Source organism: Furipterus horrens, unplaced genomic scaffold (genome assembly GCF_987537825.1).
Source record: "Furipterus horrens unplaced genomic scaffold, mFurHor1.1.pri manual_scaffold_11, whole genome shotgun sequence".
In the NCBI taxonomy this organism is placed as follows: domain Eukaryota; kingdom Metazoa; phylum Chordata; class Mammalia; order Chiroptera; family Furipteridae; genus Furipterus; species Furipterus horrens.
This window is the reverse complement of record NW_028327181.1, coordinates 55,041,316-55,099,492: the sequence shown is the minus strand read 5'-3', so window position 1 is coordinate 55,099,492 and position 58,177 is coordinate 55,041,316. Positions and strand designations below refer to the sequence as shown.

Sequence of the window (58,177 nt, the reverse complement as noted above, 5' to 3'; positions counted from 1 at the left end):
CATGATGTGGCAAAGCATGTCTACCTACGCCTCCATCTTAACTGGAAGTAAAACCTTGTGATTTAATAGCTGGCTGTAAATTGCTCAAATTGTTTAGCCTTGTTTAATTATTCTGTCTCAGTTCCTCTTATTCTACTAACCAAGGAATTTCCCTAACTTATTATCCTGCCTCAAAGTCAAGTGGCCTGAACAGACTTATCCAGTTCTGGCTACTTGCCAAGTCCCTAACCCCTCTTGCAACCCTCAGGTTTTATATTTTCTATTTATGTATATTTATATAAACTATATATTAAGTACAAATATCTCCAATGACCAAACAGAAACTGGGGCCTTGAGCCCAGAGTACTTGTGCTGGGCAGGCTCTTCTAATAGCTGCTTTGCCACTCCTCACCAAATTTTAATTTTGAACCATAAAGGGTGCTGGGTCTGGGTGGAAGGAATTCTATTCTCTTAAGCACCCATAGGACAAAATCCTAAAATGCCAAATGCCTGGTTAGTAGCTTTGGAAAGGGGCCCTTATTGAGCATTTTAGAAGAGGTAGCTAGCTGGGTCTTCAGGAAGACCCTATTGTTCACAGGCTCCCTTACGTAACATTAGCTATCCTGAAATTGGTTCTGTTATTGTATCTTCCTACTGATCCCAAGTGACCCAAGAAACTCACACTGTCTGACCTCTGTTCCCCCTCTATCCCCATTCTGCAGGTGGAGATTAGTAGTATCCTTTTTAAGATACTATTTTCATTTTTTGTGTGAGAATATCTATAATAAAATAGTACGTTTTTATACCTCCCAAATCACAATATCACATATATCTATTAAAGAAATTGAATTTATAGTTAAAAGCCTTCTGTGGATGAAAGAGAAATTCTATGGAAAGTAATCCCACAGGGTGATCTGATCATAAATTCCTAACTGGAAAGGTAATGGTGGGTAGTCATACCCCAAGCATAAAAGCTCTTTACTAAAAGGCTTATCTTTGTCTTAAGGAAGCCCTCCATTGTTTCTGGGTGTGGACATTTCTTACATTGACACTTCCAACAATAAAAACTCCAGTCTCAGATGGTTTTGCTACCAAACATTTAGAAGAGAAATGACACCAGTTCTACACTATCTCTTTTGGAAAATAGGAGATTGTAATTCCTGATTTATTTTATGAGGCGAGCCTAGTAATCAAACCCAGGTCAAAACATTACAAGGAAGAAAAACTAAAAACCATGAACACAGAGGGAAAAATCTGTAACAAAATATTATCAAATAGAATTCAGCAGTACATAAAAAAGTAATAATCACATCCAAGTGGAGTTCATCTTAAGAATGTAAGGATGGTGCCTACAACCAAGACACTACTCTTCCCAGCAAGGCTCTCATTCAAAATGCAAGGTTAAATAAGGAGTTTCCCAGACAAAAGAAGGCTAAAAGAATACATCTCCACCAAACCAGCATTGCAAGAGATGCTAAAGGGTCTGCTTTAAGAAGATGAAGAAACAGAGAGAGAGAGAAACTCAAGTATAATACAAAGGGGGAAAATGACAAACAATAGGTACCTATCAATAATAACCTTAAATGTAAATGGATTAAGTGCACCAATCAAAAGACATAGGACAGCTGAGTGGATTAGAAAGCATGACCCGCATATATGCTGTCTACAAGAGACCCAGCTCAGAACAAAAGACCTACACAGACTGAAAGTGAAGGGATGGGAAAAAATATTTCAAGCAAATGGACATGAAAAAAAGCTGAGGTAGCAATACTTATATCAGAAAAACAGATTTCACAGCAAAGGGCATAAAAAGAGACAAAGAAGGACATTTCATAATACTTAAGGGAAAAATCCATCAAGATGATATAACCCTTGTAAACATGTATGCATCCAACATACGAGCACCCAAATATGTAAGGAAAATTTTGAAAGACTTCAGGAAGGGTATAGACAGCAACACATGCAAAATAGGGAACTTTAACACTCATTGTCAACAATGGACAGATCTTCAAAGCAAGGAAACAGCAAGGATATTGAGGCATTGAACAAACACTCTAGGTCAAATGGACTTAGTTGATATATATGGAACTTTTCACCTCAAAGAAGCAAAATATACACTCTTTTCCAGTGCACATGGAACATTCTCAAAGATAGACCACATGGTAGGACACAAAACAAGCCTCAACAAATTCAAGAAAATGGAAATTATATCAAGCATCTTCTCAGATTGCAATGCTTTGGAACTGGAAATCAACCTCAAGGAAAAAACTCAAAAACATTCAAACTCATGGAGAAGGAACAACATGCTATTAAATAATGAGTGGGTTAACAATGACATCAAGGAAGAAATCAAAAAGTTTCTGGACACAAATGATAATGAACACACAACAATCCAAAACCTATGGGATACAGTGAAAGCAGTCCTGAGAGGAAAGTTCATAGCAATACAGGCCTACCTAAAAGGAATAGAAGAATCTCAAATAAAAAATCTAGCCCTACAGCTACAAGAACTAGAGGAACAACAACAAACAAAGCCCAGAGCGAGTAGAAGGAAAGAAATAATCAAAATCAGAGCAGAACTAAATGACAGAGACAAAACAAACAATTCAAAAGAGCTATAAAACCAAGAGCTGGTTCTTTGAAAAGATAAACAAAATTGACAAGCCTTTTACCAGGTTCATCAAGAAAAAAAGAGAGGACCCAAATAAGTTAAATCAGAAATGAAAGAGGAAAAATCACAACCAACAACACAGAAATACAAAGGATTGTAAGAAATTTCTATGAACAACTGTATCACAAGAAATTTGACAACCTAGATGAAATGGACAAATTTCTGGAAACATATAATCTTCCAAAACTGGATCAAGAAGAGACAGAAAGCCTGAACAGACCAATAACAACTAGTGAAATTGAAGTAGTAATAAAAAAACTCCCAGCACACAAAAGCCCAGGACTGAATGGCTCCACAGGTGAATTTTACAAAACATTTAGGAAAGAACTAACTCCTATCTTTCACAAACTATTTCAAAAAATCCAGGAAGAGGGAAGACTCCCAAACTCTTTCTATGAAGCCAGTATTACTCTAATTCCATAACAAGGTCAAGACACAACAAAGAAAGAAAACTACAGGCCAATATCGCTGATGATGTAAAATCCTCAACAAAATATTGGCAAACCAGATCCAGCAACATATTAGAAACATCATACACCACAATCAAGTGGGATTCATCCCAGAGATGCAAGGATGGTTTAATATTCACAAGTCAATAAACGTAATACACCACATAAACAAAATGAAAGGCAAAAGCCACATGATCATATCAATAGATGCTGAAAAAGCATTTGATAAAGTACAATACCCATTTATGATGAAAACGCGCAGCAAAATGGGAATAGAGGGAGCATACCTCAACATAATAAAGGCCATATACGAGAAACCTGAAGCCAACATCATATTCAATGGGCAAAAACTGAAAGCAGGAACAAGACAAAGATGTCCACTCTCTCCACTCCTATTCAAAATAGTCTTGGAAGTTCTAGCCACAGCAATCATACAAGAAAGAAAAATAAAAGGCATCCAAATTGGAAAGGAGGAAGTAAAACTGTCATTATTTGCAGATGACATGATAGTGTACATAGAAAACCCTATAGATAGTGTACATAGAAAACCCTATAGACTCCATGAAAAAAACTACTCAACCTGATAAGTGAAACTGGCAAAATAGGAGGGCACAAAGTCAATATTCAGAAATTGAAGGCATTTCTGTACACCAACAATAAAATATCAGATATAGAAACTAGAAAAAAATCCCATTTACTATAGCAACAAGAAAAATAAAGTACCTAGGAATAAATTTAACCAAAGAGATCAAGACCTGTACTCAGAAAACTACATAACACTGAAGAAAGAAATTAAGGAAGATATAAATAAATGGAAGCATATACCAAGTTCATGGATGGGAAGAATCAACATCATTAAAATGTTCGTACTATCCAAAGCAATTTATAGATTCAATGCAATCCCTATTAAAATACCAACGACATATTTTACAGACTTAGAACAAATATTTCAAAAATTTATATGGAACAAAAAAAGACCCCAAATAGCCACAACAGTCTTGAGGAAGAACACAGTTGGAGGAATCACAATACCTGATACCAAAATATACTACAAGGCCTTGCTAATCAAAACAGTCTGGTGTTGGCATAAGAACAGACATATAGATCAATGTAACAGAATAGAGAACCCAGAAGTAAACTCAGGTCTATATGGTCAACTAATATTTGACAAAGAGGAAAGGAACATAAAATGGAGTGAATATAGCCTCTTTAACAATTGGTGTTGGGAGAACTGGACAGGGATATGCAAAAAAATGAAACTAGACCACCAACTTACACCACACACCAGAATAAACTCAAGATGGATCAAAGACTTAAATGTAAGCCATGACACCATAAAAGTCCCGGAGGGATACATAGGAAAATTTCAGATATCCCACGTAGCAATATTTTCACAGATATATCTCCTAAGGCAAGGGAAATAAAGAATAAACAAATGAATAGACTACATCAAACTAAAGGGTTTCTGCTCAGCAAATGAAAGCATCAAGAAGATGAAAAGAGAACCAACCATATGGGAAAATATATTTGCCAATAATACCTCAGACAAGGGATTGATCTCCAAAATATATAAAGTACTTATATGACTGAACACCAACAAGACAGACAACCCAATTAAAAAATGGGCAAAGGGAACTTCCGGCCAAGATGGAGGCGTAGACAGACACACTGCGTCTCCCTCCACAACTAAGAAGGAATACAACTACCTCAAAACTAGAAACAACCAGAAGTTCCAGAAAAATCAAACTGCATGGAAGTCCAACAAACAAAGATATAAAGAAGAAATACTCATCCAGGCAGGTAGGAAGGGCGGAGCCGGGGCGGAGAGGATGCAATGTGGTGGCAGCAGCAGCAACAGCAGCAGCGGGCCAGTGGAAAGTGCAGTCACACATTTTAAAAAGTCAAGAGGGACACCTGGGGAATGTTCCCAGCTCCTCACCGGACCTCACAGCTCACAGTCCCAGCACCAGGGAAAATCAAGCCTCATTGCTTCTGACTGTGCAAACCAGTGGGGGTTGGGGCGGAGGAAGAAACTGTTGGTCTCTCAGCAGAGTCCGCTTGTTTAAAGGGCCCTCATGGTCCTAGAACATATGCTGACCCACCCACTCTGGGAACGACAGCCATAGAAGCAGCTAGAGGGGCGCCAGTCCGGTGCAGATGTGGGAGAGGTGCCTAGAAAAGGGGAGAGTGCTGGGAAGGCGGCATTGTTCCCTCTTGGACCCGTTCCCCCACATACAGTGCCACAACTTGGTGATATAGGTCGCCCTGTACTGAAGAATCCCTAAGGCTCTGCCCCTTACAATGTAACAGGAGCAACAGCTCTACCTGAGACGGAGAGGTAAAGAAACACAGGAGCCTGTCAGAATGAGGAGGCAGAGAAGTATGGCCCAAAAGAGGGAACAGATCAAGGTTCCAGTGGGAGAACTAAGCGATGAGGAGATAGCCAACCTAACAAATGAGGAGATAGCCAACCTAACAGATGAAGCATTCAAAACACTGGTGATAAAGGTGCTCAGAGACTTGACAGATATGCTTGAGTACAGCAAATACAAAGAGAAGTGAAGGCTATGTTAAGTGAAACAAAGGAAAATCCACAGAAAACCAATGGTGAGGGGAAGAAAACCGGGGTTCAAATCAATGATTTGGAACATAAGGAAGAAAAAAACAGTCAACCAGTGCAGAATGAGGAAGCAAGAATTGAAAAAACTGAGGAAACTTCCCAAATTTTGCGAAGGAGATGGACAGTCAGGTCTGGGAAGCATGGAGGGTCCCGGGCAAACTAGACCCAGAGGGGATCACACCAGGACACATTATGATTGAGATGCCAAAGGTGAAAGATAAAAAGGGAGTCCTGGGGGCAGCAAGAGAGAGGCAGACAGTTGCCTATAGGGGGGTGCCTATAGGACTATCAGCTGATTTCTCAGAGGACATTTTGCAGGCAGGAAGGGACTGGCAAGCAGTATTCAATGTGATGAAAGGCAACCAGGATTACTCTTTACAGCAAGGCTATCATTTGAAATGGAAGGGCGGATGAAGTGATTCCTAGACAAGGTAAAGCCAAAGGAGTTCATCATCACCAATCCATTATTATATGAAACGTCAAAGGGATTTACTTAAGAAAAAGAAGATCAAAACTATGAACACTAAAATGACAACTAACTCACAACTATCAACAACTGGATCTAAAAAATAAAAACAAAACCCAACTAAGCAAACCAGAATAGAAACAGAATCAGAGGTATGGGGATCATCTGGAGGGTTGTCAGCTGGGAGGGGGGAGGGGGAGAAATCGGGATATGGTGCAGGGATTAAGAAGCATAATCGGTTGATACAGAATAGACAGGGGGAAGTTGAGAATAATACAGGAAAGGGTGGAGCCAAAGAGCTTGTATGCATGACCCATGGACATGAACTAAGGGGGGTGGGATTGCTGGAGGGAAGGGGGGTACTGGGTGGAAGGGAGCAAAGGGAAAAAGAAATGAAACTACTGTAACAACATAATCAATAAAATATACTTTTTAAAAAAACAGACCAAATGAATGGAGAGATATGCTTTGTTCATGGATTGAAAGACTTGATATTGTTGACCGTCAATTCTCCTCAATATAGCTATAAATTCAATGCAATACCAATTTAAAAACCAGCAGAAAAAATTTCAGTATTAATAACCTGATTCTAAAAGTTATAGCAAAAAGCAAAGGAAATAGAATAGTTAAAAGTGTTTTGGAAATGAAGGATAAAGTTTTAAGAATCATACTACCTGATCTCAAGACTTACCAGAAAGTTGCAATAATCAAGTCAGTATGGCAGAGGCTAAATGATAAACACATAGATCATGGAAAAAAATAGCTCAAAAATAGACACAAATATGGTAAGCTGATTTTTGGCAAAGATGCCAAGGCAATTCAATGAAGGAAAGATAGTGTTTTCAAGAAATGATGCTGGAACACATTTCCATATAAATATCCATATGCAAAAAAAAAAAAAATCAACTTTGACTCACAAAAACCAACTCAGAATGAATCACAGACCTAAATACAAAATGTGAAATAAAAACTTCTCTAAGAAAACATAGGTGAGAATCTTCTTTACTGTTAGGCATAAGCAAACACAATCCATAAAAGAGAAAAATATATAAAGTGTACTTAATCATAATTAAAAACTTCTGCTTTGCTAAAGACACTGTTAAGAGATGAAAAGACATCCTCACCTCATGAGACCTTGTTTCTTGGGAGAAAAATATTTGCAAATCCTATATCTTATAAATGACCTATCTGGAATATACAGAATGACTTTCAAAACTCAACAATGAGGAAACAACTCAATAAATAAACGGGCAAAAGTTTGAATGGATACTTTACTAAAAAAGACATACAAATGTCAAATAAAGACATGAAAACATGCCCAGTATAATTAGTCACTAGCAGAATGTAAATTAAAGCCACAATGACATACCACTATACATCTATTGGAATAGCACCCCCACCAAATCTCTCCTAAGCTGACAATACCAAGTATTGGTGAGGATGCACAGCAACTGGTATGCTCATACACTGCCAGTGAGAGGCAGAATCTACAAAAGGACAATGGTCAGAATCAGATAAAAATATAGAACTCTGACCTACAACTTCTGGTGCAAGCCGCCACGGAAGCCAAACCACACCTCTGTAGCAACAGTCCAGAAAGCCAAACCACAACCACGACTTCTGCAGCACTTGGCGCCCAATGATCAGCACTTGGTCAATAACTGCCAACTTCCTTAATTTTTGCCCCTGCTTCCAATTTAGGACCGACCAGAGAAGGCCAGAAGTGCTCTCCTAACCAAGCACATAGGATGCCCTGCTTCTGGTTAGCCTGCCTATAGCATTCCCAAGCTAATAGCTTCCAATCAGGAAATACCTAAAGCCCTCCCTTTTATCCTCCCGGAAAGCTTTCCTGCCTACCTCTGAGTCTCTGCCAAATGCAAGTGATGGTGGCTGACTCCCTTGCTATGTAGCAAACTCTTAATAAAATAGTCTCTGTTTGTTTTCATTTGGGTGATCTTTGTTTATTCCCACACTGGTGGGAATGTAAAATGGTACAACTGTTACCAGGGAGACCCAAGTGAGGGGGCTCCTCTTCCTCAGTTCTTGTCTCGATTGCAAGACATGAATTCAGGCGAGAGATAACATATACAGTGAAAGTAAGATAGCAAGTTTATTTATGAAATACACTTGAGCCTGAAGCTGCAAGTGGCACCCAGCTAGTCTGAATGCCCCGACTCTTGGCATTAATATATGGTTTCAAAGGCTTTCTTTCTCAGATAGTGGAAATGATACATATGAAATTCAAGGGCTCCCTTCCTGCACTATCATGGTTTTCCTTGTGATTTTCAGAACACCTGGCAATCTTATCTGACGAGGCTCAGGACTCTGAATTAATGAGTGAGACACGTCTCCCACCCCCTCTCTGCTTGGGTTTGCTATCTATCCTGCCTAACACAGCCACTGTGGAAAACTGTTGGCAGTTTCCTATAAAGTTAAACATATACTTTTCATGTGATCCACTAATCCTACTCCTAGGTATTTACCCAAGAGAAAGGAATACTTATGTTCATACAGCAACTTGTGTGCAAATATTTACAGTACCTTTATTTATAATCACGAAAAAAGGCCTTGGCCAGGCAGCTTAGTAAGTTAGAGCATTGTCCTGATACTCCAAATTTTTGGGTTCAATCCCTGGTCAGGGCGCATACAAGAAGCAACCAACAAATGCATAAATAAGTGGAACAACAAGTTGATGTTTCTTTTACTCTCTCTCTCTCCCTTCCTTTTTTTCTCTAAAAATCAATAAACATTTTAAAAAGGAAAAGAAAAGAAAAGTTTGGGAGTGTGATAGTTGGGGGAGATGCCATGGGCAACTTTAGTTAGGATGTTCAGGGAGGGCTTTCCTGAGGAAGTGATGTTTGAGTCCGACCTTTGCCTAGAGCCACCCTTGCTGTTTGTAGTGCCCTACAATCACAGGAATTCTGATGACCTTATGTGTCTCCTCCCACCCTTATTTCCCATCTCTATAATCATATACACTTATATAGACACTGTCTCTTTTTGACCAAACTTCTCAGGTTCCTCTGAGTTACTTTCCCAACTAAGTGCTGACTTTGGACTTCCATGTCTTTCTTGGCATTGTCCATTTTTTAGCATGAATCCTGCTAAGTCAGTTTCACCAGAATCCCCCACCCTTGTTATCTGATCATCCCTGATAGCTGAGCACATTTCTCATCATTGCCACCATCTACCAGGGAATATCTGATTACTCTGGCCTGCCTTCAGCAAAATTCCTGTTATTCAGTTTAGTAAATGTCAATGTAAGAAATGTTCAGCCCTGGCTGGTGTGGCTCAGTGGATTGAGCACTGGCCTGCAAACCAAAGGGTTGCTGGTTCGATTCCCAGTCAGGGGCATGCCTGGGTCGTGGGCCAGGTCCCAAGCTGGGGGCGCGCAAGAGGCAACCACACATTGATATTTCTCTCCCTCAGTTCCCCTCTCCCTAAAAATAAATTTTAAAACATCTTTAAAAAAAATGTTCAGCTTTCCTGTCGCCAGTTGCGCGGAGTTGGTTTGTGGGTCTCCGAGACCTGAAAGTTGAAAGCGTCTTCGCGTGCAAGGGACTGCACCAGGCCGCCTGGTGGCTGTAACCATGCCACAAAACGAGGATATTGAGTTACACCTAAGCGCTATGGATATTGTTCGGATTACCATGAGGAAAAGAGAAAGAAGGAAGGCTGAAAGGCTCATGAACATTCAAAGAAGGTAAAAAAGATGACTGGTCTGAAGGCTAAGCTCTACCATAAACAGCACCATGCTGTGAAAACGCCAATGAAAAAGACTATCAAGATGCATGAAAAGAGAAACGCCAACCAAAAGAATGATGAAAAGACCCCACAAGGAGCCGTACCTGCGTACCTACTGGACGGAGAGGGACAGTCCCGAGCTAAAGTACTTTCCAGTATGATAAAACAAAAACAAAAAGAGAAAGCGGGGAAATGGGAAGTCCCTCTGCCCAAAGTTCATGCCCAGAGAGAAACAGAGGTATTAAAAGTTATTCGAATTGGAAAGAGAAAGAAAAAAGTATGGAAGAGAATGGTTACTACAGTCTGCTTTCTTGGAGATGGCTTTACTCAAAAACCACCTAAATATGAGAGATTCATTAGGCCAATGGACTTATGTTTCAAGAAGGCCCACGTAACACATCCTGAACTGAAAGCCACCTTTTGCCTGCCAATACTTGGTGTAAAGAAGAATCCCTCATCCCCACTCTATACAACTTTGGGTGTCATTACCAAAGGTACTGTCATCGAGGTGAATATAAGCGAGTTGGGCCTTGTGACACAGGAGGCAAGGTTATTTGGGGAAAGTATGCCCAGGTTACCAATAATCCTGAAAATGATGGATGTATAAATGCAGTCTTACTGGTTTGACAGCAGTTTCATACAAGTAACTTGAGTGTGATGTTTCTTCATAGTACAATATTACAAGGGCTTACATGTCCGCAGCCATGAAGAAAACTATTTATTTTATTGTAAAAAACATTCAAATGGCCCAGTTTTACACACACACAAAAATGTTCAAACCTGTAGATAACTTTTATGAAAGTTCATTTGAGACAAACTGGTGACATATGCTGGAAAGCAAGATAGCTAAAATTCTTTTATGCATTTGAAATTAAGGAGGAGCCCTGGCTGGCGTGGCTCAGCGGATTAAGCACTAGCCTGCAAACTGAAAGGTCACCGGATCGGTTCTGATTCCCAGCCAGAGCATGTGCCTGGGTCGTGGGCCAGGTTTATCTGTTTCCCTTCCTCTCTTTCTCCACCCCTTCCCTTCTCTCTAAAAATAAATAAAAACTGAAAGAAAAATAAAAAGACAGTAATCAAGGAGTAAATATAAAATTATATGGAAGAGGAAAAAAACAAGGTGGGGATTGGATTACAGAATAGTTAACAAGAATATGTGCTTCCTTGAGGATGCCTATGGCTTGTTTCCAAGGTGTGTTAACCTAGATGCCCAGGAACAATAGACAGGGCTGGCTTAAGGCAAGAACAAACCTTTTACTAAAGAAATTATGTGTCTAGGGTGCAATTACATACCATGATACCTCCCAGTTAGGAATTTATGATCAGGTCACCCTGTGATGTTACTTGCCATGGAATCCCCTTTTTCATCAACAAAAAAGTACCTTACCCTCTTAGCAGTTTTCCATCCATCAACAAACACCCCGCCATCATGACCACCACACTTTCCCCACTCTGACTCTTGGCTATAAGTTTCCAACCTTTTCTTGCTGGGAGTTTGGAGTTGGGCCCAATCTCTCTCCCCTCCTGTAAAACCCCATTGCAGTAGTCCCTATAGCTAGCATGATAGTTCTGAATAAAGTCTGCCTTACCACTTTAACAAGTGTCAGAAATAACATTGTTCTTTAACAACACGTAAACTTTCAGAGTTTTGAACTTTTTTTTTAGTATACTTTATTGCTTATGCTGTTATAATTACCCTTATTATTTTCCCTTTGCCTCTTCCTCCCAGGGCCCTCTTCCCTCCAGCAATCCCTCCTCTCTTAGTTCATGTCCATGGGTCCGAAATGTAAGTTCTTTAGCTTCTCCCTTTCTTATACTATTCTTAACATCCCCATGTCTATTTTGTACCTACTAATTATGCTTCTTGATCCCTGCACCATTTCCACCTTTCTTCCTCTTCCCCCTCCCAGCTAATAACCCTCCAAATGATCCCCATACCTATGATTCTGTTCCTATTCTGGTTGTTTGCTTAGTTTCTTTCTTCTTCTTTTTTTTAGATTCAGCTGTGATAGTTGTGAGTTTGTTGTCATTTTAATGTTCATAGTTTTGATTTTCTTTTTCTTAAGTAGTTCCCTTTAACATTTCATAGAATAGGGGCTTGGTGATGATGAACTCCTTTAGCTTTACCTTGTCTGGGAAGTAATTTATCTGCCCTTCCATTCTAAATGATAGCTTTGCTGGATTGAGTAATCTTGGTTGTAGGTCCTTGCTTTTCATCACATTGAATACTTCTTGCCAGTCCCTTCTTGCCTGCAAAATCTCTTTTGAGAAATCAGCTTATAGTCTTACAGGAACTCCTTTGTGGGTAAGTCTCTTCTTTTCTCTTGTGGCTTTTAAGATTCTCTCTTTATCTTTAACCTTGGTTTAATTATGACGTGTCTTGGTGTGGTCCTCTTTGGGTCTAGCTTGTTTGGAACATTCTGTGCTTCCTGGACTTGTATGTTTTTTTTCTTTGCCAAATTTGGAAAGTTTTCCTTCATTATTTTTTCACATAAGTTTTCAATTTCTTGCTCTTCTTCTTTTCCTTCTGGCACCCCTATTATTCAGTTGTTTGTGCGTTTAAAGTTGTTCCAGAGTTTCCTAAGCCTCCCCTCATTTTTTTTCAATTCTTGTTTCTTCATTATGTACGAGTTGACTGTTTATTTCTTCCTTATGTTCCAAATCGTTGATTTGAACTCTGGCTTCCTTCCCTTCACCTTTGATTTCAAGTGGATTTTGCTTCTTTCACTTAGCTTAGCCTTTACTTCCCTTCTGCATTTGCTGTACTCAAGCATACATATCAAGTCTGTGAGCATTTTTATCACCAGTATTTTGAACTCTGGGTCTGTTAGGTTGGCTATCTCCTCATTGCTTAGTTCTCCCCCTGGAACCTTGATTCGTTTCCTCTTTTGGATCATACTTCTCTGTCTCCTCAACTTGACAGGCTCCTGTGTTTGCCTCTGTGTCTTAGGTAGAGCTGTTGCACTTGTTAACACTGTAATGGGCAGAACCTTAGGTACCTGTCAGCACAGGGTGACCCGTTTCACCACGCTGTGGTCCTTTATGTGGAGGAGGGGTCTGAGAGAGGGAACAATGTCGCTTACTCAGCACTTGCCCCTTTTCCAGGCATTTCTCTCCCTTCCCATATGGGACTGGCACCCCTCTAGCTGTTGCATTGGCTGTGGTTCCCAGAGTGGGTGGGTCTGTGGACATTCTAGGACCATGAGGACCTCTAATCAAATGGACTCTGCTGAGAGACCGGCAGTTTCTTCCTCCACCCCAACCCCCACTGGTTTTCACAGTCAGAAGCAATGAGGCTTTATTTTCCCTGGCACTGAAACCATGAGCCATGTGATCTGGTGTGGTGCTGGGAAAACTCCCCAGGTGTCCCTCCTGACTTTTTAAAATGTGTGACGGCTCTTTCTGAGGCCAGCCACAGTTGCCACCGCTGCTGCCACCTCTATACCACATCATTTCTGCCCCGGCTCTGCCCCCTCCTGCCTGTCTGGATGAGTATTTTTTTCTTTATATTTATTTGTTGGACTTTCATGAAGCTTGATTTTCTGGAACTTCTGGTTGTCCCCAGTTTTGAGGTAGTTGTAGTCCTTCTTAGTTGTAGAGGGAGATGTAGCATATCTACCTACATCTCCATCTTATCTGGAAGTCTTTTTCATTATTTTTTCAAATAAATTTTTAATTTCTTGCTCTTCCTCTTCTCCTTCTGACATCCCTATGGTTCAGCTTTTGGTACACTTCAAGTTGTCCCAGAGGTTCTTAATCCTCTCTTTGTTTTTTTCAATACTTGTTTCTTCTTTCTATTCTGGGCAAATGTTATTTCTTCCTTTTGTTCCCAAGCATTTAACTGAATCCTGGCTACCTTCCCATCATCTCTGGTTCCCTGTATATTTTTCTTTATTTCACTTTGTATAACATTCAGTTCTTCCTTTACTTTGTGGCCATACTCAATAATTTCTCTGAGGATCCTGATCACCAGTGTTTTGAATTATACATCTGATAGGTTGGCTATCTCTGTTTTGTTTAGTTCTTTTCCTGAAGTTTTGTTCTGTTCTTTCATTTGGGCCATATTTCTTTGTCTCCTCAATTTGGCAGCCTCCCTGTGTTTGTTTCTGTGTATTAGGTAGAACTGATCTGACTCCATGTCTTGGTAGTATAGCCTAAGGTAGTAGGTGTCCTGTAGGGTGCAATGGCACAGCCTCCCCTATCACCCATACTGGATATTCAAGGTGCACCTTTCAGGTGGGCTGAGCACACCTTCCTCTTGTAGTTGAGCCCTGGTTGCTGTTGGCAGATCAATGGGAGGGATTTACACAGGAGTCAGCTGCAAGAACTGGCTGTGCACACTGACCACCAAGCTCTGCCCTAGGTGGAGGATCAGCTGTACAGGGGCTGTATGGTGATGTTCCAACATGGTCTGTAGCTGTCCCCTGGGTACGCTGGGGTTTCCCAGGTGGTGCAGGCCAAGGTCAGTCTCCACCTGTGTTTTTCCTGGGGCACCCTGCCTGAGCTATAAAGCAATCTTAGGTGGCTGCTACTTGTGCTGGGCTTGGAGATTCCCAGGTGAAGCCAACCTGTGAATCTAAGCTATCTGCTGGTAGTGCCAGGCCTGAAGTTCACTGAGGCCAAGTGTTGTTTGTTTGGTAGGATTTACCTAATTCCAACTTGGAGTGGCTGGGAGCACGCCTGCTCAGAACCCTGTTCTCCCATGGGACCCAGCACTTCCCTTGCTCCCCAAAAGGCTATAAGCCAAAAACATGCCTTCAGGATCTGGCATACAATGCCATCAGCCTATGTATAATAGTCCAGAAAAGCATGTTCCATGTTACACTGGATCATGGTGAAGTCACAGAAAGTCACATGTCCTGAGACTGTCTTCTCTGCCCATCCCGAGTTCCAAGAGTCCAGATAGAGTCCGGGTCTGCAAGGCAGAGTCCTCGGTGGCTTCTGAGCCAGCTGGAACGGGCATGATCACAGCAGCAGCCTACCTGCTTTCTTACTAGCCCAGGCCGCATCGCTGGATCATCCTGATGAACTGCCCAGCTGCTTGTTGCTTCTTCCTTCTTTCTGAGGACCGGCTTCACAACAAGCTACATAGCTGCTACATTGGCTCTCTTCCCACACACCAGACCTCACGGCAGGCTGGTGTGGTCCCTCTGCAGTCTTTCAAACTCTGTGGCCCCCACACCAAATAGCTGTTGCCCTTCCTTCTGCCTGGCTCTTTCCTTTTTTTTTTCAAAACGTCATGGCTCTCTCCCAGTCAGGTCCTCACAGAATCTCACGCAGGCCCTGTAAGCCTTTTTGTCACCCTTCTATGGTCAAAGCCCCTCCCATCTCCTTGGCACTGTGGAGCAGCCATAGTCATTTGCATAACCTGCTATAGATGTGCAAAGGCGTCTCTGAGGAAAATGGCTCTGCTCCACTGAGTCCCATCCCCAACATCTGGGGCTTCTGTCCACTCTCTTACACTCCTACCCTCTCAATAGATGTGGTTTCTGTAATTCTGTAGTTTTCAGATTTCCATTCTACTCGATTTCTGATGGTTCTGGCTGATGGTTGTTCTATATTTTAGTTGTAATTTTGATGTGGTTTTGCCATGTTGGCCTACTCTGCCATCTTGACCCTGAAGTGTTTTATAAAATTATGATCAGATATATTGAGACAGGTTATCAAACCAGGACAAGCGGAACAGGGAAACTGTGACACTTAAGAATAAATGGTTTACACTTCTCCCCAACCAAAGGTAAATATCTTAAATCAATGATCCCCAACTTTTTTGGCACCAGGGACTGGTTTTGTGGACAATTTTTCCATGGACAGGGGTGGCAGGATAGGGACAGGAGACAGAGCTCAGGAGGTAACGCAAGCGAAGCTTTGCTGGCTTGCTCATCTCTCATCTGCTGTGCAGTCCGATTCCTAACAGGCCATGGACAGGGGGTTGGGGACCCCTGGCTTAAATCACCCTACACAGAGAGAGAGAAAACAGAAATCCAGTTAGTGCCATTTCTCGACCACACCCAAGGACAGATGAAGTTAACAGAATAAATCTCATTTTGCAATATCAGCATTAAGCTGATGAATATTCTGTTAAGATCCTCGCCTAAGACCTCCCCTAAACTCCCAGCCTTTAAATCCCTTCAAAACAAAATGCTCATCACGTTCCCCCAACCACTGCCCCCAGGAGCATGCCATGCCTTTCCCTTTCCCCTACTCCTTTTCCCCTCACCACTTTTTCCCCTCACAGGGGTGCATCTCCTAAACCCTAAGGAACCCCACGAGACTTGGCAGCCAGGGAGCAAAGGGCAGCAGCAGCCTGGCCTGGGATAACCCCTGACCCTGGCCCCCTTTCCTCTGACTTCCCGGTGAGCTAAAACAGCTCTGCCTAGGTTCATTTCTTTCCTAAAACATTTTCAGAGAGCCAAAGCAGCCCCGCCTAGGCTCTCCTGTTGCTTCCAATACTCTAAGCTCTTTTCTGTTTCACTGTCCCCAGACTTAATAAACATCCTCTAAAAATCACCTGGACTTGTGTAATTGTTACTGAACAGCATCCCACTGCCCACCGCCATCCTCTAGGCAAATTCCAGAGGTAAAGGCTTCGTAATAAAGGAAAGGAGTCCTAAAAGAAAAAAAAAAGATTTTATTTATTTTTAGAGAGGGGTAGGGAGGGAGAAAGAGAGAGGGAGAAACATCAATTAGTTGTCTCTCGAAAGCCCCCAACTGGGGACCGGGCCTGCAACCCAGGCATGTGCCCTGACTGGGAATCAGACCCACGACCCTTTGGTTCACAGTCTGGTACTCAATCCACTGAACCACACCAACCAGGGCAAGGAAAAAATCTATTCAAGAGCAGTCACTTAAGCCTGTCAAGTCACAGTTTTAATCACTTAAACCTATAATTAAGGCTAAACTCTAACACCTGGGTTCTCCTAGCTTTCCCCCTGTTTTAATTATCTTATTTCTATAGGGTTAGTTTGCAAACTAAAACAATATAAGATACAAAAGCTACACAATTTTGGAAGAATGGCAGGTTTCTGCCTCAGAGGTCGCCCCTCTAGAACACCCAAAGAAGAATAAAACTGTCACCTTCTGCCAGGCCAGCCCAATCCTAGGCTGTGCCTGGAGTTCCTTCCCATCCAAAATACCATCCACTGGGAAACGCAGGCAGCTGCAGTGTCATCATCCAGGCGTCCCTGAGGAAGAAAACCTGAGCCAGAGAGAGCCAGTGCCAGCCCGCCTGAGAGTCCTTCTTTTATTCCAAATCTTCTCTCCCATAATTCCACAAGCTCTGGAGGCGTTCAGCTTCTCAGCCAATCCCCTCCTAGACTGCTTACCATTGCCTTGGGCAACCCCCTCCTTGGCCCGTCCTTACTCCTCCCCAGTGATCTGATCAGATTTCTCTGCATCAAATCTTTCCTGCATGAAGTCAAGAACCCACACACTACCAGCTAGCCCTAAACAAAGCCACTGTCTGGTAATGTTACAGAACCCCTGGGCTGCTCCAGTTGAAAACAAACCCACGGGCTCTTTAGTTAGGGGCCCGATTGCCCGCCGCCAAAATTATAACTCTCAATACCAGAGTTTGGTGAAAAGAAAACGAATTGTTTATTTAACAGTTATATAGATTTAGTTATTTGCGGATTTCCGTTGTTAAGTCTTATGCTCTTTAAAACACCCACAAACACATATCCTTGCCTCCCCCCCTTCCAAACCAGGCTAGTTTTAGGGAAGTCAGAGAAACCGTTTCCCTACTTTCCCAACACAGTTCAGCTTTACCAGCAGCTGCCAATCATTCAATCTGATTGGGGAGGTCCTTTCTGTGCTGTGGTGCCCTCCAGCTCTCAATGCAGAACCACCTGGATTCTCAGCCTCCTTGCAAACTGCCTTCTTTCTGCAAACCGGGTGGATCTTCTCTCCTTCTCAAAACTGCATGGCGAGAGCCTCTTAAAGCAGCCTGGAGACCCCTTCTCCAAGCCACATGGAGAAGGCCCCTTCACCAAGCCACGTGGAGGGAGCACACGAGAGAGCGAGAGAGCGAGCGCGAGCGCGCGAGTGAGAGAGAGTCAGAGTGAGAGCACGAGCGAGAGCCAGAGAGAGTCCGAGTCAGAGCGCCAGAGCGAGAGCCAGAGCCCGAACGAGAGCTTGAGTCCCAGCGCGAGAGTCCGAGAGAGTCCGAGTCAGAGCGCCAGAGCGAGAGCCAGAGCCCGAACGAGAGCTTGAGTCCCAGCGCGAGAGTCCGAGAGAGTCCGAGTCAGAGCGCCAGAGCGAGAGCCAGAGCCCGAACGAGAGCTTGAGTCCCAGCGCGAGAGTCCGAGAGAGTCTCTGCTAAAATGTCTGCAGCTGCTTATATATCCCTGACTGCGTCATCTGACGCAGCGGGCGCTGCAAACAGTTCTGACCATTCACAGACCCCCACGTAGGCTCTGTGTGCCCTCCATACCGTCCCCCGGTTCAAGACTCCTCCCATCTGCCTGAGGCTTTGGATGCATTAAAGCCATTTGCATAAGAAAGACAGTAGCCACCAGCCTCAGGCATGTGGAAGCATTTGAAAAGCTGCTTACTTCTCCCCATCCCCCAGCTGCAAGCTCTGGGGATTTTTGGACTCCCCTGTTTCTGTAACAGTAACATTTTTATTTCTGTAGAATTGGCACCTAGGAGTAGATGGCTAGCTTTGTAATGCTGGCTACCAGCACCCTGAGAACCTAATGGGGGAGGGTATCGGCATTTGTATGTCTCATTGGAAGGATGTAGACTTTCAGTTGCACCCTCTTACTTTTCACAACAAAATACCTCTGCTTTCCCAGTTGTGGCTGATATTTCTAAATCATCTGCCCGACTCAGCTTCTGCAGAGACCAAACACATAGTCTTCCTCAGGGTCGGGGAGCAGCAGTGGCCTGGCTCTGTGGGCTGGTGGGGGGTGGGAGAGACCTGGGTTCCTACCTGCTTTAATTAGTCTTTCAACCAACCCTGTTGCTTTCAGCTTCCCCGCACCCGCTTCAGAGAGACGCAGAGCCACAGTTAGGGCCTCGTCTCCAGGTCCTGAGTGCAAATAGGCTTCATTTGAAAGTCTGCAGCCTTGGATTTCAGCTTTCCCTGAATGAGGAAGCTTTTATTCATCTGCTTTTCGTCTTCTAAATTTTTTTTGACATCTCTCATTTGTTGTTATACTTTCTGCAACTCTCACTGTTCCTCTGGGATTGCAGTTATTCTAATCCTTTCCAGATGTTTTAGTAGATGCATTGACATAAGAGACATCCAAACCTGTAGAAAATTTTTTTAGTTTATTTGAGACAAACTGACAACATATGCTGGGAAACAAGATAGCAAATGCTCTGCAGGATAAGAAGTGTGTGGTTTTTTTTTTTTTTTTAGACTTTTTTTCCTTGATTTTTTATTGTATATTTTCCATTACTGCATAATAAGGGTTTTTGCAGTTTCTTGTATGCATTTGAAATTAAGGAGGAAATGTAAAAGTACATGGAAGTGGGAAAAAACAAGGTGGGGTTGAATTACAGAATAGTTAATAAGATTATGTGCTTCCTTCAGGGTAGTTATGGCTTATTTCAAAGGTGTGTTTAACCAAGATGCCCAGAGACAATGGACAGGGCTGGCTTAAGGCACAGACAAACCTTTTACTAAAGAAGTTATGTGCCTGGGGCATGATTACTCACCATGACCTGCCCAGTTAGAAATTTTTGAGGGTGGGGACCCCCAAAACTGGAATTATCTTCTGGAGGGCAGGCCTCTTGTAGTACAGGTTTCCCCCACTAGGTTCGTGTCCCAGGAACCCACCTGTATGAGCGCACCAGCTGGCGTTGTGGTGAGAGGCTGCATTTGGCTTCAGGGAATTTTTTTAAGACTCTAAATGTGTTTGCCCACTTTATGGTGGGTGATTACAAGTGCACCTGCCCACAGAGCACGGAGGGCTCAGCAGTTCTTAACAAAAAGTGGCACGACTGCCCAAGCCCCACCTCCTATTCACCCATTCTTGCCCTGAGGGACTTTTTCTTCTGTTTCCCTGGATGAAAAAAGCCTGCCAAGGGAAACATTTAGCTGATGTAGAAGAGGTGAAACAAAAAAACAGCAGAAGCACTAAAAGGCATCAAAATCTATGACTCAAAACCATTCTAAGCAGTTGAAAAACATTCTTGATAGGTGTATTGCATCAGGTGGAGAGTACTTTGACTGAAGTTTAAAGATGTAAGAATAAATACACGATTTTTTATAAATAAATTCCATTTTATTTGAGTGACCCCTCGTATAAGATCACCCTGAGGTTACTTTCTATAGAACTCCTTTTTCCGTCCACAGCTGTCAGGATGGAATGGAGATCCCTGTGTATATACAATCCATATTTAACTGGAAGTCACTGATTCCATACTGCAGACTATGTGTATGCATACATTCATTCAACAGTTTATCGAGTATTATCAGGTGCCAGGGATAACTCCAGGTGATTGAAATGCATCAGTGATGTATGCTTATAAAATAAAAGACCTGAAACAAATGGGGCAGAGTAGAGGTTATTGGGAGTATGGGGGTGGGTTAAATTGTAATATTAGAAAGGATGGTGAGGGTAGGCCAGATTGAGAGTGTGAGGTTTGAATCAAGGCTTGAAGGGAGTGAGGGAGTTAGTCATGCAGCTGTGGGGAGTAGTGGGGCAGAAGGAGATCATTCCAGGCAGAAAAGAACAACCATTAGAAAAGCACAAAGGTAGGAGTAAATTGAGAGGAGCTGGAAAGAACTCGGAGGGAGGGAGAGCAGAACTTATGTTGTAACCAGAAAGGAGACCTAGTCCTGAGTTTTCTGTCTCGGGCCGCCAAGTGGTGTGTGGGTTCTTGAATTCGTGCAGGAAAGATTTCACAAGAGGAGTCCAGGTGATTTTTAGAGGACATTTATTAAAGCTGGGGACAGTGAAACAAGGAAGGGCTTAGGATACTGGAAGCAACAGGAGAGCCTAGGCGGGGCTGCTTTAGCTCACGGAGAAGTCAGAGAAATGCGGCTCTTGGGAACAGAGTCAGGGTCAGCCAAGGATGAGCTGCCACTGCCCATTGCTCCCGGTTGCAGGCCTCGTGGGGTCTCTTCGGGTTTGGGAGATGCGTGTCGGTGGGGGAGGAGGAGGAGGAGGGGAAAGAAAAAGGCAAAGGCAAGCTCCCTAAGGGGGAGAGAACAGTCAGGAACCTTAATTTTGAGGGTTTAAGCTATTTACCCTCTGGTAGGGGAGAAGAGCAAACTATTTACTGTTAAGTGCTCTTGGTTTAGGGAAGACGGGATTTACTAAATGGCTGCAAACTGCTTGCTTAACTATCTGTCTGTTTCCCTATCTGCTTGTCCTGGCTTACTAGCCTGTTTCAAAAGCACAGATCCGTATAAAGATTTGTGATAGTCTCAAACTGGAAACAACCCAAACATCTATTTAGAGCTAAAAACAGATTGTGGTGCATCCAGATGATGGAATACTACCCAACAATAAAGAGAACATACTACCAATGCACAGAACAGCATAGACAAGTCTCCAAATAGCGACGCTGAGTGAAAGAAGACAGATGAGATAAAGTACCCACTGTGGGGTCCCACTTATACAAAACCTAGAAAATGCAAACATCTGTGGTGAGAGAAAGCAGATTAGTGGTTGTCCAAGGTTGGGGTGGGGGTGGGGCACTGGGAAGAACAGAAAGGAGGGATTGGAAGGTACACAAGAAAATTGGAGGAATGATTTTGTTTATTATTAAATAGGTGTAGTTTATTGTTTATCAGTCATGCTTTAGTAAAGCTGTAAAATGCTATCACGTACAGGTGACCGTCTCATCCCTGAACATTTCAAGTGGAGAGAAATTCACTACCTCTGAACCAGCTCATCCCACCTCTGGGCAGCTTTGACTTGGAACGTTCTGTGGCAGATGGAGCCCTGTCTCCTTTCTGCGGGGCGATGGTTTGAGCCATGTACACAATGATAACTTTGTGCCAGCTCAGCAAAGCTCTGTGGGTCACCCAGAGCAGATAGCAAATGTGGTGACTCACGTGTGTTCTCAGCGGTCAGACCCAGCAACAGCACGCAAAATTTCCTGGGAGTCAGATGTTGGTCTATGTGGGACAGAAGAGCTTCTACTGAGCTCAAGGTCTTTGTTCTGTGTTGGGACGATCATATTGCCGAACTGCCCATGGCCTAGGGCAGCCTCATCATAATGACCCTGCTCCATCCCCAGCCCTGTCTCCTGTCTAGTTTCTCATGTAGCCACACTCTGCCTTATTCTAGTTGCCCACTCCTCCAGTTATTGTGGCTATAAAGCAAAGCATCCTAAAGCGTAGTGGCTTAAACAATGCAAAACTTAATTTGCCCAAGACGCTAAAAATTGTGAAGACCTTATTCTGTTCCCCTCAGCATCATTTGGAGGGGCTTGGAAGCTGAGGGCTGGAATCCTCCAAAGGCTCGCCCACTCGCATGTCTAGTGATGGATACTGGCCGTTGGCTGAGACCTCAGCCGAGGTTAGGGTAACTGCACAGCTTCCTCCCAACATGAAAGCTACATTCCAAGTAAGTGGAGAGGGAGAGAGAGAGAGAGAGAGAGAGAGAGAGAGAGAGAGAGAGAGAGAGAGAGAAACAGAAGCTGTATCCTTTTATGATCTAGCCCTAGAAGTCACATAAAGTGTATCTTTAACAGTCTGTAATGATACAGGGAGCACATCCACACCCACACATCTTTACCACTCACACTAGAAATCATCTTACTATAAAAACAAATTTCCATTCAAAAGACAATCCACTTCTCTTTTGCTGTTACTATGGAAAGTTGCACTGGCCAGGTAGATCACTTGGTTAGAGCATTGTCCCAACATACCCAGGTTGCAGGTTCAATTCCCGGTCAGGGGACATATAAGAATCAACCAATGAATGCATAAATTCTTCCCGAAAAGTTCCACTATCTTAAGAAATGGAGTGTCTAGAGGCTTGAAAGCACCAGATATTGAGGCCTTCTGCCACCAGTTACTTCATCACAGAATTTTTTAGGCTTGATAGCTCTAAGTTCACATAATGATGTAGACATAGCTTACCACTGAAACCTCCAATTTGAGACTGTGCATCCATTTCCTGAAGGCTATAGGATTGATTTCAATGTAGTCACATTGTCTTTGAAGTGGACTTCCTAGTACCATAGAGACTTTTGTGGGATTAGCATCAATACCGTGGCATAAATTATGCAGAACTGGGCAGAAGTGAGGGGTTTATCCTTGCTCAGGATCAGCACATAGTTGGCTACATCACCTTTGTTCAAACTATCCTGGATGGGACTTCACATATAACTTAATGGTCACTTAGGGACATCCATGTCCTTTACTTCCAGGGAAAACTTCCTTACTCCCCTCCCCAAATTTTCATGGTCTAGAGAAATCTAAAAGTTTCCCCCAGATTTCTGTGGTAGTCTTCAGACTAATAGCCTTATAGCCTCTGATGGCCCTTGAATAAACTTAGATGCAAAATTCAGTTCCTTCACTCAAAATCACATTACATCTAGCATTTCATAACTTTTATGGAAGGGCCAGAAGATTTATTGGAGGAACTACATCATGCAACGTAGAGCTATCGGCAATTTCTTTGCCCTCCCATATCCTGCTCCTTTTCCCCATGACTATTTGGAGCACTGTTTATAATCCATTAAATTACATTGCTGGGCCCCACTTTGATGGAATAATATTCATAAAATACAACATTAGCATAGGGGTTTTTATGGTCCTGATACTTCCACGATTTCATCAGGGCCTACTGCACTTGATCCTCAGTTTTGGATTTCTGAGTTTCAGAGTGATGCGTGAGGACTGGGAGGAGCTATAGAGATTTGTAGGGTCCATATCCAGGGCTCTCTCTGCATTTAGTTTAAGGGCACCATCTGTTGTGAGTGCACAGGAACCACGTGAAGACAGAGGAGGGCACACAGAAGTGACCAGTGGACATCACCTGACCAGTGGACATCACCTACATAGAAAAGTTTTCTGGTTGTCCCAGCCTGTTCCTTTGACTGTAGCTAATGTGCCACCTATTAGCAGTCTTCCCTGAAACCCTGCTTAGCCCCTGTCTGAATGATCTCAAGTGGATGGTTCTACTAATGTCAACATTGTCCATTGCTTTGATGATTAATTTGTTTTCTAACAGCACTTCCGTGGACTTTGTGGTCTTCTTTTTCTTTCTTTATTTTTAAAAAAAAGATTTTATTTATTTATTTTTAGAGACAAGGGAAAGAAGGAGGAAAGAGAGGAAGAGAAAATCAATGTGCAAGAGATACATCGATTGATTACCTCTTGCATGCCCACAACTGGGGACCTGGCCCACAGCCCAGGCATGTGCCCTGACTGGGAATCGAACCAGTGATCCTTCAGTTCACAGGCTGGCACTCAAGTTGTTGAGCCACATCAGGCAGGGCATGAAGTCTTTTTTTTCCCCAAAACTTGAAGTTTCACTCAACAACCAATTAGATGTGCAAGGTGGTAGGAATACCTGAGGACTAATTTTGTAAGTGGTCAGTTCATCATGAATATTTTTAGTTTTACACAAGTTTGTGAGTTCAAAAAATAAGTATGTCAACCATATTTGTTATTTATTATGTATTGCTGCATCACCTCTAATCTCAATGGCTTAGAACAGCAAACATTTATTATCTCACATAGTTTCTGAGAGTCGGGGGATTCTAGCTCAGGTCTTTCATGGGGTTTCAGTCAACCCGTCAGCTGGGGCTGCATCATCTGAAGGCTGGACTGGGGCTGGAGGATCTGCGCCCTCACGTGGCTGTGGGCTGGGGAGCTTGGTTCCTCTCTGGCTGTTGACAGGAGAACTCAGTTCCTATTTGGACATTTCCACACAGTTTCTTGAGTGTCCTTATTACATGGCAGCTGACTTCTCCCAGAAAAGCAGTGAGAGAGAGAGAGAGAGAGATTTTTTAATACCTAGCCTCAGAAGTCACATACCATCATCTCTGCCACTTTCTGTTGGGTTTACAGACCAACTGCAACGCAATTTGGGAGGATACTATGTAAGAGCATGAATATCATGAGGTAAAGGGTCATCAGAGGTTTTGCTAAGGACTAGCTACCACTGTATGCCCTCTGGCCCCCAATGATTCATGTTCCTCCCACCTGCAAAATACCCCCTTCTCAAGGCACCCCAAACTTTAATCCCATTGTAGCATTGGCTTGAAGTCCAGAATTTCACCATCGAAATTAGGTCCAGTTATAGACAACATTCCTCAAGTGCATTTCCTTAACGATAGCTATTCCCTAAGTACACATTTGAGTGAAATTCCTCTCCCTCTAAAGACCTGTGAACAGAAGAGGATGCCAGCTGCTCCCTCCTCCCACTGTACAACAGTGGAGGGGGAACGGGATCACTGCTGTAGATATTCCTATTCAAAAAGGGGGGAGTGGTCTGGGTTCTGTCTCTCCAGGTTGCAACTGCACCATAGCTGAACCTCACTGAAACTATCCGCAGGTTACTGTGAATGATTTTGGGCGTCTTCCCAGCTCTTCAACCACACTCTTGGTGCATAAGAAAATTATTAGGTTTGTGCCATTTCTACAAATAATGAGTTTTATTTGTTACATTTTGATCTTTCTGAATTTCATTTCCAAACCTCCCCCCCTACCAAAACTTGAACTTCAGTTTGGGGCCTCCCTTACAGTGACATATGATTATATTTAAAGCTTTTATGATAGCGTCTGTAGCCTTGAATTTTGTTAAAGATTAACAATTTGAGCAGAACAGCTACCAGAGATGCCTGACATTCTGAGGAGCCACCTGCAGCGCAGTGGAGAGAGCCAGGGACAGTAATACTTGAGATGGATTACAGAACGGTACAGAACAGCACATACCAGGGGTGGGAGTCCAAGTCCAACATAGAAAGACAGCCTCCTTCAGCAACCAAGAGAGTCAACTGTACCCAAGGTGATCTCAGCAGCAGCAAATACCTGTCATGGACTTCCAAGTGCAACTGAGCCAGACATTCTTAGTACCAAGAGGTGGTTAAAGCAGCTCTGGCTGGTGTGGCTCAGTGGGTTGGGGGTTGTAATGCAAACCGAAAAGTTGCAGGTTCAATTCCCGGTTGGGGCACATGCCTGGGTTGCAGGTTTGGTCCCAGTTGAAGACTATTCTCCCTCTCTTTCTCCCTCGCTTCCCCTCTCTCTAAAAATAAATAAATAAAATATCTAAGCAAAAAGAAGTGGTTAAAGCAGTCTTGAACCATCCACAAAATAAAAAAGATTAAAAGGTGGAGAGTACAGAAATAAATCCTGCTTCTGTAAGAAATTAAAAAATTCCAAAGTATGTAAAAAAAAAAAGTCTCTCATTTTCTCCCACTCCTTAGAAATACTCCCTGCTGATCCTTTGGTGTACACCCTTTTATGTAGTTTTCTATGTTTATTGTTGATAGAGTTTATGCACAGTGTTGACAGACAGAGAAACAAACAAACCCTGGTTTGTTTGTTTTTTAAGATTTTATTTATTTATTTTTAGAGAGAATGGAAGGGAGGGAGAAAGAGGGGGAGAGAAACATCAATGTGTGGTTGCCTCTTGCACGACCCCAGATGGAGACCTGGCCCATAACCCAGGCATGCACCCTGACTGGGAATCAAACCAGCGACCCTTTGGTTTGCAAGCCAGCACTCAATCCACTGAGACACAGCAGTCAGAGCAAATGAGGCGGACCACTCCTAATGTCCCAGCTCGGTGGAAACTCTGTCCAGCAGAGGTCTCAGGATCGCAGATGAGGAGCAATAAAGTAACCCAGAGACTGTATTTTGTCTGGGAGGAGGAGAGGTGGCAAATCTCTCTAGGGAGAAGAGCCTCGAATTCTCTTTTCTTGTGCCTTTTATTGAGAAAAGTATGAATGGGAGCGGAAGTCACCAATCAGCTTCAAACGCTTGGATTACTATCAACAACTCCTGGTTATAGATAACAATGCAAGGAACACAGTGAACATTCTGGCATCAGATCAATACTAGGTGCAGGATTTCATATGTTTTCCAGATTTCTCAATGTTATGTTTTGTTTCTAGCTAGCAGGAAGATAAGAAAAGCAGAGCAAGCTTCAAAGCATAATGTACATTCTTTAAATCTAATTCCCACAGGAACCCTCTGAGCGGGCTTTCGGGTCATGTCTGCCTCGGGCCTCCCCGGCCTTTGGTCAAGTCTTACAGGCCTCTGAGAAGGGCCTAGCTTCTGGCCGGGCTATAGTTTCCAATACCACACAAAAGGGTCCCCCACAGGCAAACCCTGGTTTTCTAATGATGTTGGGGAGCCATGGAGCTAACAAACCTAGAGCCAACCTATCTTATGGGCTTCTTCTTTTTGAGAAAGTAAATTTTCCTTATTGGTTGAGACACTCTGAATAGATTTTTTGGTTAACTGCAAACAATAACCAATTAATTTTTTGGTTACTAATTGATACATTTATCTATTTCACTTAACCCTATTTATTATTTAGTCATTGCATCTCAAAAAGTCACAACATAGCCAGTGGGAGCCCCTCGAATGGGACATCTTGCCCTGTCAGAACTGTTTGTGACTTTCTGGAGAGCACCTTTACTGTTTTAGCAACAACAGCATGTTCCAGGCTTATCCTGAGTTTTACCTGCCACCAGGCATGGAGTCAGCTACCGTCTAAGGAGCCCAGGTTTCTTTTAGTGGAGAAAACTATTATAGACCCAAATCTGGGCTCTAAGGAGCTGATGTAGGTAAAAGGACGGTCATTGTTATTGGGACTCTTTTAGTAGTGATAGAGACAGAGAAGGGCTAAGTTTTTATAATATGTAAAGAGTTCTTACAAATCAATAAGAAAAGACCAAAGTCTAATAAAAAATAGAACAGCTAGTTTACAGAAAAGGAAATACAAATGGTTCCTACAAAATGAAAAGCTGCTCAGCCTTACTCATGATAAAAGAGATGCAATTAAATTCTAATAGGGTACCGTTTTCCACCTATCAGACTGACTAATGTAAAAATATTTATCAACACACTATTGGCAAGAGTGAGGGAGAATGGGCATGCTCATACATCAGTGGACTCACCGATGGGGGTGGAAACCAGTACAGCTTCTATGGAGGGCAGTTAAAGCAATTTCTGCCAGTTACACATGCTTTCAGCCCAGAAATTCCATTTCTAGGATTTTGTACTACAGTTATACTTACATATGAAGAGTATATATACCAGGTGATTTTTTTTCAGCAAATTAAAAAAAGATTTTATTTATTTTCAAAGGGAATAGAAGGGAGGGAGAGAAACATCAATGTGTGAGAAAAACATTGATCCGTTGCCTCTTTAAAAAAAAATTTTTTTTTTAAATTTACTTTTAGAGAGAGGGGAAGGAAGGGAGAAAGAGAGGGAGAGAAGCATCGATGTGCAAGAGAAACATATATTGGTTGCTTTTTGCACACCCCTATCTGGGGGTCTGGCCCACAACCCAAGCATGTGCCCTGACTGGGAATCGAACTGGTGTCCGTTCATTTCGCAGGCTGGCACTCAATCTATTGAGCCAAACCAGCCAGGGTGATTGGTTGCCTCTTGCACATGCCTGACCGGAGCCTGAACCCACAACCCAAGCATGTGCCCTGAACGGGAATTAAGCAGAAAACCTTTCACTTTGCAGGATGAGCCCCAACCAACTGAACCACACTGGTCAGGGCTGAGCAGCATTGCTTTTTTTTATTTATTTATAGTTCCAAAAGGTTGCAAACAAACTAAATGTCCACTGGCAACCTTAAGAACAGGAAGCTCTTTAAGTACTGATATGAATGATCTCCGGATTTGTATTGCAATGTGGAAAAACTAAGGTGCAGAACAGTATGTAAAGTTTTCCACCATGTGCAGAAAAAAGACAGAAAAGATTGCTTTGAATATGCACAGCTTGTGGGTGGAGGAACTTGGGTGGCTTGGGGCCAAGAGGGAGGGAGACACTAGTGAATTCCACTTTGTACTTTGAGAACTTTGAATCAAGTGAATGTGCTCCCCCACTGCATACACTCACACACAAAAACTCACAACCCCTCCCCCAAAAAACAATCAAACAAGAAAATATGCATCGCAGACACTTTCCACCCACTTCATCTGTTTCACCGTGCTAATAGTATTCCATACCATGGTGGTTCCAGAGTTTGTTTTACTGTTCTCTTATTATTTACATGGTCTGGGAGTTATTTGTTTGCCTTTGTCTCCTCCAAGAAAGGACTTATTTAGAATTGCTCTTTCAGTTCAGTATGTTTTAGCAAACATTGACACCTGCCAGCCTGCCACTGTGCTAAATCCAGGGTAAACAAAAGTGAGTGATTCGTGTTGGAAATGTGTCCTCTGCCTGGGAGGAGCTCTCCTTGGTGGGGGATATGGACATGCAAACAAATTACTGTAGTATTAAGTATGTAATAATGTCAACAGAAGTTAACACCATGTGAAGAAAGTGCAGAGGAACGCAGATTAGCCCTGCTGAGGGCAGTGGGGAGGGGTGGGATGGCCAGAGAAGACTTCTCTGAAAAACTGGAGTCTAACTAGGGTTTAGAAGGCTGAACAGAATTTTCCAAGAGCAAGGACTGCAGGCAAGCAACATGGTGGGTTCGGGAAACACAGGGTTCCAGTCCAAAGTGGAGAGACCAGTGATGAGAATGGGGTGCAGTGGAGTGAAGTGGAGGAGGGCAGGCCACATGAACAAGAGCCTTGAATGACAAAAACTTTGGATTTTCATGCTGCAGGCAACAGGGAGGCAGGCGCTTCTAAGCTAGAAAGGAATGAACCACAGAGCCTTGCACAGAAAATAGGCAGGTGTTCAAATTCGGTCAAATTAATTTGGTGGTCTTAATGTACCTACATCAAACGCTGGTGCAGACCAGGCCTCCTTTCCTCATCTACCCCTACAATCTTAAGCATGCCTGTAAGGCCAGCCCACACACACACACACACACACACACACACACATCACCTGCTTGCTGGGTTAGGGGTCAGTTCCTTCTTCCTGCATGTTTTCTGCCCAAATCCTCTTCTGCTTCTCCACTCCATCCTCCTCCCACAAAGATCATGGTCTGCACTTGGTAACCTCGCCAGGGCCCCGCCTTCCAGAGCTTGTGTATGGCCAGACCGAGCTGGCTGGAGACCTGCCATCCACACCCCTGACCCCAGCAAGTCTTCCGAGGGGCGGGGTCTTGGGCCCTTTTATTAGACCCATCCACCCCTCTGCCCCCTCAGCAGGCACAGAACGTCTTTGGGCAAGATGGTTGTCTACCGCGTCCGCGTGTCCACTGGGTCCTCGATTTACTCGGGCTCCAAAAACCAGGTGCAGCTGTGGCTGGTCGGCCAGCACGGGGAAGCCTCACTCGGGATGTGCCTGTGGCCGACCAGGGGCAAGGTGAGCAGGCTGGAGCCGGGCGGTGGCTGCGCTCCCCCAGCCCGGAGGCCGTCAGATACCGGGGAGGAGAAGCGTCCCCTGCGCTAACAGCGCTTGGAGACCGCTGGGCAGAGCGCTTGGGCGGAGCGTGGCACACAGCAAGCGCCCAGGAAATGTTCCAGGCACCGGGCTTCCTTGCAGGAGAGGAAGGATGCTCCTGCACGCCCTTTGTTCACAGAACTCGCTCTCTCTTTCAAACTCAGGGAACCAGAAGCAGCTGTGCGTCTCCTTTTTCCTCTGTTCTTAACAGCTGCTGTTTCAAACCTCCTCTGCTGTTGCTCAATCTCCGACCTTGCGGGTTTTGCCGCCCGGGCGGGCAGGGGTAGGGAAACTAAGGGAAAGAGGTGAAGCTAAGAACTGAAATTCCTGATCAGCTTCTCCTCTCCAATCACGTCGACCTGGTATTTGCCCCTGGCTCCTGTTACTTTTTTCTTCCTCAACTCCCACCCCCAGATTTCCATCGCCCATCTACCTCTCTCCAAGACCCCTCCGGTCCAGATGTCTGTCCCACTTATGCCTCCAATGAGCGTGCCTTGGGGAGGAGGAACATGTCCCACCTCTCACACCTCTCCTCTCGCCTCCCCGAAGTGCCACTCGCCTCCCACGCTGTTCGCCTCAGTCTAACCTAGAATCTATCTCCCGGACGTCTCCGGCATCCGCTTCCGTGTGTCCAACCCACCCCCGACCCCCAGTGTCCCCCTGAGCCTCTGACACCTTCAGCCTCTTCCCCCACCTCGCCGCTTCCTCTCCTGCGCTTTCAAGCCCTTCTGCAGCCAGAACAACTTCTTCCAAATGCATTCCCATCCTTAATACACCCTCCCGCCTAAAACATTTGAATGGCTTCCGCTTGTTTCCCGGACTAAATCCAAAGCCGTGGCTTTACCTTCGAGACTGCACGATTCCGTCATGCTCACCTCCCACACGGTCTGCGCTCAGTCCTCGCTCAGCCTCCACTCTCTCACTTCCTCTCCCTGGCACGCATCTCACCACACTTTTCCTCTCTCACGCTTTCCCTACCTAAACCCTCCGCACCTAGAGGTCTCCCCTTAGACAGAAGGTCCTCCAGGAAGCCTGCCCCCCGGCCAGGTGGGGACCTCTATCGCGCTCAGCCTTGGAGGTGGTGGTGGGGCCCCGGGGTCTCAGGACTGTAACTGCCAGGTCAATAGCGTATCTCCCCGCGCCACTGTGCGCTCGCCCAGGGCGCAGCGCCGGCGATCCGCACTCAGCTCAGCGCTTGGTACAATCAGTGACTACGGGGAGGAAAAAGGGCGGGAAGGGGTGCATCATCCCTCCTCTGCCTCACCCCGGGCTGAAGAGACACCTAGTCGGTGGGCCCCCTTTTTCTCTTTTTGGCTCCTTTTGCGCCGTTTTCCCAGAGGCGCAACAGAAGGGCCTGGGTTGGGGGGAGCTGAGATCAGCCCCAATATCCCTTCCAGCGATCGCCATGGATGCTGACAGCCTCTTCTGTCGCCTGCAGGAGACGGAGTTCAAGGCGGATGTGAAGGAGTATCTGGGGCCACTGCTGTTCGTGAAAACGCGCAAACGGCACCTCTTAAACGATGACGCCTGGTTCTGCAACTGGATCTCTGTGCAGGGCCCCGGGGACAGTGGGGACGAATTCAGGTTCCCCTATTACCGCTGGGTGGTGGGCGATGGCGTCCAGACCCTACCCGAGGGCACTGGTGAGCAAAGACTGGGGTATGAGGAGGCCTCTGGGGCACAAGAGAAGCTGGGGGTGGGGGAGAGGACAAGAGGGGAACAGGGCCTGGGAGCAGAAACCCGAGGGCCGGGTCTTTTCTGCTGGAGGAAGAGGCGGGTTGCTGGAGTTCGAGTGGAGCAGCCTGGAGCCTGGGGAGGGGCATAATTCTGAAGAGTCAGGGCCTCTTCCGCCCCCCCCCCCCCAACGGTGGGCTGAGAAGGCACCCGTGGCAGGCACAGGGCAGAGGCTTTCAGGAGAAGCCTCATCTTCCACCCCTTCCTCCCCATTTACAGGCCGCACATTGGTAGATGATGACCCTCAGGGCCTGTTCAAGAAACACAGGGAGGAGGAGCTGAAAGACAGAAAGAAGGCATACCGGTTAGCCTTACCCCTACCCCGTGGCTCCTCCTGACCTCACCCTGAGTCCTGGCCCTTCCTGGAATCAATGCCTGATTTCATTTCTGCATCACAGATGGGGTAACTGGAAGGACGGGTTAATCCTGAATGTGGCTGCGACCAGTTTATCTGACCTCCCACTAGATGAGAGATTTCTGGAGGACAAGAGAATTGACTTTGAGGCTTCTCTGGCCAAGGGGTGAGGACAAGGGGGACTGGATGAGAGGGAGGTAATCTGGTCCAGTGGAGGCCAAGGGGCTCCTATGGACTGCACAGGGCTGGACTAGCCCAAGGGAGGTGCGTACGGTTGTAATGTGTGATTCTAGGAATAACTCTCAAACACTTTGCCTATCCTTCTCTGAAGGCTGGCCGAACTAGCTATCAAAGACTCTTTAAATGTTCTGGCTAAATGGAACGATCTGGACGATTTCAACAGGATTTTCTGGTGTGGCAGGAGCAAGCTGGCTGGTCAGTATCCCTACCCCAATACCTCTCCCAGGACCCTTACCACCCATCTAGGGACCCAGGGCTGGGAGACCTGAGGTCTGGGTCCCTCTGGTGGGCTGGGTCAAGAGGGGATGGTTTGGTGGGGGTTAGAAGAACCAGGAGCTCAGATCTTACAACGTGCTCCACAACTGCCGTCCCCAGTGCAGGTACGGGACTCCTGGAAGGAAGATGCCTTATTTGGATACCAGTTTCTCAACGGCGCCAACCCGATGTTGCTAAGGCGCTCCAGTTGCCTTCCTGCCCGCCTAGTCTTTCCTCCAGGGATGGAGGAGCTCCAGGCCCAGCTGCAGAAGGAGCTCCAGGTATGGGCAGAAGAGCCCAAAGGAGGCCACACAGTGAAATGGAAGTGCAGTCAGTGTCTGTGCTGCTTCGGGGTCCACTGTGAGCCCAGCTTGCCGCCAGAAGGCAAGAGGGGATTTCTACAGGGGAAATCTTGAGTGATCTTGGAGATGTGCAACCACAGGGCTTTCCTCCTTGAATGAGAGACGTATATCATAGAGGAAGAGTGTGTGATGGGTAACAGACAGTCAAAATAAAGAAACCACTGGGCCTTGATGCTAGGGATTTGGGGTACTGTGGAGTGAGAGAAACAGGTCAAGGGTGGGGTTGTTAATCAGGAGTCAATGCAGATCAATTGAGAGACAAAAATCATGGATTATAAGGTGAGAGAGACTTGGGTTTGAACCCCGGTTCTGCTGTTTATAAACGGTGTGACTTCAGGCAAGATACTCAACCTTTTTTTCTCATCTGTTTCCTCTTTTGTAACACTGGGGCTAGTTCAAGTGCGTGTGAGAATTAGGTGAGGCCATCAGCACATGCGTGACTCATTCCCTGGTACGAAGTAGGTGATGGAGATGAATTAGTTTCTCTCTTTTTCTTCTTCTGTTGGGGCAACAGGGAGGCACACTGTTTGAGGCTGACTTCTCCCTGCTGGATGGGATCAAGGCTAACGTCATCCTGTGCAAACAGCAGTACCTGGCTGCCCCTCTGGTCATGCTGAAACTGCTTCCTGACGGGAAACTCTTGCCCATGGTCATCCAGGTGAGAGGACCTGGGATCCTGCTCCCCCGTGGCTGGCCCTCTCAGCTCAGCCCCTCACTCAGATTCACTGAGGAGTCACTTGTGCTAAGACGCTGGGAGGGGCATCAAAGGAGGAAATGGGCAAAGGAGGAAAGGTGCAGTCTAGCTGGAGAGACAGACTGGAAACATCTAAATCCCCTCCAGTGCTGAGCAAGTAGCTGGAGATGGAGACAGTCTGGGAGGGGTCATGGGAGGCTTGGGGGAGGGGCAGAACCTCCCACAATGGGGAAGATGGGCTGGGCAGAGAGGCTGAGGGGTGAGAAGTTAGATGGGCAGGGGGCAGTTGGGCTGGAGTGGTGGGGAGTAATGTAGGCGAGAGGGCCCAGACTGTGTTGGCCGTGGAGGCCAGATCAAGGAGTATGAACACAGGAATTTGGTGTCGGCTGTTGGGAAAGATGCCACGGGCACAGTCTATGAGTGATTTTGTTTAGGATGGATTGGAAAAGGGAGATGCTAGATGCAGAGATTAGGGTGATGTGCTTACAGCAGTTGTGCAAGATGGGGGTGAGGGGCTCAGATGTGGGGAATAGCTGCGGGGACGCAGAGGAAAGACGAACGGGCATGCAGAGGAAAATTAAACTGGCCTGGACTCAAGGAGAGAAGAGGCAGAGTCAGGCAAGGCACCTGCAGAACTCAGCCAAAAAGGAGAAAAAGATGCTTAGGTGGGTTTTTGTCTGGCCAACTATGAAGGAATGGGGAGACATTTGAATTGTTCCAACCAGCCAGTGACTAGCTGAGAAGTGAAGACAGTCAGCTGAGTATGGGTGGTGTTGAAAGACTGGAGAGAAGCTGAACTTTCTGAAGAAGATTGAGGGACAAAGGAAGAAGAAGGTTAGAATCTTGTCCACACGGAGGGGTCTGAAAGGGGAAGTGGAGGCCAGGAAGTCAGTGGAAGAGGAGTTTCTGCAGAAGGCCAGGGACAGGGCAGCGTTAGCCCACTGAGTGGGCAGGAAAGGGAGGAGGAGGAGAGGGGCTTTGGGGAGCAGCCGCAGTGAGAGGAGGGAGCTAAGCAAATTTGGGGAAGAAGGGAGGGGTTACATGTGAAGAAGGGGGAATCCCTCTCTTCCCCACACTTTCTTTTTAGGGACTTTGAGTTTTTATTGGATTATAATTAGATTATAAAACGTGTGAGGTGTTGGAGAGGGGTGGGGAGGGGTGCTGTTGTGAGGCCCCTGGGCTGTTAGGGGAGTTGAAACACAGGAGATTTCAGTTGGTTTTGCATAAACTGCAGTTTGCTTCAGCGTTATCTTTTGCCTGCAACTGTGGGGGTGGGGCGCGGTCAGTCATGCTCTGTTACTGCTTTCCAGTAATTTCCCGTCCTGTCTTCCCCACACTCTTATCCTTGCTCCAGCTCCAATTGCCCTGCAAGGAATTGCCCCTACCACCACTTTTCCTACCCACGGATGCCCCAATGGTCTGGCTCTTGGCCAAATGCTGGGTCCGTAGCTCTGACTTCCAGCTTCATGAACTGCAGTCTCATCTTCTGAGGGGACACTTGGTGGCTGAAGTTATTGCTGTGGCCACCATGAGATGCCTTCCATCAATACATCCCATTTTCAAGGTAATAGCTTATTGCCTTCTCTCCTGCCTGCCCACCTGCCCCCCTGCCCCAGGGCACAGTCTCTCTCTGTGGAATCTCAGGGTGTGGGGAAAGCCAGCCCATGAAGGACAAATGAGCACTGCATCTTTAACAGGGTGATTTCACCTCCTGAGGAGGTTAAATGATTCATTGGCAAGGTGGGGGTGGGGGAGTGAGAAGTCTTACTCTTTTTAAGTATGAAGCACAGCTAGATGAGTGTACAATATATAAACAGTACACACAAATGACTGCGGATTCCATCCCAAAAGAAAGTCTCAAACAAATAACATAAAAAGATTTTTCCAGCCAGTTTTGACTGGTTCTAAAATAGTAACACATAGAGGCAGGCTCAGGTCAACAATAGTAGTCTGTTTTTGTTGTTGTTGTTTTTAGATATTTTGTTTATTTATTTCTAGAGAGAGGGAGAAAGAGAGGAAGAGAAACATCGGTCAGTTACCTCTCGCAGGCTTCCAACTGGGGACCTGGCCCACAACCCAGGCATGTGCCCTGACTGGGAATTGAACCAGCGACCTTTCGGTTCACAGGCTGGCACTCAATCCACTGTGCCACACCAGCCAGGGCTGTTGTTGTTGTTGTTGTTGTTGTTTTTACAGACATTTGAACCGAGTATTCATTTACTCAGTAACTTTTTTTTCTTGCGTGCCTCCAATGGAGTAAGAACCCTTCTAGATGCCTGTGCTAAGCGAGACAGGCAAGGTCCTGATCTTTGGGATTTTCATTTTCAATTAGGGCGAACAGACAGTAAAGGGTGCATTATGACATATCAGCTGTGGTAAGTACAGTGCAGAGAATCAAAGCAGAGTGATGTGATGTCGAGTTTAGACTGGGTAGTAAGGAAAGGCTCCCTTGATGAGATGCCGTAGATAACGAGACCATGAAGAGCCAGCCATGTGATGATCAAGGTGCACATTGTTCTAGGCAGAAGGACCAGCTTAGAGCAGCGCAAAGGTCCCAAGGCAGGAACAAGCTTATGCCGCCCAGGGGGGTAAAAGGGGGCCCAGGGCCACACACAAACTAAATATGTTTATGTATAAAGCATATATATATATATATGTATATATATATATATACACACACACACACACACAGTACATAACAGATACAGTATATCAGCAGCATTAAAATCTCACGGGAGGTGAGAAGAGGAAGCACATCTCAAAGGGTTCTTTAGAGGACTGATAGTGAAAAATGTTGTGAAATATCGAGCTAGACCTTGAACAGTCTTATATGAAAAGAAAAGGATCACCTCTTGGCCTTTTGGTGAAGATCAAGTGTAGTAACTGTTCTTATCAGTTTGCTATCTGATACGTCCTCTATCCAAGGACATTATATTTAATGGATTTTTGGAGCTGGGAGATGGAATAGCACCTTGCTCTGTCTGCTCTGTGCCCAACCCTGTATTGCAGTACTTCTGGGAATAGTGCACTCTGCCCACCCCCACCCCCAAAAGGGAAAGGGGAATGATTTCTTTCATTTACCACAGAGCAGTAAGTCAATGGTCCGTGGAATGAATTACAAATCAACTGAACACTCTTGATGTCAAGGGGAGACTGAACTTCATGTCTTTGCTTTTCCTGAAGGCCTGGTGCCTTTCCTGCTCTTCACCTCCTTCAGTTTCCTGCAGGGACTTGCCAGAGCTCTCTTCTAACTTGGCCCTTTCCCTGCTCTCTCCCTCCAGCTGATCATCCCCCACCTGCAATACACCATGGAAATTAACGTGCGGGCCAGGACTGGGCTGGTCTCTGACTTGGGCGTTTTTGACCAGGTAAGAAGAGAAAAGGGGGTTCCTGGAGATCATGCTCCCCCGGGCTCTGGCTTCTGGCAGGTGGACTTGCCTGACCCTGCCCATCCTCACTTCTCAGGTGGTGAGCTCTGGTGGGGGAGGCCACGTCGAGTTGCTGAAGCGAGCTGGACCCTTAATAACCTATAGATCATTATGTCCTCCTGAAGACCTGGCTGATCGGGGGCTTTTGGGAGTCAAGTCTTCCTACTATGCCCATGATGCCCTTCGGCTCTGGGAAGTTATCTCTCGGTGAGGCAAGGGGAAGGCAGGGCTGGTGGGGGTGGGCAGGCAGGGAGAGGAGTTGTGTGTTGGGGGGCTGGGAGCCCTGACCTGACCATGCGGGTAAGGAGGAGAGGGACTGGAGGCTGGCTGTGAGCTTCAGCTCTCTTGGCCCAACCCCTTGGCCGGCAGCTATGTGGAGGGAATTGTGAATCTTCACTATAAAACGGACGAGGCAGTGAAACAGGATCTTGAACTTCAGGCCTGGTGTCAAGAGATCACTGAGGTGGGGCTGCGAGGGGCCCAGGCCCAAGGTGAGTTGAGCCCCTGCCCTGACACCTCCAGGGAGCATCCCCAGAATCCTCCTTACTTCTACGAAACCTTTCAGAAGAATGTCCAACCCCTATTAAAATGCCTAAAGGCCTTTTCAGTTTCTTGTGCAATTAGAACCCCTCTAGGTCCCAGCTGCAGTGGGACCAGTAGTTGCTCATAAATGTTTAACAACTGGCTCTCTGGGTAGGGGCGGGGCAGGAGGGGCTTATTCGTAGCATTTGCCCATTTCCATGGTGTAAATGTTTCCACCATAGCTGCCACTGTGAGGTCAACCAGCTTCCTAAGTACCTGAACATTCAATGTAACTGACTCTTGAGAGCCAATGTAAGCCATACCAGTTCCCCATTGAGTGGGGCCCTCCCAGATCTCCCTGTTTCCCCAACCCCCAGCTCACGCTCACGCCCGTTCCACAGTAGTTCCTAAGAGTCCCTGACACCCTTCCTCCCTCTCTTGTTCCCACTGCTCAGCCTCTCTGAGCTCTGCTTCTACTCCTGGCCTCACAGCTTCTAACTCACTTACCCCTTGCAGGGTTTCCCACCTCCTTGGAGTCCCGGGACCAGCTTTGCCACTTTGTCACCATGTGCATCTTTACCTGCACTGGCCAGCACTCCTCAGTCCACCTGGGCCAGGTACTTACTATAGGGGGGCAAAGGGCCTTTGCACCTGGAGTGGGAGACGGGGCTGTGTGCAGGTGGCTAAGGGGGTTTTATTCTTAGCAGACATTGATTGTTGATATCTGCCCCTCCTTAGCTGGATTGGTATGCCTGGGTCCCTAACGCACCCTGCACCATGCGGATGCCCCCACCGACCACCAAGGATGCGACCCTGGAGACGGTGATGGCAACCCTGCCCAATTTTCATCAGGCTTCTCTCCAGATGTCCATCACTTGGCAGCTTGGCAGACGCCAGCCTGTTATGGTGAGAGCCAGGTGGCTGGGTCCCTGAGGAGGGAGGTGGCCAGGTCCCTGAGGAGAGGGTAACTGTGGGAGGTGTGGCATCCCAGCAGGGGCGGGGGGTGTCCCAGGTTCTCAGCTGCCATTCCCTCTCCTCCCCAGGTGGCTCTGGGCCTGCACCAGGAGGAGTATTTTTCAGGCTCTGAGCAGAAAGCTGTGCTGAGCAAGTTCAGGGAGGAGCTGGCCAACCTGGATGAGGAGATCGAGACCCGGAATGCAAAGCTGGACATGCCCTATGAGTATCTGAGACCCAGCATGGTGGAAAACAGTGTGGCCATCTGAGTGCCTCCCACCTTTGGTTGTCCCAGCCCTGCTTCCACCCAACCCACAACCCCATCCCTTAGTGCTCTCAGTCTTACCCTCCCCAACTGCATCCCCTCTACCTCCGCCTTCCCTGGAGAGTCGCCTTTTCCTTGGGAATGCCCACAGTGCATACATTGTTCTCTAGAGAGCCACCTGGGGGCCTCATTTCCCCTTTTCTCCTCCACTTCTCCTATTGTCCTCCCTTCCTCCCTCATCATTGGGGTCTCCCAAAGGGCAGACAATAATCACATTTATATAAATTGTTTCAAGAATGGACTAAGGTAATGATACATACTACTCCGCATTTTTTATAATTTTGAACCTAATTTGAGTTTAACAACAATAAAATGATATTTTAGACTAATGATAGACAAGAAATTAGATCAAACTATCTTAAATCAAACACCGGCAAAAGCATATAGCAAGTCTTTTTAAGTAGATGGAATTTACCATATGTGCTGAAGCCAGACACAGCACAGAGCAAACCATTAGCACAGCAATTCTCAAGATTTTCACTTTGTGGCTTATTTAGAAAGTGGTAAATGGAAGTAAACTGGTTAAAGAGAAGAGGCTGCTTCCAGCCCGAGGAATATGACATTGGGGCTTCAGTCTGAGGGATCCATATTTATATCACATTTGCAGTTTACCACTTGGGAGTCTCCAAATTAAAATCATTAACTGGAAAAATAGTAAAAATCTCATGACTATTTTAATGAGTGACAACAAAGGAACCAATCCAACTTCTGTATCTTATTAAAGTTTTGAAAACATAAACTTGGAAGTCTTGTTTTTTAATATGACCATCTGTGGGTATTTTAAAACAGAAGGTAACAGTACACATAAGTCAAAGTTGTTTATAATACCAACAAAGTTGCTTCTTGACTGATTCTATTTAATTTGGCATAAAACATATGGGTGATGCTTGGTCTGATTCTTGAAGGAAGAATAGGAAACAAACAGCTGAGAGGTGGGGGTAGAATTTAAAGCTGGGATTTAGGAGAACCCACAGGAGCATGCAACAGTCCTCACACCAGAGATCACACACTGACGCAGTTTGGCGAGTGGTGCAGTGGGGGCAGCAGTGGGGTTGCGAGGGAAGTGGTGAGAAGGGGAGTCTCGGGAAGAACATGTTTCCTACTAGGGAATTAGACATGACCTTTGAGAAACAGGCATTGAAGGATTTCAAGGGCACGACAGGGTTCTGAAAGTCAAACCCAGGGGCATCTCCTTTTGCTTGGAGGCCACACCCTCTTTCTTCTTAGAGGCCACACCCCTTCTCCTTCGAAGGCACACCCTCTTTTTCTTGGAGGCCACACCTCCTTCTCCTGAAGGGTTGCACCTTCTTTATTTGTTCCCCGCCAAATACTCTCATTCTGAGGGCATTTCTCCTCAGTCCCTGACAGAGAAAACATCAAATCCCATTGCTTTCTGGAAATGCATCTGTAAGAGCTCCAGGTTTTTTTTTTTTTTTAATGTGTTTTATTGATTACAGTGTTACATTTGTTCCAATTTCCCTTCCCTCTGCTCCCCTCCACCTGGTGGCCCCCCTCCCTCCCCTTGTCCCCCCCTTTTAGTCCATGTCCATTGGTTGTGCATATAGTTCTTCTCAACCTCTCTGTTTATTCCATTCCCTCCTACGATGTTTCTTAATTCCTGTACCATCTCCCTCCCTCTCCCCCTTCCCCTTCCCTGCTGACCTCCCCCCAATATGCTCCCCATACCTATAGTTCTTTTTCCACTCTCGTTGCCTGTTTAGTTTGCCTTTGTTTCGATTCCCTAGCTTCTGTTGTTTCTTGTGATGCAGTTTTCATTTTAGTGTTCATAGTTTTGATCCTCCTTCTTCTAAACCAGTTCCTTTAACATCTCATATAACAGTGGTTTGGATCTAATGAACTCTTTCAGTTTTATTTTGTCCTGGAAACACTTTCTCTGCCCTTCTATTCTGAATGACAACTTCACTGGATAAAGCATTCGTGGTTGTAGGTTTTGGATTTTCATTACTTTGAATATTTCTTGCCAGTCCCTTCTTGCCTGCAGGGTCTCCCTTGAGAAATCAGCTGATAGTCTAATTGGGACCCCTTTGTACATGATCCTTTTCTTCTCTCTTGCTGCTTTTAAGATTCTCTCTTTAACTTTAACTTTTGACATTTTGATTATAATGTGTCTTGGAGTGGTTCTCCCTGGGTCCAGTTGTTTTGGAACTCTGTGCTTCCTGGACCTGTAAGTCTATTTCCTTCCCCAAGTTTGGGAAGTTCTGCTTTATTATATTTTCACTTAATTTTTCAATTTCTAGTTCTTCTTCTTCACCCTCTGGCAATCCGATCATCCGTATATTGGATCTCTTATAGCTGTCCCAGAGGTTTCTGATCCTCTCATCATTTTCCTTGCTTCCCGTTTTTTCTCTCTGCAGTGGTTGACTGTTTGTTCCTTCTCTATGTTCTGGTTTGTTGATTTGAACTCTGGGTTTTATTTCCTCACCATCTGTCTCGTATGTGGTTTTGTTCTTTTCAGTGTGAGTGTTTTTCAATTCTTTCTCATCTTTTTCCAGATCTTTTGTTAATTCTGTAAGCCACCTGATAACAATGGCCCTGAACTAAGCCTCTGACAGGTTTCTTATTTGTTCATCTGTCAGGTTCTTCATCTGTTGCCTGGTGAGCTGCACCACTGGGATTTCTATAGTTGTCTGCCTCATTTTGACAGATGCGTTTTGTTTTCTTGGGCCGGCTATAGGGGGCAGTGCCTGTGTACTCATCACGACCCAGTGACCAGCGGTGATCCGCAACCTTTTTCGCCGCACTGTGGCCCTTTGTCATCACAACCCAGCGACCAGCGGCAGACCAGCAACCTTTCTCGCCGCGCTGTGGCGCTTTGTGTGGGGGCGGGGGTCCAAGATGGATTCCTGCAGTTATTCCGCTAGGAGACTGGGATCCGTCCTCCTGCCCTCTGGGCCTCACTGTTGGAGGTGATGCGATGGCTGCTTTTCCCAGCGTTGGGGTCGCAAGCTGCCGGGGTTAGACTGCAGCTGAGACTGCTCTCCCTGCCGCTGTCCCTGGTGCTACCGCAAACAGCACCGCCCCCTTTCGCTCTTCTTACCTGCCCAGAGAGCGCCGCTGGTTTATAACTTCATACGTTGGGCTTCCGTGTAGCTTTATTTTCTGGAATTTCTAGTTATCTTTTGTTTTGAAGTAGTTGTATTCCTCTCTAGTTGTAGAAGGAGACCGAGCGTGTCTGTCTAAGACTCCATCTTGGCCAGAAGTCTCACAAGGGAGTCAGAGCTGCAGGTTTATTACAAACAGGCTTGTAGGGAGAAAACCAAGATACACACAGTCCTGATGTTCTCTAACATATATCCCCTAAGTTCCAGAGAAGATACAAAATGAAAAATGAGGTCATAGTGGCCTGTATTATTGTAGGTGTATAAACTCCATTTCTTACAGCAGACATATTCTAACAAATATATTTTTTAAAGTATGTTTTATTGATTATGCTGTTAGAGTTGTCCCAATTTTTTACCCTTGATCCCCTCCGCCCAGTACCCCACTTCCCTCCAGCAATCCAAACCCCTTAGTTCATGTCCATGGATTGTGCATATAAGTCCTTTGGCTTCATCCTTTCCTATATTATTTTTAACTTCCCCCTGTCTATTTTGTACCAACCAATTATGTTTCTTAATCCCTGCAGCTTTTCCCCATTTATCCCCCTTCCCCCTCCCAGCTGATAACCCTCCAAATGATCCCCATACCTATGGTTCTCTTCCTATTCTGGTTTGCTTAGTTGGGTTGTTTCTACTTTTTTTTTAATTCAGTTGTTGATAGTTGTGAGGTTATTTTCATTTTAGTGTTCACAGTTTTGATATTTTTCTTAAATAAGTCCCTTTAACATTTCATATAATAATGGTTTGGTGATGATGAATTCCTTTAGCTTTCTCTTGTCTGGGAAGCACTTTATCTGCCCTTCCATTCTAAATGACAGCTTGCTGGATAGAGTAATCTTGATTGTAGATCCTTGCTTTTCATTCCTTTGAATGCTTCTTGCCAGTCCCTTCCTGCCTGCAAAGTTTCTTTTGAGAAATCAGCTGATAGTCTTATAGGCACCCCTTTGTAAGTAACTCTCTGCTTTTCTCTTTCTGCATTTAAGATTCTCTCTTTATCTTGAACCTTTAGCATTTTAATTATGACGTGTCTTGGTGTGGTCCTCTTTGGGTCCAGCTTGTTTGGGACTCTCTGTGCTTCCTGGACTTGTATGTCTATTTCCTTCACTAAATTTGGGAAGTTTTCCTTCATTATTTTTTCACATAAGCTTTCAATTTCTTGCTCTTCCTCTTCTCCTTCTGGCACCCCTATGAGTCAGATGTTGACACGTTTGAAGTTGTCCTAGAGGTTCCTAAGCCTCTCCTCATTTTTTTCATTTTTTGTTTCCTCATTCTGTACTGGTTGATTTTTTTTCTTCCTTATGTTCCAAATCATTGACTTGAACCCCAGTTTCCTTCCCTTCCGCATTGGTTTTGTGTGGATTTTCCCTTGTTTCATTTAGCACAGCCTTCACTTCTTCCCTTATGCATTTGCTGTACTCAAGCATATCTGCGAAGTCTGTGAGCATCTTTCTCACCAGTGTTTTGAACTCTGCATCTGTTAGGTTGGCTATCTCCTCATCTGTTAGGTTGTCTATCTTCTCATTGCTTAGTTCTCCCATGGGAACCTTGATTCGTTTCCTCTTTTGGATCATACTTCTCTGTCTCCTCATCTTGACAGGCTCCTGTGTTTGTTTGCCTCTGTGTCTTAGGTAGAGCTGTCGCACCTGCTATGTTGTAAGGGGCGGAGCCTTAGGTCTTTGGCAGTACAGGTGACCCGTTTCACCACGTTGTGGGGCAGTATGTGGGGAAAGGGTCTGAGAGGGAGCAATGCCACTTGCTCAGCACTTACTCCTTTTCCAAGCACTTCCCTCATTTCTGTACGGGACTGGCGCCTCTCTAGCTGTTGCCCTGGCCATTGTTCCCAGAGTGGGTGAGTCTGTGGACATTTTAGGACTGTGGGGGCCCTTTAAACAAGTGGACTCTACTGAAAGACCAGCAGCCTCTCCCTCTGTCGCAACCCCCACTGGTTTGTACAGTCAGAAGCAACGAGGCTTTATTTTCCCTGGCACTGGAACCGTGAACTGTGCAGTCTCATCTGGTGCTGACAATGCTCCCCAAGTGTTCCTCCCTACTTTTTAAAACATGTGTCTGCACTTTCCACTGGCCTACCACTGCCGCTGCTGCTGGCGCTGCTGTTGCCGCCGCCACACCACATCCTCTCAGCCTTGGCTCCGCCCCTCTTACCTGTCTAGATGAGTATTTCTTCTTTATATCTTTGTTTGTTGGACTTCCATGCAGCTCGATTTTCTGGAACTTTTGGTTGTCTCTAGTTTTAAGGTAGTTGTATTCCTTAGTTGTGGAGGGAGATGCATCGTGTCTGTCTATGCCTCCATCTTGGCCAGAAATACAAATATATTTTCTTATGACACATATCAGTAAATGGAAATTACAGTAAATTAATGAAGCATAGACTCATGAATGAGGGTTATGGAACATAGGAGTGAGTAATAAACCCTTGTCAGGATGGCTCAAGGGAAATTCTTGCAAACAAACCTGCACTAGACAATTTAGAGATAATAAGCAATAGAATAAGTACACATCTGGTGAAAAGCAACCTTCATCCCAACCTGGTTATTGTTTATATTCTTAGTGTCTTCAAGGTAAAAGTCTGACAAATACTCTCTAGATTTACTTTCATCCAACAAAACATAATTGCTAGCTCAGACATAGTTCTTTCACAGCCTTTGTGTTAAGTACCTGCATTCGTTTCAAGGTTCCTCATTCAACTTCCCATTGAAACTGGAGCCTCTGACTTTTTATAATTTCCAACTAAAGTGGGAATTTTTTTTTAGCTCATCAGAGGACGTTTTATTCATTGCTTTGAGAGAAAGAGAGAGAGGGAGAGAGAGAGAGAGAGAATCAGGAAGTTAGCCGTAGAAGCAAAGAGAGAGAGAAACCAGAGGGACCAAGATAACCAAAGGAGACAGATGTTATAAAGAAGTAGAAGCCACATGGCAGAGAAAAGACATGCTGAACCGAGGGAGAAAAAGTAGTTTTTTTTTTTCCAGTGGGAAACAGATGGACTCAGAGGTCAGCCCATTTTATCCCATCTACATATATTAAAAACCCATTAGTAATCTGATAATATTTGCTGTCAACCACCAAAATATTTAATAATTCATTAGGAGAGTAATCGTCTATCATATTTGCCCAAATATTTAAAATTTCTGTTGTTCTCCCTTTGTTACTGGTGTTCCAAATTTCCTGCTCATATCATTTCCCTTCAGTTTGAACCACTTCCATTAGCGATTTTTTTTTAGAGCAAGTTGATTGGCAATGGAGTCTCTTTCTCTTTTTTTTTTTCCTTCATCTGAAAATGTCTGTATGTCACCATAATTCCTTCAGGATATTTTGCTGGATTTAGAATTCTGAGTTGATAGTTTTTTTCTTGCAGCAATTAAAAAATACCCTACTTCCTCCCGGCCTCCTTTGTTTCTCATGAGAACTCCAGTCATTGGTATCATTGTTTCTCTGTAGGAAACATGTCACTTTTCTCTGGCTGCTTTCGAGATTCTTTTCTTTGTCTTTAGTGTTCAGTGGTTTGTGATATACCTGCATGAAGATTTCCGTTTGTTTTATCCTGTTGGTGATTTGCTGAGCTCTTTAATCTATAGGCCTTTGTCTTTTAAGGAATTTGAGAAGTTTTAAACCATTATTTCTTAAAATGTGTTTCCTGCTCCACACTTCTTTCCTGTCCTTGGACTCTGACAACATGATGGTCAGACCTTTTGGTATCGCTCTACATGTCCTTGAGGCTATGTTCACTTTTTTCAATCTTTTTCCCTCTGTATTGTTCAAACTGCTTACTTTCTATTATTTATATCTGAGTTCAATGAATCTTTCCTTTGTCATCTTCATCCTGTGGTTGAGCTCATTCAGTAAATTTTTTAAAAACTTTACTTGTATTTGTCAGTTCTAAATATTCTTTTAGTTTTTCTTTATATTTTAATTTATTTCCTGAGAGTTTCTATCTCTTCATTCATTTTAACAATGTTTGTCCTTAATTATTGAAACATTTTATAATTATTCCTTTTAAATCTTTGTCAAATAATCCCAACATCTGTGTTATTTTCACATTGGCATCTGTTGTCTCTTCTTTTTTAAAAAGAATTCATTTATTTATTTTTAGAGAGAAGGGAAGGGAGGGAGAAAGAGGGAGAAAAACATCAATGTGTGGTTGCCTCTTGTGCATCGCCAATTGGGGACTTGGCTTGCAACCCAGGCATGTGCCCAGACTGGGAATCAAACCGGTGACTACTTGATTTACAGGCTCGCACTCAATCCACTGAGCCACACCAGTCAGGGCACCTCTTCTTATGTGAGTTCAAAATTTTCTGGTTCTTCATGTTATGAGTAATTTTGAATTACATTCTGGATATTTTGAATATTATGGTATGAGACTCAATCTTGTTAGCGAATGCTGATATTTTGTTTTATCAGGCTGTTGAGCTGGTTTGGTTCAGGTAGTAAATTCCTATTCGTCTTCCGTGGTTGTGGTTTTAGGACCAGTTCTGTTTTCCAGGCCCTTGTAATGCTATTTGAATGTATCTCATGTGTGCCACCTAGTGGCAAGTCTGGAACCTGGGTGGTGGCTTGTATTTTAATTCTGTTCTTGAAAGTCTTTGGGAGTCTTTTTGTGATATGACCTTTACGTGTGCAATTTGGGAATGAGCACAGGAGTTTATAAACAACATTCTGTTTATTTCCTAAACTCTCTCTCTTTGAACTCTCAGTGCTTCCCTGTTCCCTGGCATTTCCCTTTTTGATCCTCCCGGCAGAATGTTGGGACTTAACCTACCCTGCTGTGTTGCACACTTAACTGCACCTGTGCCCTTATCTGAATTCAAGTGGTAAGAGGACAGAGAGAAGAAAAAAAGCAGTGGGTGTTTCCCCTATCTTCCTGGGACCACGCCTCTTCTGATTGGAGAGGAAGGTTCCCTAGTTCCCTGCTGCTGCTGTCATTTCTGGAAGAACCCTTTCGCACTCCGTAAGCTAGACCCTGAGCTCCCCCTGAAGCCTTCCTCGTCCATGCCGATGTTTACTTCTGGGGTTCAGGCTGCCCTGAAGTTAGCTTAAGAGTTTTTCGAGGGGAAAAAACAGCACGCTCCCCTGGTTTGCACTCTGGTCCTTTCCCCGTCCCTCTGCTGCTACTACTATCAGAGTCCTTAAAAAGCTGCTTCATACGTTCTACCCATGTCTTTAAAGCTGCGTTCAGTGCGAGAGAGGAACCAGAATTCCTGTCTTTAAAAAAGTTCTGCGGATTATAAAGCACAATTATTTTACCCTGGCATGTTTGTTTTGATCTCCCTACATGTTACCATGATCTTGCATCTCAAATAATTCCTATGGATTTATTTTTCTTCTTTTTTTCTCAGAGCACATTCTTGGAAGTTTTCTTTATAGCCGAATTTTAGAAGTAAATTTCTTTATGTAAAAAAAATTGAAAACATGTTTTAGTTTCGATGGATTCACATTTCTTGGTTCACTAATACTTTCTTTCAATAAGCCAAATATCTGATTCTACTGCTTTCTGGTTTCCGTTGTTGCCATTACGTCTCCTTAGGCTCCTCATGGCTAGTTTTTCAGACTTTCTTTGTTTTTGATGACCTTGACTGTTTTAAGAAATACTGGTCAGGTATTTTGTAGAATGCCCCTCTACTGGGATTTGGCTGATGGTTTTCTTCATGTGTTCTGGGGACAAAGATAACAGATGTATAATGCCCATCTTATCACATCATACCAAGGGTAGATATTATCAACATGACTTATCACCATTGATCACCTGGCTGACGTGGTGTTTGTCAGTCTTATCCATCATCACGTTATTCTTTTTTCCCCTTTTCCATATTGTACTATTGGAGGGAACTCACTAGGAACAACACATGCATAAAGAATGAGGTGTTGTATCCACCATCTTAAGGGCATAGTATCAACATAAATTATTTGAAATTCTTCTGCATGAAAATTTGTATCTTCTTACTCACTTATTTATTTGATCATTTAATCGTATCATGATATTTTTATACTTTGGGGTATAATCCCAATACCACTTTACTTAATTCATTTTTCAAATTGTTCCAGCTTTGGTCATTGGGATCACTTTCAGTAAGTTTCTGTGTCCCTTAAACATATCCTCATCACTGTGGTTTTGTGTGTGTATGTGTGTGTGTGTGTGAGCATTTCCTTTTTTTTTTGCCATTACAAGATTCTCCAGGCTCATTTTGTATAATTTCTGCTCCAGTCCCAGAATCAGCCACCTCCCTAAGGAGCCCTAATGCTATTTATTGGAGAATGCTATTTATAGCCATACTCTGGTGTGTTCATTGCTACTGGGGTGGAGTGGCATTGTCCTAGGCCCTCTCAGCTGACATGTACATACATAGATACACACAAATACATAGTTCTATATGTAACCACATGTATCTCTAGTAAGCTAAACATGAGCTCATACTAATATCTCAATCTCTAAACCATGACCTCCAGTCCTTTTATTTTTAACATTTCTGATTAATTTTGTTTTAGGTATATTTCTTGTATACAGCAGGAAAGTATTTTTTAGAGCCAATATAGACACATTTTCTAGCAATTTGTATAAGTTGATTCATATTTACTATCATATATCTTTGTCTCTTGTTCTGTTATATGACTTTATTAATATATATTTGTTTATATACATAGATATCTTAATTTTTTATGTCTGTACATGGGTAGGCAAAAGTAGGTTTACAGTTAAATACAAATAATATTATAATTAATAAATAATAATACAAGAATAAACTCTGTTTTGCGTACTCACAACTGTAAACCTACTTTTGCCCCCATATATCTATTACACTCTCACACACACCCATACATACACATGCAGCCATAGAGATATTTAAATTATTATACTGTGTGGCCTGCTTGCTTTGCTTTTCATTGTAGTTTTATATATATTCAGGAGGATTTGTATTTTTGTCCTAGTAGTTACTAGTATATTATATCTTGATTAATTTAGCCACTAGTTATGTTTCTTTCTATGAGCAATGCTCATATTTTCTCCACCACCCAATTTTAACTAATATTAAATTTTTAGCCCTGTCTGGTGTGGCTCAGTGGACTGAGCTCTGGTCTGCAAACCAAAGGGTCATGGTTGGACTACCAGTCTGGGCACATGACTGGTTTGTGGGCCAGGTTCCCAGCTGGGGGCGCTCAAGAGGCAACCACACATTGGTGTCTCTCTCCCTCTCTTTCTCCCTCCCTTCCCCTCTCTCTAAAAATAAATAAATAATCAAAAATATTTAGTATTTATCTTTAAAAAATATGCTTATACTTTTACTGCTTGAGGCATATTCAGCTTTCCAACTTCTCACCCCGTTCTCTTATTTCATTGATTACATAATTTCTACATTATCATAATGAAATATTTACATTGTATTCTGTGATCTTTATATCATCATTGTTTTCATTTTCATTCTGCAGTACATATGTATTCAACACTTACCACCAGTCCTTTTGGCAAAGTTTCTCTGGGTTGGCTGCAATTTGTCCTCTGGTAGTTTCCACAAGAAGAGCTAACGAGAATATATTCCTTGATTTCTCATTTGTTCAAAACTGTCTATTCCTGGCTGGTGTGGCTCAGAGGATTGAGCACCGGTCTGCGAACCAAAGGGTCACAGGTCCAATTCCCAGTCAGGGCACATGCCTGGGTTGTGGGCCAGGTCCTCAGTTGGGGGCGCATGAGAGGCAACTGTGCATTGATGTTTCTCTCCCTCTCTTTCTCCCTCTCTGCCCCTCTTTTTAAAAATAAATAAACAAAATCTTAAAAAGAAAAACAAAAACCTGTTTGTTGCTCTTACCCTAGAAATGCAACATAGTTGGATATAAAATCCTTGACTCATTTTTTCTTTTCTTACATATCTTTAATTGTTTCTCAGTGTATTCTGGCATGGGATTCTGATGTGGAGAATTATAGTGATCTGATCTTTTGGTATAGTTGGCTAAATGAGTCTATCTGTATATTAAAGTCCAATAAGGTTACTAGGCTCTATCTTGGTGCTTACATGTTGGGTCAATTTGACCTGGATCATGACATGTCCTTTTAAAATGTAGATTTGAGTGTTTACTTAAAGGTGCATTTCCTTAAATTATATTTTAAAACATTGATTATCTTCCAATGGATTGTGCCATGGTTTCCTCTTCAGGGACTTTAGTTGTGTGTATGTGGGCAAGCTTATATTTGTTTTATACCTTAGTCCTGTTAATCTGCTAATAACTTTCTTAATTTGTTTGATTTATGTTTACTTATCTCATTTTTATCTTCTACATGACTGTGCTTTCTGTAATATCTGTTCCCCATTGTACTTCTTCTAAATTTGTCTTCATTCCTGTGGTGATTTTGCTTTTTCTTCTTTTTTTCTGAGTTCTACTAAGTCCTGCTATTGTTTGGTCAAATCATTACTGAATTATTATATTTTCTACTTTGCAGTGTCTTTAAAAAAAAAAGATTTTATTTATTTTTAGAGAGAAGGGAAGGGAGGGAGAAAGAGAGGGAGAGAAACATCAGTGTGTGGTGCCTCTTACACATCCCCACCTGGGGACCTGGCCTGCAACTCAGGATGTGCCATGACTGGGAATTGAACTGGTGACACTTTGGTTCACAGGCCAGTGCTCAATCCACTGGCCACACCAGACAGGGTGCAGTGTCTTTTTTTTTTTTTTTTTTTTTTTTAAGGTTCTATTTATTTATTTCTAGAGAGAGGGTAAGGGAGAGAGAAAGAGAGGAAGAGAAACACTGATGTACGAGAGAAACATTGATCGGGCTGCCTCTTGCATGTCCCCAACTGGGGACCTGGCCCACAGCCCAGGCATGTGCCCTGACTAGAAATCAAACCAGGGACCTTTCACTTCTCAGGCCAGCGCTCAGTCCACTGAGTCATACCAGGCAGAGTTGCAGTGCTTTTTGTCCTTATTAGCAATCACTTCTTATTTTTAGGTTCATGGTGGAATCTTGGGATATATATTTTTATCCAACTCATGAAAACATGTTTTTATAGAAATTATTTTTGCTGTTTTTATATTTAAATATATATACTACCTCTATTTGAATGCTGTATTAATTACTTTTGTAAATTTATACTTGAATGAGTTAGATTTTTCTCTATCAGTTATTTGCAGGAATTTCCTGTTGTACTGGGTTATGGAGGACCAAGAATAGCCTTTTATGGTGTGCAGCTCAAGGGTTCCCTTTCCTGTTTCTAGAGAGATGGGTTGTTTCTTTCAAATATGGTGCTCTTATATACCCATACGGCCCAAACCTAAGCAAGTTCAAGAGGGCTTGGGCTTTTCACTGAGCACTGCAAAGGGACACAGCCAGTGTCTTTCAGTGCCATCTCCTCACCTTCCAAATGGATTATTTCTGAACCCTGCCTCTCATAAAACCCTATATACATTGCTCCTGCTTCCACAGAGCTCTGATCAATTCTTCCTACAGAGCTATTCTGTGCAGCTGTTTTGGTATCAACTGCTTTGGGACACATCTGCACATAGCTTTGAATTTGAAGCCTTTGTCTCCTAGATGACTGAAAATTAGTTTTTAATTCCCTTTGTTGATTATTGTTATTTATAGTCTCAAAGAGGTGAAATTGGAATATATATGTGTGTGTGAATACATACATGCACACACATATGTGTATCTCACTTGAGATCCTCAGTTAAGGAACTACTGAAAGATGTGTACTTCATTGAGAAGAGATAGCATCTCAGAAGGAAGAAAGTATGAGATGCCAAGAGCACAAAAATAGATAATTACGTTGTTCAGTTTAATTACTTTTTGCTTAAGGGATTTGATCATAACTATTTTTGTATTAACATAAGATGTGACTTAAAACTTTAGACAATAAAATTTTGCTTCCTTGTTTGGTAGGGAAAACAACTATATATATAACACTTTTAGATTTTATAGAAAATGTATAGTTCCAGTCAAGATGGAGATGTAGGAAGACATGCTTCGCCTTCTCATGCAACCATAGAAAGAATTACAACCAGACCTCCAAAAGAAATAACAACCAGAACCATCAGAAAATCTAGCTATATAGAAGCTCTACAACCAAGGATTTAAAGAAGCCACATTCATCCAGAGGGGTAGGAGGGGTGGAGTCACAGAGAAATGGAGACAGCAGTGGAGGAAACACTTTATCTGCCCTTCCATTCTAAATGACACCTTTGCTAGATAGAGTAGTCTTGGTTGTAGGTCCTTGCTTTTCATCATTTTGAATACTTCTTGTCAGTCCCCTCTAGCCTGCAAGGTTTCTTTTGAGAATTCACCTGATAGGCTTATGGGAACTCCTTTGTAGGTAACTCTCTGCTTTTCTCTTGCTGCTTTCAAGATTATCTCCTTATCTTTAACATTTGGCATTTAATTATGTTGTGTCTTGGTGTGGTCCTCTTTGGGTCTAGCTTGTTTGGGACTCCCTGTGCTTCTTGGACTTGTATGTCTATTTCCTTCACCAAATTAGGAAACTTTTCCTTCATTATTTTTTCACATAATTTTTCAGTTTCTTCCTCTTCCTCTTCTCCTTCTGGCACCCTATGATTTGGATGTTGGCACATTTAAAGTTGTCCCAGAGGTTCCTAAACCTCTCCTCATTTTTTTCAATTCTTGTTTCTTCATTCTGTACTGGTTGACTGTTTATTTGTTCCGTATGTTCCAAATTGTTGACTTGAACCCCAGTTTTCTTCCCTTCACCATTGGTTTCATGTGGATTTTTCTTTATTTCACTTAGTATAGCCTTCACTTCTTCCCTTAGACATTTACCATATTCAATCATTTCTGTGAGTATGATTATCACCAGTGTTTTGAACTCTTCATCTGTTAGATTGGCTGTCTCCTCATTGCTTAGTTCTCCCACTGGAACCTTGATATGCTCCCTATTTTGGGCCATACCTCTCTGTCTCCTCAACTTGACAGGCTCCTGTATTTGCCTCTGTGTTTTAGGTAGAGCTATCACATCTGTTATGTTATAAGGTGCAAAGTCTTAGGTATTTACCAGTGTGGGTCAACCCGTTTCTCCACCTAGTGATGCTGCATGTGGGGGAGGGGTCAGAGAGGGAACAATGCTGATTGCTCAGCACTCACCATTTTTCCTGTCACTTCACACTCTTCCCGTATGCCACTGGTGCCCCTCTAGCCATTGTCCTGGTGATGGTTCCTAGAGTGGGTGGGTTTGTGTACATTGTAGGACTAGGGGAGCCCTCTAAACAGGTTCTCCTGAAAGACTGGCAGTTTCTTTCACCACCCCAACCCCCACTGGTTTGCACAGTCAGAGGCAATGAGGCTTTATTTTCCTGGCACTGGAACCATGAGCTGTGCAGTCTGGCCTGGGACTGGGAGTTCTCCCCAGGGTCCCTCTCAACTTTTATAATGTGTGATTGCTCTTTCCGACAGACAGCCACAGCCACTGCCTTGCTGCCACCGCACCATGTCCTCTCTGCCCCGGCACCCGATCTCTGCCTCTCCTACCCATCTGGATGAGTATTACTTCTTTATATCTTTGTTGGACTTCCATGCAGTTTTATTTTTGGTAGTTCTGGGTTTTTGTTTTGTTTTGTTTTGAGGTAGATGTAATCCTTCTTATGGTTGTAGAAGGAGGCAAAATGTATCTACCTATGCCTCCATCTTGGCCAGAAAGTTGTTTTCTATGGATCACTGGAAATTTACCCATTTTTAATTTTGAGTGATTATGTGAAAACCTCAACAACTGAGCCATTTCCCCTTCTTATAGTTACAGCACCAGCTTTTTTTAGTTATTACGTGAAATGAACTATATCAAACACACAGAAGAGTATAAGCATTTTATATAAATCTCACAAGAGATCTCTTCTATCTTATACAATATTATACTGAATGACTCTTATTTTTTCCATTTAAAAGATTTGGGAGCCCTGGCTGCTGTGGCTCCGTGGATTGAGTGTCGGCCTGCGAGCCAAGTGTCTCTGGTTCGATTCCCAGTCAGGGCACATTACTAGGTTGCACATCAGGTCCCCAGTTGGGGGCGCGAGTGAGAGGCAACCACACAGTGAAAAAAAAAAAAAAAAAAAAAGATTTGGGAAGCCGGGCAAAGACAAATACTACATGGTATCACTTACATATGTGGAATCTAAAAAAAAAAAATTTTTTTTTAAAGTTGAAACAGACAATGGAATGGCAGGTGTCAGGAGCTGGAGGTTGGGACAAATGGGGAGAGGTTGGTAAAAGGGCACACATTTTCAGATATACGATGCATAAGGTCGCCCTGGCTGGTGTGGCTCAGTGGATTGAGTGCCGGCCTGCAAACCAAAAGCTGGCCAGTTCAGTTCCCAGTCAGGGCTCTTGCCTGGGTTGTGGATCAGATTCCCAGTTGTGGGTGTGCAAGAGGCAACCAATCAATGTATCTCTCGCACATTGATGTTTCTCTCCCTCTCTTTCTCCCTCCCTTCCCCTCTCTCTAAAAATAAATAAATAAAATCTTTAAAAATATATGAATAAGGTCTGAAAATCTAATATATAACATGGTTATTATAGTTGATAATACTGCACTGTAAAATTAAAATTTGCTGAAAGAGCAGAACTTAAGTGTTCACACCAAAAAATAAAAGGGAAGTATGTGAGGTGATGGGTGTGTTAACACGATTATAGGAATCTTTCCACAATGTAAAAATATACATCAAATCGTCATGGTATACACTTTAAATATATTACAAATTTATTTGTCAATTATGCCTCAATAAAGCTGAAACAATTTGGAGGCCAAAGTACTTTTACGGGGGTTAGCCACTTCCATACATATCTTATTGTGGACAACATGTCCACCGTTTTCTTTCCTTTGTATACTGACTGTGGCATGCTAGTAATAAAGGTATATGTCTATTGTAGAAAATGTAGGTAATTTGAATAAATATAAAAGAAGAAAAAATAATATTAAAATCATCCAAAATTCTACCACCCGAAGATCTTATCTTTTTGTACATTTCCTTTCTGTGTAACCAGGGAGACCTACCATGCTTACTTCTCCTTTCAAAGGAATTTACCCTGTTAGAGCCCCTGCTGCTACTGCTGTCTAAATTTATGCCATGTAATCCCATTCCACAAGTCACTCAGATTAGACCAAGGATGATGAACACCCTACTTGTACTAGTCAGGGTGTGTAGTCAGGAAAACAGACACCACACTGGGTTTTCCAAACCAAATAAAGGAAATCGGTTACACAGGAAATGTAAAAGCTGACAGGCCAGACCCACGATGGTAAGGCCACTGAGAGATCAGCAACAATTCTCATCAAAAGACACTTCAAAGACACTGAGAGAGAAGCCACAGACTGGGAGAAAATATTTTTAAAGCATATAGCATCTAATAAAAAGTTGTATCCAGAATGTATAAAGAACTTTTACAACTCCATAATAAGAAGACAAACAGCTAATAAAACAAAATAGGCCTAGGCTAAATATTTTAATAGACACATTACCACAGAAGATCTATGAATGGCAAATTAGCACATGAAAAGATGTTCAACATCATTGGTCACCAGGGAAATGCAAATTAAAACCAGAATGACTAAAACTTAAAAGACTGTCAATACCCAATGTCGGTGAGGATAGAAAGAAACTGGAACATTGTTGATCAGAAAGCAAAATGGTACAACTACTTTGGAAAATAGTTTGACTATTTCTTATAAAGTTAAAGGTATAATTACCAGATGACACAGCAATTCCACTTCTAAGTGTTTATCCAAGAGGAATGAAAACACACGTCCATACAAAAACTTGATGATACATATTCATATAAGTAGTGAATCCAGGAAGGCCTTTGTATTAATGGAATAATTCTGTATCTCACTTGCAATGGTGTTTACATAAATCTACACACAGTAGGGCACTGAATGATATACACTCTTTGTACCCTTATCGATTTCCTGGTTTGGATATTATACTATAGTTAACATTAAGGTATGCATGGGACCTCTTTGTCCTATCTTTGCAGTTTCCTGGGAACCTATAAATATTTCAAAATTAAAAGTTTTTAAAAAGGAATGAACCACTAAAACCAATAATAATGTGGATAAACCACAGACATTATGCTGAGTGGATAAAGCTAGATGCAAAAGAGTATGTGATGTATAATTCCATTTATATATAACTCTGGTTTGGCTCAGTGGATTGAGCGTCGGCCTGCGAGCTAAGTGTCGCTGGTTCGATCTTCCAGTCAGGGCATATCAGAGAAGGAAAACTCTGATTCCAAAAAACCTCTGCTGCCTTGCGGCATACCTCTTCAGGGGAAAGGCTAAGGGAGTAAACCCCGACAGAAAATCCGGAGCCGGAGTCCCTAAGGCGGTTTGACGTTGTAGTCAATACCAGCAACTCCTGCAGCGCACCTGAAGCCAAGCTGTATTGACTCCGTCTTTCCCTTGGATCCTTCAGCTGCGAAGAGAGGGGGGGTCTGCTGCATGGGCAACAGCAGACCCTCCATATCACCCTGCCCAGGCTCTGTAGCTTCAGCTTCACTGGAGAGGACACTCCAGCGTCATCGCAAGATGTCGATTTAACACGGGAGGAGACAGATACTGTGTCACTCCCGAGTCAGACTGCACAGCCATTCTCGGCGGTGCAGATAGACTCTTAAGAAGCTACACCATCGTCTCTCGAGACGGACGGCTGCTGACGACGAATCTGTGGTGACAGAAAGCAAACTCGTGGTTGCCTGGGGTCAGTGAGGTTGACTGACACAGGGAACAAAGGAACATTTTGGAGCAATGAAAACATTCTATATATTTATGTGGTCATAAGTATAAGGATGCACATATCTGTCAAAACTCATGGGAATGTACATTTATTTTTTTATTTTATTTTATTTTTCATTTCACAAGCATTTTATTCATCAGACCGCCATCAGCTCGCTCAGCCCAGAGAAGTAATTGTAGCCAAGAGCTTTCTGGAAGCCAGGGGCCGGCTCCCTGTGCCCCCTCCGGGAGTCCGGGTCTGCACGGCATCAGCTGAGTCCCTTCTGCTGGAAGAACGTGTGACAGGCAGACGTGATCGCAGCCACAAACACTATGAACTCGTTGAAGTCCACGGTGGCGTCTCCATTGGCGTCCAGGTCCTTGAGCAGCTTGTCCACGACCTCCTTGTCTTTTCCACTCTGCAGGAAGCCCGGGAGCTCCTTCTCCAGGAACACCTTCAGCTCGCCCTTGCTCAGGCTCTGCTTGTTGCCGACCCCGCCTGCGCACCGGGCGAACACCTCGATGATCATGGCCATGGCTGCCTCCAGCTGTGACATGGTGCTGCAGCGGTTCTCGTCCCTCCTGGCGGTTGGTGTGGCTGAGGAAACGTCATGGGAATGTACATTTAAAAAGAATGCATTATATTGTACATAAACTGTACCTAAAGTTGATTTTAAAACACTTCTTAATAAAACAAAAAAATCATTAAATCATATTTTATTAATAAGAAAAGAGCAATATTTTCATATACAGTAAAATATTGCATTGTACATTTTTTGTTATAAATATGGCTTTCTTGGCCATTTGGGTATAAAACAACTAAGAAAGTCAAGTCTACTTGTAATGCTGAATACATACGCAAAAACCTTGCTAACATTGACACTTTGTATATACCCTCCAAAATAATATTCGTAATTATATACCCTCGTAATGTCCTCAAAGACTGTTAAGTGGAACCATCAAGGCCTATTTGTGTTGATCAATTACTTCACTAATCGATAGTAGCATATCCCACCAGAAATTAGAAAGTAACCATAGTTGCACAAATGTAATGAAGGGAAAATGATTTTTCAATAGCATTTTCTTGATATAATCCACTCAGATTATA

General features: G+C 43.8%; 1 protein-coding gene, 1 long non-coding RNA gene, 1 other non-coding gene and 2 pseudogenes across 3 annotated transcripts; 3 read left to right on the top strand and 2 right to left on the bottom strand.

The window, feature by feature from the left end:
- Positions 1–9,775: 9,775 nt before the first annotated feature.
- On the top strand, positions 9,776–10,552 carry LOC149997732 (ribosome biogenesis protein NSA2 homolog; annotated as a pseudogene).
- A 5,930-nt stretch (positions 10,553–16,482) lies between these two features.
- Positions 16,483–17,288, bottom strand: LOC149997731 (uncharacterized). Its single transcript, XR_016514176.1, has 3 exons — positions 17,255–17,288; positions 17,007–17,113; positions 16,483–16,539 (listed from the first exon to the last, which is right to left on the bottom strand). It is a non-coding gene; the product is annotated as an uncharacterized LOC149997731 (long non-coding RNA).
- A 12,777-nt stretch (positions 17,289–30,065) lies between these two features.
- Positions 30,066–39,978, top strand: ALOX15 (arachidonate 15-lipoxygenase). Its single transcript, XM_090291336.1, has 14 exons — positions 30,066–30,292; positions 31,809–32,013; positions 32,324–32,408; positions 32,503–32,625; positions 32,791–32,894; positions 33,075–33,235; positions 33,831–33,974; positions 35,365–35,574; positions 37,292–37,378; positions 37,476–37,645; positions 37,808–37,929; positions 38,477–38,577; positions 38,699–38,866; positions 39,004–39,978. Exons 1-14 carry the CDS (start codon positions 30,158–30,160, stop codon positions 39,181–39,183), a joined length of 1,995 nt encoding a protein of 664 aa, XP_090147462.1. The 5' UTR covers positions 30,066–30,157; the 3' UTR covers positions 39,184–39,978.
- Positions 36,855–37,044, top strand: LOC149997730 (U2 spliceosomal RNA). Its single transcript, XR_016507295.1, has one exon. It is a non-coding gene; the product is annotated as a U2 spliceosomal RNA (small nuclear RNA).
- A 17,246-nt stretch (positions 39,979–57,224) lies between the features above and the next one.
- Positions 57,225–57,663, bottom strand: LOC149997728 (protein S100-P pseudogene; annotated as a pseudogene).
- Between the last annotated feature and the right edge of the window lie 514 nt (positions 57,664–58,177).

Bases quoted from the DNA above. Each gene is read 5' to 3' on its own strand.
- ALOX15 (XM_090291336.1), top strand. From the start codon at position 30,158: ATGGTTGTCTACCGCGTCCGCGTGTCCACTGGGTCCTCGATTTACTCG. The intron at 32,626-32,790 runs GTGAGGACAAGG...CCTTCTCTGAAG, and splicing joins GAGGCTTCTCTGGCCAAGGG to GCTGGCCGAACTAGCTATCA. The intron at 38,867-39,003 runs GTGAGAGCCAGG...TCTCCTCCCCAG, and splicing joins GCAGACGCCAGCCTGTTATG to GTGGCTCTGGGCCTGCACCA.